This window comes from Dendrobium catenatum, unplaced genomic scaffold (genome assembly GCF_001605985.2).
Source record: "Dendrobium catenatum unplaced genomic scaffold, ASM160598v2 fragScaff_scaffold_133, whole genome shotgun sequence".
NCBI classification, from domain to species: domain Eukaryota; kingdom Viridiplantae; phylum Streptophyta; class Magnoliopsida; order Asparagales; family Orchidaceae; genus Dendrobium; species Dendrobium catenatum.
The window spans coordinates 1,297,605-1,367,877 of record NW_021318595.1 but is presented as its reverse complement, the minus strand read 5'-3'; the positions used below and the strand labels follow the sequence as shown (position 1 = coordinate 1,367,877).

General features: G+C 36.4%; 2 protein-coding genes across 2 annotated transcripts; one reads left to right on the top strand and one right to left on the bottom strand.

Moving 5' to 3' along the window:
- Positions 1–9,696: 9,696 nt before the first annotated feature.
- LOC110096987 (vesicle transport protein SFT2B) lies at positions 9,697–54,532 on the top strand. The gene is made up of 6 exons (XM_020823166.2): positions 9,697–9,885; positions 21,252–21,305; positions 24,293–24,366; positions 25,386–25,503; positions 25,610–25,668; positions 54,261–54,532. Exons 1-6 carry the CDS (start codon positions 9,754–9,756, stop codon positions 54,337–54,339), a joined length of 516 nt encoding a protein of 171 aa, XP_020678825.1. The 5' UTR covers positions 9,697–9,753; the 3' UTR covers positions 54,340–54,532.
- Positions 54,533–63,964: 9,432 nt separating this feature from the next.
- LOC110096983 (zinc-finger homeodomain protein 3-like) lies at positions 63,965–66,145 on the bottom strand. Its single transcript, XM_020823161.2, has one exon. The coding sequence runs from the start codon at positions 65,275–65,277 to the stop codon at positions 64,486–64,488; it is 792 nt and encodes a 263-aa protein (XP_020678820.1). The 5' UTR covers positions 65,278–66,145; the 3' UTR covers positions 63,965–64,485.
- Positions 66,146–70,273: the final 4,128 nt, after the last annotated feature.

The window sequence follows — 70,273 nt, the reverse complement described above, 5'->3', positions numbered from 1 at the left end:
GTCGCCAGCTGACTACGGTCCTCCTGACTTACGTCGCCCACCGACTACAAGCCTTCCGACCTCTGTCGCTCGTCGACTACGGTCCTCCCGACCAAACGAACATGTCAATAATGATTCTTTGTATTCATATCATGTAATGTACTCTATAAAATGTACATCAAGCCAAGACATTTTCCCAAGGAAGGGCCTCATTTGTAATCGACTGCAATACTAGTGGATTCATTCAAACTGGGCTAGGCCCTGTGATTTTTCGCCCTTTTTCAGGGGTTTTCCACGTAAAAAACTTGGTGTCTCATAAATGCTAGACCCTCTCTCTTTATCTGATTGCGTGCCAGTTGCTAAGACGATAAACTTTATATTTCTCTACCGCCGTGAATACTTTTGGACGCAACACAAGTATTACTCAAGTCTAAGGTCATTAAGGTGCTTAAATGTCTATATAATAATTTATGATAAAAAAAACGAGCAATAGTCATTCAATGAAGTGTTTTGGGAATTACAAAGTATCAAGGTTTTCAGAACCGGACCGGACAACGAACCGGAGGAAGGAGAGGCTCACGGTTCGACCGGTTGAACTGGGGTCGAACCGGATGACGTAATAAATCATAATATTATTTAAAAAATAAAATAAAAAAATTAAATTTTCCTATAATTCATTCATTCAACATTTTATTTTCATAGCTCCTAATTAAAATAACATAAACATGGCATCAATTAAGTTTATGAAACATAAACAAATATCATATACTATAAGTGTCTCTTCAAATAAGTCAATAAAACATAAACAAATGCATAACTTTTGTCATCACACAAAATGTTCATAATTTCATATGAAGTCAAGCTTCAAAATTCAAACATAAATATCAAAATAAATCTAGAAGTCGTCTCCTAGATTTGAAGCATCAAAAGTTATATCCATAAATCATTGTTCATCAAAACATTCCCCTCCAAAAGCATCAATATCTTCATTGCCAATTATTTCATTGTTATTTCGAACATCCTCTAGGACATCACCATCTGCATTTTAGGAATATAAAATATTATATATATATTAAACATCTTTTTCAAATGATATAACTTAAACTAATTATGAACTTACTTTGAGGTTCTTTAGTAGAACTAGTATTAAGTTCTTCAGCAACAGGAATAACATCTTCTGCATATATTTCATTCTCTAAATTCTCCAGAATAAGTTCTGAAACCGGTTCTTCATCAAGCACCCAAAAATCCACCATCTCTATGCTTGTATAATCCAAAGGATCATAGTTTCTTTTTTTTGTTTGAAATCTAAATATAATTAAAAGATTATTAAGATATACAATCATACAAAAATGACATCTAAATATAATTACAAGTCATGTATTCATACCTATTCCTCAAATTGAGGTTGTATCGAACAAAAGTCTATACAGCGGCAGGCAAATCAATCATTTCAATTCAATCAATCAATATCCGTCAATCAAATCAATACGGTCAAATCAATGAAATCAGTCGAGAAAAGCAATACGGAACAATGAATCTATACGACAGTCAATACGGTACAGAAACAGTAGGCAGTAGTACGATGTCCATGTTCATGCTATCAATACAGTATCTATATCTATCAATGTCCATATCAATGCTCAGTAGTATCAATGTTCAGTAGTCAATCGATGAAATCAGTGAAATCGTACGATACAGTAAACCCGATCAAATCCGTAAAATCCGTAAATCAATACATTAAACATGCAATCAATACGATAATACTGAACAATGTATAATCAATGGTCATGTTGCTGTTGTAGAATTCATATTGCTGTTGTAGATATCAATACATTGGTTCTATGAAAAGAGTCGTCACTCTATTGCCCGTCGGCCGCCCGTCGGCATATAATCTCCTTATGACTCCCATCGTTATATCCATGATCCATGATCTATGATTTAAAGGAAAGCCCGTCGGCCCACCATCCTGTACAGGTATCATCTCCAACCAATGTTCAACCAGGTTATACGTGTTTCAGTATCAATAAGCAATCAATAATCAATATTAGAGCAATCATATCAATAATCATAGGCATATCGATTCAATCTATCAATTTCAGTCAAATCAGGAATCATACAAAAATCGGGCAGAGTAACAGTAGTCTATCGAATTTACACAAAAATCCTGCAAAAAGACAAATTCTGAATTTCTCCAAATTACAACAGAATAACCACGGCATCAATACAAGACTATCAATCTATAGAATCCAAATCAAATCAAGTCCTGATAATTTTCTATTCAATTAAAATCGCGTAGAATCAATTCCGACCGATAAAATCATCGTAGAAAATAGTCAAATCGTGTACAATATTCATATCTATAACATACTAAAAGTTGTGCGGTGAAAGTCGTGTCAATATAAAATCAGGTCAAAAGTTCGACTACAAAAACACAAAATAGTGCACAACTCGATCAAAATACAAAATCTTCGAAAACAGAAATAGGATTCGGAGTCCTTACAGCGAGACAAACAAATCTTCTAACAGCGTCGTCGGACGAAAAGCGTTCCGTGGCCTCCAAAACCAAGCTTCCTTCTTCTCTTCCTTCTCTTTCTCTCTCTTGCCTTTTCTCTCTCTCCAAAATGAATCCAAAATATCTCAAATCCGATATTTATTAACACTGATCGTCCCGGACGATCCAAAATTTCGTCCTGGTACGATGGGTTCTCTGGACAAATTTCGTACAGACGAAATCCAAATTCGTCCCGGGCGACTTGCTCTCTGGACAGATTTCGTACAGACGGATCGTCCCGACTGCTCCAGGTTCGTACAGACGAAAATGGCAGATTTCTTCACAAATTTCTTCAGTTCGTCCAGTACTAAATCCAGTTCGTACAGACGAACTGCACTAAAAAAAATCAGCTTTTTGAAGGGTTTTACAACTTGATCTTTGTATCAAGTTAAAATAGTGAACTCTCTATTGTAGTTAATATTTTTTTCATGCAACATTAAAACTATGGCCTCTTACAATCATATTTAATATGTATGTATTAGATCTTTGTATAAAATTAAGATTTTAAACTCTTTTTCTCTACTATCACAAATATGCTAGCATGCAATTGTTTGTTATTATCTAAGGAAAACATTTCTAGCATTTGACAAGCACTTATTCAATTGCTGGCAAAAATAATGCCCATTACAATAGTCCCCCACTCCAACACTCATCAATACTAGATATAGTCTCTCATTCTAGATGTTATAATTTATTTGGTGAAGGCCCCTTGGCTTATCTTTAGAATATTATATTCTTATAACGAAATGGCATCAAGCTCAAATTATTCAACTTACATCATGATAGAGTTTGCATGTCATAAAATTAATTAAACGTTAGGGCTACTCAATTTCTTGGCACCCATGTAGGGCCCTTTTAGTATCATGCTGAATGTTCTCAACCATAATCTCATTAGGATTTTCTATAAATTATCAGTTCAACCTATATTTCACATGTTTCTTAGCTAACTCATAATCTTTTAGCACTTTTAGCGAACTTGAACCAACCTTATTGATGCCCCTTGTGATATTATATGAAATAAATTTCGACACTTTGTTTAAGAGGAATTATTTTTTATGGGCTAATAATCAGTTTGCTCATTATATCTTTCAGTAGTTTATTAGAGTAACAGAATTAAACAAAATTATGTTTCCATGTATGTAGCTTAATGTATAGCAAATATTCTATTTAAAGACCTGTATACGGTGTATAAGTTAATGAAAATGTTTTCTAAGTTTTGTATTTCAAACCAATTCTCTATTCACGACTGTACTTCTCTTCTTCCTCTTTCCTAACTCAAGAAACACAAATCTTGAGTTTTTACATGGTATCAGACACGGCTCATTGATCCATGGCAACAATGGCTTCTTCTTCTTCTACATCTCAGGCGGAAGGAACCACGACGACACCGTCGTCATCAACGCCGACAATTTCCTCCTCCTTAAAATTCGTTCTATCAAATCTCAAGAACGTAGTTCAAAGTCCTCTCTCGCCGAACAATTATCACCTATGGCGTTCACAGATCTTGAAGATCTGTCGAGCAAATGGATTCTCATCCTTTCTCGAAAGCTCCTCACCGATTCCTGAAGCAGTTACTACTTCTCCAGACGGCAACTCAACCTCTAATCCTGCATATGATCAATGGCTTCTCATCGACCAAAATTTTTAGGCGGCCATATGTTCCACGATATCTGCCTCAATTCTACCTTACGTTTTGCATCTCGACTCCACTGCCGAAATATGGCAGATTCTTGAAACTCGGTTTCAAGCTACAAATCGTTCTAAAGTGATACAGCTCAAGAAATGAGCTCTATCGTATCTCTCTCAAGAACTATACTATGGTGCAATACTTGAACGAGGTAAAAATTCTGGTAGATAATATTGCGGCAGCTAGATCTCAAATCGATCCTGAAGAAATAATTCTTCATATCCTTAATGGATTGCCACCGGCGTACCAATCGTTTAAAACATCAATACGCATGATGGTCACTCCGCTAAGCCTTGATCAAATTTACACGCTTCTAATAAGCGAGGAAATCCACATTGCGGCAGACAACGCAAGGTTAGTCTCCTCGGCTGACCAAACTCAAGTTCTGTTCATCAACAGAGGACGCGGTCGTCGTTCAAGATCTCGCCCATCAGTCAATTCCAATCCCCAGTCCGAAAAATCCTCCACGGCTATGATACAATGCCAGATCTGTCTCAAGAAAGGTCACACGGTGATGGATTGTTGGCACCGATCCAACCTCCAGTACATACCAAGATCGGACAAACAACAAAGTAGAGCCATGCTTGCGAATACAAATCAATCTCATACTGATTGGTACCTAGATTCAGGTGCATCTTCGCATATGACCAGATCACTTGACAAATCTCTCCATCTCAACACCCTACTAGGGAATGGACGGCGTTGTGATCGGTGATGGGAGTTCGGTTAGCATTGAAAACTCCGGCCGTGGTTTGCTACCGACTCCCTCTCGTAAGCTCAATCTATCTCATATCTTTCACACACCTGCTATCAAATATAATTTATTGTCCATTTCTCAACTAACTAAAGACAACAACATTCTATTACTTTTGATCCAAGTGGTTTTGTGTTTAAGGATATGCAGACACATAAATAACTTCTTCGGGGACCATGCTGTGACGGTCTCTATCCGTTACGAACTCCGGCGTCTTCTTCTCAACCTAAGGCATTACAGACACACATCAAGAACTTCATCCCGTGGCATCAAAGATTGGGTCATCCCAATCAACGCACACTGGCATCTATTGCTTCCTGTAATAAACAATTACAAATAGATAACATTTTTCATACTTGTCATCCCTGTAATAAATCCAAGACTCATAAGCTTAGTTTTGATCATTCTTCTATTAGACAAACTTCTCTTCTTGCTTTAATTCACACTGATGTATGGGGCCCGGCTCCCGTTGCATCTAATACTGGTTATTTGTATTACGTTATTTTTGTGGAGGACTACTCCTGATTTATGTGGTTTTATCCTATGCGACGTAAATTGGAAGTCATGCCTATTTTTACAGATTTCAAAATGCACATTGAGACCGCTACTTCTCAACGAATTAAATGCATTCGTACCGATGGCGGAGGAGAATATTCGAGCTCGGCTTTCCTGAACTTTCTTAAACAACATGGCATATCTCATCATGTGTCTTGTCCCTATACACCCGAACAAAACGGCGTTGCTGAAAGAAAGCATAGACACATAGTTGAAACTACTCGGGCAATGATGGACACAGCTCACATTCCATTCTCCTGCTGGACTGATACAATGATCACTGCTACTTTTCTTATAAATTTTATGCCCTCTCCAAATACTAACAATTACTCTCTTATTGAATTATGTTATAACAGGACACCGAACTATAAAGCACTACGGGTGTTTGGCTGTGCGTGCTTCCCACATATACCGGCTCAATTTTGGAATAAACTTCAACCCAAAGCCACTCTTTGCGTGTTTGACATCAAAAGGATATAAGAGCTTAGATCTAACCAACAATAAAATTATAATCTCCATGAACGTTAGTTTTGACGAGCATTATTTCCCTTTTGGAATGATCGAACAGCCTAAAAATCATTCTCAGCAAGATCTCTCCCCTCTATTTCTTACTCCCACTACCTCTATACAGCCCACTAAATGTCTTCCGAATAAAACTGTCAGCAACAAGACGTCTAACACCCAACAACTACCACCTTCTAACTATCCTGCATCCATCTCTATTCAACCTCATATACCTTTACCCACTGAGCGGACAACTCAAATTCAACAACCAGAAGGACATCCCATGCAGACAAGAAGGAAAACTGTCTCGGTCAAACCTAGAATCCGCCTCAATTTGCTGCATCAAACTGTGGTCTCATCACAGGATCACTCTTCGTCCTCGTTTCATGAGGCTAACAAACACAAAGAATGGAGGGATGCCATGTCATCCGAATTCTTTGCATTACAAAGCCAAGGTACATGGAGTCTGGTTCCAAGACCGACGGACAAAATGATTCTAGGATGCAGGTGGACATATCAGACTAAGCTTCACGCTGATGGATCAATTGCTAGATACAAAGCTCGATTGGTTGCTTAAGGCAACAACCAAGAATTTGGACTTGATTATACCGAGACGTTTAGTCCTGTGGCAAAGCTCCCAACAATAAGAATTCTTCTCACTGTAGCTCTTAATAACAACTGGAAGGTACACCAACTCGACGTTGCCAACGCGTTCTTGCACGGACGGCTAACTAAAACAGTTTATATGAAGCAACCGATCGGGTTCGTTGACAACACACTTCCAGATTACGTTTGCCTGCTTCACAAAGCCATCTACGGTCTAAAACAAGCACCTCGTCAATGGTATAACACGTTCACTTTGCATCTTGAATCTATTGGCTTCACTCAAAGTACATCTGGTCCGTCTTTCTTTATCTTATGCAAAAATCATATCCAATTATTTTTGTTAATGTATGTTGACGATATACTTCTAACGGGTAACGACTCTCAAACTTTGAATAATGTAATTCAACTTCTAAATCGTCAATTCACAATGAAGCATCTCGGTGAGGTACACTCTTTTCTCGGTATTCAAATCTCTCATATCAATAATGCATATTTTCTTTCACAGCCCAGCCATACAAAGTCTATCATCAAATTAGCAAAACTCAGTAAATGCAATCCGCTTGCCAACCCGACATGCACGAAATTCCCTCAAGACGTCGCTCTCAATCAACTCCTCTCGGATCCTCACATGTATCGACGTATCATGGGGTTTCTACGATATTTGATTCTTACTCGTCCGGATATAGCGTTCAGTGTGAATATTCTGTCTCAACACATGCCGACCCATTGCCACAACATGTCTACATGCTTAAGAGACTGCTCCGCTACCTTCAAGGTACAATCGAGTTCGTCATCCCTATTACAAAATCTAATATGAGTCTTACTTCTTTTTCAGACGCGAATTGGGCGGGTGATCCAGTTTCAAGGAAATCTACTTCTGGATACTGCTCGTTCATAGGGAATACGCTCATTTCTTGGACAGTCAAGAAGCAATCAACCGTTGCACGATCCTCCACGGAATCTGAATATCGAGCGCTAGCTGCACTCGTGGCAGATATTATATTGCTTAGGAGGATCCTTACCGACTTCGGCATCCAACAACATTCTCCTACCAACATCTATTGCCACAATACATCGGCTATAGCTATAGCTAACAACCCGATTTTTCACGCCCGTACAAAACATATTGAGATCGACCACAGATTCACATATTCATCAAAACACCATCCGCCAACTACCTATAAGTACCATTGATAAAACGGCGGACATCTTGACAAAATCACTGTCTACTCCTCGCTTTCATACAGTTAGGAACAAACAGACAGTCGTCGACAAATCATCAGTTTGCGGGGGGATATTAGAGTAATAGAATTAAACAAAATTATGTTGCCATGTATGTAGCTTAAGGTATAGCAAATATTCTATTTAAAGACCTGTATACCGGCGTATGAGTTAATGAGAATGTTTTCTAAGTTTTGTATTTCAAACCAATTATCTATTCACGACTGTACTTCTCTTCTTCCTCTTTCCTAACTGAAGAAACACAAATCTTGAGTTTCTACAGTTTCCACCTTTAACATATGCTTGCTTTTGGCATGCAATTTCAATGAGGTTCAAGTTAATGCTATCAATGCTTATGATGGACTTCAAATCCTTACAAGCACATCAAAAGTTATAGACTATTATGCATATGCAAAAAACTTTCTTGCCACTCTGAAGAGTCAGGACTACATTTGATTTTTTTTCCCACTTTTTAGTAATAATATCCACACCTTCTCCAACCTCACTTAGCTTTTTCATGTAATAATTTATTACAAATTAAATGACAAAGACTCGTCACATCTTTCTATGATTTGCTAAAAGAAGGGAGAGATTTTTAATACGTACTTCAAAAATTTATCCTAGGAGGCTTGTCAAATTCTATGAGTAGACCATGAGCTACTATAAGATGTTTATCTTGGAGGTCTTCAAATTGGATAGTTTTATTCTTCATTAATGCGAAAAGACGGTATGCTCTCATGCTAATATTGTTTATCAAGCAGAAGTATAATGCATAGCTAATAAAATTATGAATACCCATCAAAATTAATTTAAATAATATTAAAATAAATATAAGAGGTCATAATAAAAAATTGAGAATAAAGTATGAGTAATCAATCAAGTGACCAAAACTAGCCTCCCCACTAAATTCAAAATTATCAACAACATAGTGACTAATGAGTCATCTCATTACACCCCATTAAACATATTTAGATATAACATTTTATTGGAGATCCAAAATATGGAACTTCTCAAGTAGCCAAAGCCACTAAAAACTTGAATTAGAAGATTAGTTCCAATATTATCATTTATATTGTTCGAGAAGATGTTTGATAGAAATGTTTATTTATCTAAAAGAAAAGAGTTAACCATTGATCCACTAAAGAGACTTGGGTTTTTATTTATAAGAGTAGCATGTAGTTTGTCCGCTTTATGACAAAGTAGTTCAAAATATTTATAGAAAAAAAAAATCATCAAAGTTGTTGATATAATTGTAGAAATGCCACTATAACCTTCTTATTCTTATTTAGTTTTATGAGCGGGCATTAGTTTCTTGCTTAAAGAATAAATTTCCACTAAGATTGTTAAATTACAAGGGAAAATCAATTGTTAGATATTGCTCATATTTTCTCCAATAGATTTAATAGAAAGATTTCATTATTGAACCAGTTTGAAACTAGCTCTTGCTTTTTGGGATATACATTTTGATAATTTGAATCAGAATTCAAAATACTAAATCATACGGTCCATAAGAACCCCTTCATTATGAAGTATTTTTTCAACATTTAAGTGTCATAATGATATTTAAATTGAGCGATATTAGTCTCATTGTATTCGTTTTGTCGAGCTTAATAATTTGATCATGAGCATGTCAAATTGGAGTTTAGATGATTATTATTTAATTAAAAAAATAATTTAAAGATTATCCAATATTCGTACAAATTATATAATTTTTCTAGACTCCTATTAATATTATTTATGTTGTATATAAAAAATTCGATCATAGATATGTATAAATTTATTAAAGTGCCATCTATTGCAGTTAAAAAGTGTTTTTTGATCGTCTTTTCGGCCTTCTTCAGTAGCGCTCCATCGCGGTGTCCCAGTCCTGCCACTCACGACAGGGGGATCGACATGGAGAAGATGAGCAGAGCATTGGAGAGGGCTAAGATGCTAGTTGGAATGGAGGTGGACGAGGAAGTTCCCACCGAATCGCCCTCCTTTTTCGATGACTTCAACCGACAGTGCACGCTCACCACCAAGCAGGTCCAATTAACATATATAATCTTTAACCATTTCACAGATGACCTTCAAACACGTCGGTCATTTCAAAGCTAGGGTTAGTGTTGGTTTCCTTATTCCTCGACGTTGGAATATTGACTGTAGCTGTAGATCTAGGGTTTGGATGATGTTGATTGAGGTTCTTTAGGTGATGTATTTTCTTTGTAGCGCCAGATCTGCTTAGCCGAGAAAATGGATTGTTACATTCGAGCTTGCTAAATGTGTTTTTTCAACTTGATTTTATAAATGTGTTTTGCGCAGTAGTTTTTACATGCTCACTAATTGCTATCTGTTTTCTTGCCCTGTGCATTTTTTGTCGGTGGACGAGTTTGTGTTTAGGGTTTTCATTTTGGTAGAGAGATGGACGGAGTGTGGCAAAATGGATCACATTTTTACATATGAAAAACAATAGTCAATAAACATATCGCTATTTCACGAGAAATAGATGCATGCAGAGTATTTAAGTTCTCAAAAAAACAGTAAACAAGATTGATTGTCATTAAAGAAGAAGATAACCCAAAATGTAATCAGTATCCATTCAAATTAGAGATTCAATTTGACTATTTCCATCCTCTTTGTCAAGCAAATAATAGTCGTCTTACCACAAAATTGCCTTAAAGCTATTATTATTGCATTTAGTTACATTTACTACATTTGAAAGGTTATGATGCGGGATAAACGATGATCGCCAAGCACATCAGTGATGGCGTTAGACAAGGAGGAGGCTGAGAAAGTAAAATTCGGGAAGACGATTCCAGCTTTTTCATTGCCCTTTCCATACCTCAACACATCCCACATTCTTTTACTTCTAATCATTACTATCATTATATGATGACAAGTGTCTCTAGCATCATACCTTAATTAACTGAAGTGGTAAAAATGGGACATTTGTCCTCATAATAACAAAGCAAACAACCAGGTAACTACACTTTCATATTATTTTTCCCTGTGTTAATCTATCAGTAGCCTTCCTCAATATGCTGATCTTTCAACCATGCTGGAGATCGAGCTCATGGTGCGGCCTTGACGGTGCTTTGTGGCTTGTATCGTTTATGTTGGTGGGTTTTTGTATTAATTCCTGTTGCCCTCAAAAGAACAACTTTGTCCTTAAGGTTGAGGTTTGGGTAGGCCTACTGCACTTCCTCTTCATTCACCCACGTGGCATTTTTAGGTGGCAAGTCTTGCCACTTAATTTGGAGTTGTTGGATTTTATTGTTGTTGGTGGAGAGTTGATGGAAATCTTGGATATATTTCGGTTGCAGAACTAGGTGATTCAACAACTTTTTAGGGGTAGTGGGATTGAATGTAGGTGTTGATTTAGTTTGTATGGTTTAGTTAAAAATCTTAGAACACGAGTCTATGTGTGCGTGAGGCAAATCTGATTTGTATGCTACTTATTCAATTCTTTCCAGAATTATAAATAGCCTAAAGTATAGACTGTTGAGCTTAGAGTAGTACTTGAAAAGGAGTGATATCTAGCATCATGGTTGCAGTTTGATGAGGACGATGTAATTTACTTCAATATGAAGATCTTGGCTATGTTTATTAGTTTGTTGCTTCATACGCAGTTGAGCGTGCTCCAGATTATGCCAAAGACAGCATAGAATTTCATCACGTGTTGAAGCCATTGCTGAATGTCAGTGCCAAAAGATATTTTAGCTAATGTATGGTTCAATCGATGGTGGAAGGTGGTTGTACAAGGCTTGAAATAGGGACATTCCCATGGTGGAGTGAAAAGAAGTTCTGTACAAGAACTTAATACACTATGAATTTAATCCAAGATTTTGGATTGTTCATAGCATAATGTGGAGGTATTGTTCAAAATTGCGACTAGTGACTTATGCTTGGCCATCAGATTTGGGATGATGGGTTGATCTAAGTGAATATTTGTTTTCATTTATTTGCAGTGAGCTCACCAGAAAGTGCTCATGATTGGAAACTATTGTTTTTGGAATGCCATGAAGTCATATCTCAATGAAGTTGGCGGGCATAGCTAGGAAATATGCGTATCTAGTTTAGCGATCAATGACCACTATTATTGGTTTATTTGCTCAAGCTAGAGGTAAGCATATGATATAGTTCATTGTCAAATCTTCTCATATTGTTGCTAGTATTGGAAGGGGTTGTAATAAGCAGGAAGGAGCTAGGGACTTGTACTAAGTGCTTGACAGATTGGGCAACTTTGGATGAAGTTGCATATATTTGTTTTCATGTGTGGCCAAGAATTATTGCTGGAGCCAACAAGAGCTTTGCGGATTCACCTTTGGTCTCCAATCACATTATTGTGGTATTGTTGCAGGAGTTCTTGTTTGAGATTGGAGGAAGAGGTGATTCGCGTGCTCTTGTTTTTGAGTATTAGGCCATCCATTAGTTAGTTTTGGAGATGTGTTTTGGAACTGTTTTCAATTTGCGATCGCAATTGGATAAGCTCAGGGTTTGTGGCAGTTTCTTGTCTTATCTGTTGTAGAGTATTTGAGATTGTGCTAGAAAACAATGTGAAATTTTTTGGACCTATTGTTGTAGAGCTGCTAGTTTCATAAATTATAGAAAGTGCGTTAGCCACTTCATTTGTGCTCCCTGGCTCATGTTCATTTGTATCTTCATAACCCAGTAAATTAATTAAGAAATGTTGTTGTTATTGGGCTTGGACTGCTTGTGACATGAGCTATCAGATATTTTTTGATCGGTCCTAATGATATGTTTGGAACCTAGCAAGTATTGACACCATTTTGTATTTGCTTTAGTATGGCAAACATTTCTCAGACATATGTCAACCCTTGTTGCATTTTGAATTGTGCTTTTTGTTGTAAAATGCAATCAGCTTACCATGTTGGCTTAAATCAGTGCCGATGCCAATGCCAATGCCGGACATGTTGTTGTCTAGATTGAAGGGTTGTGTAAATTTTGGTAGTGTCAGTAAGAGAGTATTTTTCAGGCATGCTATAAGCTTTCAAAAATTTGATGTGCTTGATTGGTCCAATAGAAGTCATCACATTATAAGAGGTTGACCGGTGATCTCATGATATTGTCAAAGTTGTGGATGAATAGTTTATTGTATCCCACCAAGTTGGGGAAGATGCAAAGGGCCTTGACAGTTATGAGAGTAGGTCATTACAATATGGCTTGGATATGGTTAGGGTGGGCTTCTTCTGTTGAGAGTGTACCAAGATAGTCTATTTGTGACTGGCCAAAAGAGCATTTGGGGTGCAAGTGCTGAAAGGAATTTGAGTGCAACTGTGCAAGTGATCTCATGATATTGTCAAAGTTGTGGATGAATAGTTTATTGTATCCCACCAAGTTGGGGAAGATGCAAAGGGCCTTGACAGTTATGAGAGTAGGTCATTACAATATGGCTTGGATATGGTTAGGGTGGGCTTCTTCTGTTGAGAGTGTGCCAAGATAGTCTATTTGTGACTGGCCAAAAGAGCATTTGGGGTGCAAGTGCTGAAAGGAATTTGAGTGGAGGCAGTTAAAGTAGATATGTTGATGCATAATATGATCCTATATAATACCATTGTAGAAAAGAATATTATAAAAAACTGATATATTATCACAAAAAATGGTTTAAAGATGAACTTCTTGGTGTTCTTTTTATTATTATTATTATTTTATGAACTTCTTGGTGTTCTAAAAGTTAAAGGGGCATTAGTTAGGTCTAACAACATCATCTTCATGCGTATGAACAACATTCTTGTGGATGTCGGCTGAGGTCATGCATACTTGATGGTAACTAGTGTGGAGGAATAATTTTGAGAATGTGGATGTGCCTTGTAATTCATCTAGCATCTCATCCGCGCTTGAATAGGAAATTTGTTAGGAGTTGTGGATTGATTAAGAAATTGATCGTCTATTCTAGCACCATGTGCCATTCTTTTTTTATGAGCAATACGGGGGAGAGCATTGTTACTTGGTTGAGTGATATTGTTTTGTAGCATTTCCTGAACTTTTTTATTGCTTTTTTTGTTGTTAGTTACCGATAGGGTTGGAAATTATTGGAGTTGTTCTTGGTTTTAATTGGATGTGGTAGTCTTCAGGTCAATGTGGTGGAAGGGTAGTAGGTTTAACAGAGAGATCAGTGTAGGTATTTAACAAAGAATGTGGAATTGGATGTGATGTGGGTTATGATAGGGAATGCAGAGTTGTAGTAGGCGAGGGTGGCGCAATATACGATGGATACTCTCGTGGACAATTTAATTAATTGGCTATGCTGTATTGGTTAGAATTCTGGGGCTTGTTTGCTATGCAAAATGATTGGTTATCCTTGTTTTGTAAAAGACATCGTTAACGAAGCCATCAAACTCCCAATATGATGTTAACTCCTAAAATTTGCAAAACAAATAAATTGAGTATGAATTTGTTGTTCAGTAAGAGTAATGTGAGTTTCACACACTTGGTGTTGTAGTCTAGTTTGTCCCAATTGACGACTAAGATGTGAATTGAAGTAGTTACCTTTATTGATAGTACGAGAAATTCAACCAAACATTGTTGAATGAAGTTATGAGTGGAGCCGCTATCAAGCAAGAGTTGGATGTGTTAATGAGATAGCTAGTAATTTGAAAGGTATGCTCAGTGAATTGGACATCAAGGGTATGTAAACTAATATATGTGTGATCTTGTTCGGAGTTGGTGAAAATGTGATTGGATTCATTAGCTTGAGATGTTATGTTCGCATTGCAATCCGAAGAATTGCGATCTGGTTCAAATGTTTAATTTATACAACAAATATTGTTCCCTTGCACATGTGACTTGGATGGAACCATTCATCATAATTGTAGCAAAGTCCTTTCATGGGCATACCTAGGTACCTCACGGAGTAGATCAACAACTTCGGCCAGCCACTCCTTGATAGTGGCCATTCATTCGTTTAATTTGGTCTCATGGGTACTATGGGCCTTAAACTAGATAGAGGTGTGAGGAGAACAATGAGAGCACCAAATGATGTGGGATGAATGGTGATCACTATGTTTGCAGGAGACTCCAGCAATTACGGAAGACAAGGTGGTGGCAGAGAAGACTCTGGTTGGAGAGAGTAACAAAGAAGAAGGGGAAACTCAAAATAAGATGATTCTAGCTTTTTCATTATCGTTTTCTTGCCTTATGATGTCCCATATATGTTACGTTCAATCAGCAGCATCATTATATGATGACAAATGTCCCTAGCATTATATAATCTTAACCATCTAAGCCAGTAAAAAAAAAAAAAAACATCTGTCCTACGCAATTTCACCCCCAGGTACATTATTGCTTAAGCAATTCTAGGACCAAGAGAGGCGTGCGCCTCATAAAACCTGAGGCACAATAACAGGGGAGGCGTACGCCTCAAGCAAATGGGTCCCACTTAAGTGCCTAATCAAATATCCCATTCATTCCTCCCTAGTTTCCCTCGTCCGACCTGAACCTCACAAAGCCGCAAAGCTCCGCACTAGCGTCCCTCGTCCGACCTTCCTGCTGCCTCTCTCGCCGGAGATGAAGATGCCTCTATTGAAGACCCATTTAGTGATGAGACGTGATTGGATTTTAGATGTTCTTTCTTATTTATACTTTGAGAGTTCTGATAGACTTCAATTTGTAGTTTGACACTTTGAATTATGCTATGAGATGCATATATTGCATCTATTTTATTGTTTTCCGCTAAGTTCACTTCTAATTTAGATGTTTTTATTGTATCATAGATTCTTACTATTATTTACCTGCTAGAATACTTAAATTCTCATTTAAGCAATTCTTCGTCTGTGAGTTTTACGCCTCACACCGCCTCGAGGCTTACACCTTGCTTTATAGACGAAAAATGCCTCGAGGCTTATTTACGTAATTTTAAACCTTGGTCATTGCAATAACATTCTAAACAACTAGTTAAAAAACACTTGCAAATTATTTCATTCATTGTTCATCCATCACTAGCTTTCCTCCGTATGATAGGCCTTCAGCCATGTTGGAGATTGAGGTTGATGGTGTGACCTTTGCAATGCTCTGAGCTTGAATCCTTGATGCTGGTGGGATTCGTATCGGGGCATTGTTAGCATGTAGTCTTTGTTTTGGTTGATCCTAATATAGTTATTATCGTAGACATGATGAAGGTAAGACATTTTGATTTATTGATTTACAAATGAGAGAACATTCAAAGAGCCTTAATTTGTTTTTCCCAAAAGAAAGATCTTGGGAATGGAAGGAAGTAAGAAGCACATCTATATTTGCTGAGTTTAATCCATAACATTTTGTGGCCGGAGATTCTCCATACTGAAAGAAGATATGATTCAGTAAGCGAGTCTTTTTTATTGAGTATTATAAAAGATAATTAAAAAAGCTAAACTCTTAAACATCGAGGTACCTTTTGGTGTAATAGTTAAAATTTTCGTAAGAAACTTCACAGTTAAGCTTGCTCATCCCAGGGCAATTCTGGAATGGGTAACATTCTGAGAAGTTATACCAACATGACAAAACCGTGAGACTCTGAGGCCAAAACGGACAATATATTGATAATTAAGAGTTTGAGCTGTTACAAATGGTATCAAAGTAATACACTAGCCGGAAGATGGGAATTAAGTGTTATACAAGACAAAGTGCTACATTATGAGAGCCACCTCTTAAACCATGTATACGACAAAGTGTTACATGACAGGAGCCACCACTTAAACTTATAGGGGCCGCCTCTAGAATCCTATTGGCCTAGTGGATGATTCTGGGATAAAGGTGCTGACGAGCACGTTAGTTACTTAACTGGGGGAGTTTGTGAATTCCCTTAAATAAAAGAAGCTAAACTCTTAAACATCGAGGCACCTTTTAGTGTAATGGTTGGAATTTTCATAAGAAACTTCGCATTTAATTGTGCTCATCAATCAGATCAATACAGACATTCAGAACTAATTAATTTCATCAAAGAAAATCAATAAAATGCGAAAAATATAATCACATTACTACTGTTGATAATTACAATCTAAACAAGTGTCTAAAATAATACATACAAAAGTCACACTGGCCACAAAAAATATATAAACCAAAATCTGTTATAAAAATTATACTAGGCTCAATCTACAAGTTTCTTACTTGAAATCATTTAAAATCACATAATGAGAATAAAAGTTTAACAAGTAATAAAAAACTCTATCATTGTTTTCAATACAAGATAAAAAAATCAATATGTATGTTAAATTCTAGTCAATATCAATCATCATTTAATATGAGCAATAAAATAAAATAAAATAATATGATCAGTAAAGTCACCCAATAAGTCATGCTAGTATGTTATATTATGTTGTATTAATATTAATGTGAGTATAATTTTAGTTTTTTCTATCAGTCAATTAATGTAAAGCAAGACATGACAATACATCTTTAATGTGTGTTTTCTTTTATATATCTGTTATCTGTCATAGATATTAATCTGTCAATTTTATATTATGTTAATCATTTATTTTTATGAGCGATTTTCAATAATAATTTAAGAGTCGTCACCCTCTGCCCGTCGGCGTAATTCAGCTAGTCGGTTATAGGCTACAAACTAGAATTATACCAATAACCTTTTATTTAAAAAAAGCCCATCTACCAACCCTCCCACGTAGGGTATTATATTTTAATAGCTAACTCGTATTCATTATAGTATTAAAATAGTCTTCTTTGCTTATGTGTAAATACTATCATTTTTCTCGTGCAATATACAGCAATATAATGTATGAAATGCATAAATGTATACATACAAAGAAATCTATTAAATTTATCTACTAAGCATTTATTTTAAAAAATTATTATTTTCAATTTAGCAGGTGAAAATTCAATATATTCATATCAAAATGTTCATATTAATAACATTTATCACATACAAAAAGTTATGTGATGAAAGTTTTACGAATACAAAATTATCTTCATTTTTTAATAATGGAAATATCAATTTGATCAGAAAAATATCAAAAAATACAAAATATTTGAAATCAGAAATAGGGTAACGATTTCTTACAGCTAGACGAGCAACTATTCCAACAGGACGGAGTGGCGAAAATCGCTTTACGATCTTCAAATCCTCATTTGTATTTTCTCTCTCATCACAATTCTCTCAAAATTCCTAATTTATTTCTCTGTTGCTGCTTAGCCGAATAAAGAATATGGAGAAGGCTTTAATAAAGGTATGTTAATGGATTATGATATTTATAATATAATAATAATATAATATTATTTAATTATGTAATTCAATCAAATTTTTAGTTTAAAATTCATATATATTCTTTGGGCTTTAAAAATTATAGAAAAATATCAATGAAATAAATCATTTTATTTAGAAAATACTAGTGAAATTGATTTGCAAAACGGATAGTCCATGTTATAAAAATCCCCACTTATACTGACATCTATGATCACCAACACTTCTCCTCAAAGAGGCGTGCAGTGTTCGACAACTTATCCGACACGACACTCATTCGACAAGTGTTGGACACGCCGAAAATTTGTCTGATTAAAAATATTAAATATAAATTGGACACGCACGCGTATTTTAAATATTTTATGAATTTTTTTAAATATAATTTCTTGTATTTGACATGATTTAAACTAAATTTCTTATTTACTATCCACAACACCAAATCAACGTCCGCACTTATTACCCAATCATCGGATATTCTCATTTTCATTTCTTTTTGGCAATGAAGTTATTTTCATCTCCTCTCTTAGTGACTGATAAACGGCATCGACGCCTGACTCTCGATATCTTAATACTAATCATTTTAAGCACAAATTCTAGTTAAATGACTTATTATTTTCAAATTATTTTTAAAATCATACTTATTTAATTTTTATACATTATTTTTTAAATATAAAAACTATAATACCATGTCCAACTCGTGCCCGTGTCCTATATTTTCAATAACTGACGTGTCCTGTGTCCGTGTTTTGTTGTATCCGTGTCGCCGTGCCCATGTCTGTGCATCATAGACTGACATGTATCAATTTCTTAAGAATTTGCACCAGTGTTCGAAAATTATGAAAAAATTATTATAATTAAAACACAATCATATCTATCTTATGGCCAAGTCAGTTTTTAAATTTGGCTTAAAATTTATGAAATCCATTAAGTAAAAGAAGCTAAACTCTTAAACATCGAGACGCCTTTTGGTGTAATGCTTGTAAAGCCTATAGTTGCTCATCTCGTTGTAAGGAACCGCTACCCTATTTCTGATTTCAATAATTTTTGTGTTTTGGGTATTTTTCTGATCAAATTTATATTTTCGTTACCGAAAAATGAGGATAATTTTATATTGATAAAATTTTCATCTCATAACTTTTTGTATGTGATTGATATCATTAATATGAACATTTTGACAGGAATATATTAAAATTTCACCTATTAAATTGAAAGTTATGATTGTTTGAAGTAAATGTGTATCAGACAAAATTGATAGATTTTCTTATATTTATACATTTCTGCATTTCTTACATGAGACTGGCTTATATTGCGTTGAAAAAATGATATCATTTGCATATAAGCAAGGAAAACTATTGTTAACATTATAATGAATATGTGTTATCTCTTAGAATATAATACCCTGTGTTGGAGGGTAGGCCGACCGACTTTCCTTTAAATAAATTGTTAGTGGTATAATTCTAGTTGTAGCCTGTAGTTGACTGACCGAATTACGCTGATGGGTAGAGGGTGACGACTATTAAATGATTATTGAAAGTCATTTGTGAAAATAAATTATTAATATAAGATAAGATTGACAGATTGATAGTTATGATAGATAATAGATGTACAATAGAAAACACATATTAAAGTTGGATTGTCATGTCTTGCTTTAGATTAACTGATTGATAGATAAAACTAAAATTTTACTGACATTAATATTGATACATCATAATATGACATACTAGTATAACTTATTGAGTGATTTTACTGATTATATTGATTTTATTATTAATTTTTGAGATTTTTATTGCTCATTTTAATTGATGATTGATATTGATTAGAATTGAACATACATATTTATTTTTTTGTCTTGTATTGAATGTAGTGACAAAATTTTAATTACTTGCTGGGCTTTTATGCTCATTATATGATTTTAAATGATTTCAGGTAAGCACCATGTAGTTTGAGTTTGTGCACTTATGCTAGTATAGTTTTTATGTCAGATTTTGGTATATGTATTTTTTTTTGTAGCCAGTGTGACTATTGTATATATTATTTTGGACTCTTATTGTGCATTGTAATTATTAACAGTAGTAATGTAAATTATGTTTTTCACGTTTTATTGGTTTTGTTTAATGAAATTAACCAGTTCAGGATGTCTGTATTGATCTGGTTAATAAATGAATGAATATTTATTATATATAAAAGAGAGAGAATAAAATAGATGTTTTTCCACTTAGATCTTGAGATGTAGCAAAGTGGTATAAGAGCAATGGTTAGTCGAAGAATTTGCTTATAACCAGAGCTGCATTGAAGATTGCATTATTTATTGATTAAATACATAGGAAAGATGAATGCATAGATCACCTGGATGGAGTTTGTTGTTGTGTTCAAAGATTGGCTTGTACCTCTGTCAGCCGACAACAAATGCTGGAGGCTTTCATGTGAATGGAATAGGGGAACATGACAGTGATGTACTATGAGTCAGAGTTTGCTGTATTGGCCAGGTATGCTCCTCAATTGATCAATAGTGCTGACGAAAAATTCTATAGGTTTCTGAGAGGATTGAATGATGAATTAAGACATCCACTTGTACCGCTAAGAATTCAGGAGTTTTCGGAGCTTGTGATAGATTATTGATTGTGCCGATCTCTTGATTATTGTATATTGATTTGGGAAATGAATATAGTGTAATATTTTGAGATATGTAATTGTTAGTTATTTTTATTGAATATATACAGATATGTTGTTTATAAGCTCTAGTTGATTAATTAATAAGAAAAACTAGATAATTCTTTCAAAGTTTATTGTGCGGAATCACAATTTATACCCTTCCTTTGTGCTTGATCAATGATATAGAGAATGCTACTGCTTTGTATGAAAAAACTAACAAAGCATTTCCTTTGGGGATAGCACTCACTACTTTTGTATTTTTAAGGATATGGACACAGCTATGTCAGTTTTCAAAAGTTTCCTTACTTTTAATTCTCTAACAATTAAAACCTTCTCATGGATCATGCTATTATTTTACAGGACATTTGATGCATTTGTTTTTATGGGATCCGTGCTAAATTAATGGTTGCTCAGATGAACTCATATGAATTGCGTTCAACCTCTATTCTTTTACATATTTTTAGCATGTTATTCCCTTCACCTCACCTGAAATGTCAAGAATTTAAATATCAAAATATATTCATTTATTGACGGGTCACTGATAGATGATATTTTTTTCCCTGTCCAGAGGCTGTACGGTTTTGCTATTTGCTTGGCTGCTGGTCTAGCTTGTACTTTTCTGGTTTGTTCAGGAACTCTATATTATGTGTCCAACTTGTTTTTTTTTTGTCATGATGCTAGTAATTACTATTTTACATACTTCTTATGAACACATTGCTTTACTTAAGAACATTGCAATTGATAACTATTTGTAACCGGTATGAAGTTTTCTATACTGTTTTGTACAGCACTCCAGGAAGGGGGTGTTTGGTTATGATTTGAAAACATTTTGAGCTTTTATCTTTTGACCTTGCATTTAATAATATTCTAAGACATTAATTTTCAAAAATTCTAACGAGTGTAAAACTAAATAGAATCGGTATTTGTTGAGCGATCTTATGATTTTGTTTTGTTATGATAACTTGTTTTATTTTTTTACATGGCCTAATGATATTTCACTTTTAAAATTGTTTGGCGACATGCTTCTTGACTTTCTCTTAAACTTAAAGTTTGTTTGGGAATAATTCTCCTCAAAATTTTTTTTATTATGGAAATATCTTTATTAGAATTTTAGTTTATCTATGATATGTCATTTATATTGTTTTTGTCATTACACATGGAATTGAAAATTTGCAATTGAGTAGCTTTTCATATTTTGCATCATTTTGTTTTCTTTCCTAACATTGTCCCTTCGTAAGGCAGTTCAATGGGTTTGGTCACAATTTATCATTTGGTGGCAGTTCAATGGGTTTTGGTCACAATTTATCAGTTGTTGTGACGCAATGAACACAATTTGTCACTTATTAAGACATACAATTCAATGGGTGGTGCGACGGTGAGGGCAGGGAGGATCATGTTGTATCTAGTCATTTACTTTGTCAGGGTTATATATCAGAGTTGTTCTCTTCGAATTATATCTTTTCTATTGTATAATATTTCCATAATGACATCCTTTTTTGCTAATTATGTTTAACATGTTCAAGTAAGATACACCTAGTGCGACCATTCATTCACCAAAAGTCAAACACACACTCCAAGTAGGTCACTGATGAATCAGCTATATCTATTCTTTTTCCCTTTGCCCTACCCCATTTAGTGCACCACTTGTTCATTGCTGCAAACATTTGTGCATCAGTTTTAATTGAAGAATGAACAATTATGTTTAATCTCTTAAAGTATTATTTCATTTTAGCGACTCTAAGAGGCTATTTGGCTATGGGATTGTGCAGGATTTAGCATGAATCTTGCCAAACGAGATTTCAGAATCCCGCAAATCTCACGACGAGGTAAATCCGTTGTTACCCTATTTTTTGGTGTAAATCCCGAGATTTGGTGGATTTATGGGAGTTAGACGAAGAAGCACGTGAAAAGGGAGAGATGGTTACTTGCGCAGCGAACGAGCCCTGGTTGTTACTTCCGATCCAATAGGAAGAACGACGTCAAAAGAGTTGTGACTTCCAATCCGACAGAACAAGAACATCGTAGGAGGAGTGATGCAGACATCCAACCGTCCATGCTTATCCGAGGAGGAGCTGAAGATCGATGACCGAGATCACTTTGTTTTATTTTAGTTTATTAAGTGTATTTTGATTTAATTTTGCAATTTTCCTTTTTACCCTTTTGTCTTATGTAAGCCCAAGGGGCTAATCTGTCTTTTAATTTCTTTTGAGGCCTATATATAGAGGCCCTTTCTCTTATATTTGGTATGATGGATTATTAATAAAATTTTGTTTGCACTTGTGTTCTTTGGGAAGAACTTTAGTGAAATCCCTATGGGAGGGAGTCGGAGTTTCCACCAGCTGCAGGATGGGTCCGGGCTCGTGGCGTGAAGTCTCTTGGAGAAGGGCAATCGGATCACCCGTCAGTCTTCGGAAGAGTCCGAGGCTCGCGGTTTTTAATTTCTCTCTATCGTTTGTTTCGATCTTTGTTTTTGTTTTATCTCTTCTTTAATTGTTTTTCCATTAAAACTAATTAAATAACACTTAAATAATTAATTAAATCATTTGTTAGAGTATTAGTTAAATGATTAGTTAGTTCAAATAATAAGTAAATAATTAATTAGATAATTATCAATATAGTTAGAAGTCAAATACTTATTAAATTAACATCTAAATAAGCAATTTGTGGATTAGTAGTAAAACTAGTTAAATTATTTGATAATTAAGCTAGCTTCTAATTATATTATTTTTTATTATAGCTTATTGAAGGTAATTAACATTGAAATTAATAAGTAACTCGCACTTTAACACATAAATTAAATTCAAAAGACATTAAATTTAAGTTTTAATGACTTAAACGCTTTGAATCCTGAATTACGTTGCCAAATAGTTTCACTGGATTTAACAGCTAAACAATTTTCAAGATTTAGCATGCCCGAGATTTATTAAATCTGGATTTACAGGATTTACTAAATCCTACTATAGTATTAGGTTAAATACTACTTGTTGCCAGACAGCCCCTGAATATTTAAACCAGCTTTCGCCAACAATCTTTCCATTGAAACCGCAATGGGGGTTATAGATATCACTGTTGATCACTCTTTTTGATTGCCAGTGCAACACTGGTTCTTCTGGTACAGGCTAAGTTTATTTTCTATGGTTCCTCTGTAACTTAGATGAGAAGCTGCAACATATTCCGAACTGGCTTATGTACCTTCTTTCATGTATCTTGATGTTATACCATTTTTCTTGAATTTTTTTTTTCACATTATAATTCATTAGGTGAATGTTTATTGCGCAATGTGCATTGACAGATTGCTCTTTCCTTTTGATCTGGAGCATGTTCAACTCAATTATGGCATATAATACAAAAATATTTTGAGATATCTAAGTCGATGCATTATAGTCTACCAGCCTTTTGATCTGGAGCATGTTCAACTCAATTGGTCCCTCATGTTCTCAGAAGTGCGAAGAGATGAAGCTTAAAATTTTATTCAAAATATTTTTCATCATCATCAATAGCCTTAACCCCACCATTTGGGATTTAACTAATTTTGAACTATTTAAGTTAATTTTTATTTTAATTTCCGTGAAATTGATGTTTTTGTTATTTCAATTCTTTGTTTGGCAGTCAATACTTGTTTTCTTCAACCCTATCAAATTTGGTATAACATTTACCTTTGGCAATTTGCTTGCTCTCGGGAGGTTTGTTTCTTTTTCTCATGCATTTTCATTTGTTTTTTTATAGCGTGCATTGTCTTAAGTTAATTCCTTTATTTCGGTGCATATATTCTTTTGTTTTTTGTAATTCTCAGATTAACTACGATTATGTAATTAAAATAATCCGTCATGTCAAAATTTCCATAGATTTAACAGAAAACTGCTAGTCTGGCTGCCCTGCTAAGTATGATATTTTATTAGCTTTTTCTAGGCATGTTCGTTGGCTGGACTGCTCATGTGATTCATGCATATGCTGAGAAACATTTTATTCTTATGCTGAGAAATCTTTTATTCTTATTGAATTAGGGGCTGTTTGGTTGCATACATTTTAAGAATGCATCGAAAAAAAATAATAATTTTTTTGATTCCATCTCTGTCGACTTACTGTTCGCGAGGGTAGTGCAGGCAAGGGTTTTGGGCAGGATGGGTGGAGCCGGATCAGGATGGATGGGGCTAGAGCCCTAGTGCAAGTGGGAGATGGAGCTTAAGTACTGAGCTTGAGACAGAGCTCGATTGGGCAACACTGAGGATTGCTAGTGGTCGTTGGAGCTTGAGTGCAAATTGGAGATGTAGCCGGACTGAGGGGGAGGGATGAGATGCTATTGATTTCATCCAACAAAGACGTAGAGATGTGGTGATGATGATGAAGAGGGCGCGCAGGGGTCCAGTGATGATGGGGGTGAGCAGATTGGGTGAAGGCACAGAAACAAAGAAAAAGGAATTCATCCGATCATGGAGATTTTATTTTGAAGGCAAAATAGACCTTTTGAAGTATTGTAAAGTCTCTAGAATTTTGCTTTTGCATTTATTTTTCCCCTCGCCTTACAGCAAAAAAGATAAATCATATGGAAGCTGTCTACTTTAAATTCCAAATACTTCCAAGTAACAGCCCCTTGTTTTATCTTTTATCATTGGAATGTATGCAATAATGTTACTGATTGGGATTTATTGTTGTCATTGAGTTGCATTTATATTTTATACCGAAGTGTTCATTTCTTTGGCAGCACAGCATTCCTTATTGGGCCCAAACGGCAATTTGATATGATGCTCGACCCTGTTCGTATATATGCAACAGCCATATATATCTCAAGCCTCATAATTGCGTTATTCTGTGCTTTTTATGTAAGTATGACAGTGCTCTAATAGTATTCCCTTCCATTAAGCAAGTTCGTGGTGGAAGCTATCTTTCTGTACGAGTCATAATTTTGCTATTTTTGAAAATCCACAGGTTCACAGTAAGCTTTTAACACTTATAGCCGTCATGTTAGAGTTTGGTGCACTTGTCTGGTAAGTTCTGAACCATAAAGGAAAATTTTGGTAGATACTATATTGTTCCCAGTAGGCAGTAAGTCTACTTTATATAAAAATGTTTCCTTTTCATATTTTAAAAGATGGATTTAGTCTTTAATATTAGTCATTGTTTTCATAGTTTTCTTTTTTACCTTTTCAAGGCTTATCATGTTGATTTTTCTATTATTTTCCCCTAAATGACATGGATATAACTAGAAGTTGGGAATTAATTAATGCATAACTACTTGGTTTATTCACGCTTGCATTGTATGAGCAAAGTACTAATTTGCAGAGATAATGGTGTAGGGTGTAAAAAGCCCTTCTTGATCAATCATCATTTTTGAAGTGAAGATGAATCTCGAGTGATGCACGCCCAGTTTATGCATTGAGATGAGCAGATTGACAAATTGAGGGCATGTTTTGCTGTGTCCTTATTTTTATTTTTTTTCAAAAACAACTACATGTCAGGATACATGCCTATGATGTTCAAACATTTTCACTTGTTTCCGAATATATCAATTATAGAACCAAGAAAAAATTAACATTCAAACATTTTTATATTTTAACTGAAAACAAAAACAAAATGAAAACAAAACAAAATCATAATAGATAGGAAAAAAAAAAAAAACAAACAAACATGCCATGAGTGATTATTTTACTTTGGTACTATTTTATCTGTTTTTAGGAATTTCAGTTTTAGTTTGGATACATGCCTATGATTTTCCCTACACGAATGCATGTATTCCTTGTTTAGTACTCCTTGCTGTGTTTCTTTGTTTGGTGCTGGATTTTCTCTTCTCTGTTTGATGCTTATAACATTCTGCATGACCTGAAAGCACACTTTCATTCCTATTGTATATTTTATGGCCTTTTTGCATACTTTTATTAGCTCTCTTAATGCCCATCACGAGGCCTCCGTTGTCAGCACGCTACCACTTCGCACTCATTGCTGCTCCATTTCCTCCTAAAATTGTTGGTATTGATGATGACTTCTCATTGAGAACAAATTGTTTGTGAATGATCTTTTTCGACCAAGGGGAAGCAGAGTTGTTTGGCATTTGCTAGGTGTAGAAGCTTCAATACCTGCAGTATACGCAAGCTAAAGCCGAAATAATACAGAAAACTACAATAGAATAATAAACCGAGGTATAGATGAAGATCATTATATCATATTCCTTCTGTTGATGTACACTTGTACAGTATTTTATTTAGACTTAGAGTTACAGCCACTTTACATATGTAGGTGTAAAATGAGATGATTTGTTATGCACTAAGGGCTGTGATTTATTCAGGCATGTGGCTTTTTGTTACTTTGTTAGATGTCATGTGCTCTGTTACGCCCCTGCAAACTGATCAGTTTGGAATGACTGTCAGGTTGAGTCTTAGTAAATAAAATCTAGGAGTAGATAGGGAGATGTGGTGGCTGTTGAAGTGGAGGTAGGCAGAGAGATGTTGGCAAAGGGAAATGAATGTTTGTGGAATGTTACATGTCTTGAGATATGAATGCGATTGGTGGAGATGTCTAGGCACTTGTAACCCTTGTATGAGTTGGAATAGCCTATGAATACACATGGTGTAGATTTAGATGCAAGTTTGTGGCGGAGAGGAGATGGTGTGAGAGGAAAGCATTCACACCAAAATGCGTAAGTGAGAGTAATAAGGTTCAATGTTGTAGCAAAGTTGGAGAGGGGATAGATTTTTGGTGGTAGGAGATGGCATACGATTGATAAGATATGCTGCTGTGAGAAAGAGGCAATATATAGTAGAGTACGGGTTGTGTCAAGGATATGACGATGTTTACGTTCAACCAAACCGTTCTGTTCAGGGGTATATGTACATGAGATTTGGTGATGAATGTTGTGCGCTGTAGAATTTGGGTGAGTTGATGGTTAAGGTATTCAGTGCCGCCATTATTTTGAAGGCATTTAATTTTGTAAGGTATTTGATTCTCAATTTGGGTCTTGAAGTTTAGACAAATTTGAGTGACTTCAGATTTATATTGTAAGGAAAATAACCAAGTAAATAGAGAGAAGTTGTCAATAAATGTAACATAATACTTGTAGCATTGATGAGAAGTAATAGGGGAGGGGTCCCCATACCTCAGAATGGATAACGGTGAGCGATGTAACTTGCTGATTAGCAAAATTATCAAAGATAGCTTGTGACCTTTTGAGGTCTTACATGAGATACAAGAAAATGAAAGACTAGGTATTTTTAATTCAGGATTTTGCTATGAGATGGTAATAAGGGCACGTCGATGCGGGTGACCGAGTCAATTATGCCAGAGGTTGGAGGAGGAGCTGGTGGCGGTGAGGGCAGATTTACGTGAGTCGACTGATGAAAGGGGATACAATCCATCACAGCAGGGCCCCGTGAGGATGGTCATGTTGGTATGTATATCCTTGAATGTAAAATCATTTGAGTCAAATGTAATGGAAATATTGTTATCTTTTGTGAGATTGGAAATTGAAAGTAGATTGTGTAACGGCTAGTATGTGGAGTAGGGGAGACAATGTGAGCTTACGAGATGGGGTTTGGGATCGAAAATGAGCGTCCATCATCGATCGTTATGCTGTTGGAGCCTTGGTAGGGGAAGGAGTTGTTCAGATTATCAAGAGAGTGAGTGAGGTGGGTAGAAGCACCGGAGTTGAGGTACCAGTCGGGGGATGAAGGATCCGTGGAAGTGAGCATGGCGTGGTTGGACACTATAGGTGGATTGGGAATTTAGTTCACATTTAGTCGGTGCCAGTAGTCTGAGGCGGTGTGGCCCCTCTTATTACATATTTGACAAATGGTGGAGGTTTGCGGTGTGGATCTGGTATTTGGGTTGATGTTTTGGGGAAATCATCCTTGGCTGCATCTGATACACCCTCTCTGTGATTACAGGGCAGTGTGAGGATCAGATGCCGGTTTGAGTCGAGCTGCTTCAGCTGCAATGTTAATTTCCTCACTGATGAGGAGAGAGTAGAGATTTTCAAGGCTGATTGGAGTGAACATGGTTCAAATAGAAATTTTGAAAGCTTGATATGGAGGTGGAAGACCGTTTAATGTATAGAGGATGATGTCCTTTGTATCAACGGTAGAACCAGCTGCAGCGATATGTTAGGCTCCTTACTCCAGGTGGGCCTCATAAATTCAAGTGTTGGAGGGAAAATTTGAATGAAAGGGGGGGGGAATTTGAATAGAAGGGATGTTTAGGGATTTTGTATGGGGATTGGTGTTAAAGAGGGGGAAAGGTGGGGATTTAGGTTTTCATCTTGAATTTGGGCTGATTTTTGGGATCTTCTTGGAGGCTTGGGCTCTAGTCTTCTTGACTAGAGATTTTGGAGAGTTCTCTTCCTCTTGAATTGAAGAATCTTGTATGTTTATTATTTTCTTTCATCTACTAGTGGAATACAAGTGGTTGGCTTGATTTTCTTCAGATTCCTACTCAATTTCTTAATGTTTTCACTTTTTGGGCTGTTAAACTGTTGTAAACAACAATTTTATTGCTGTTTTCTCTCCAATTTGGAATAGGGTTGCTTGCGAACTCAAGTATTACCTTAGGGTTACTTTCGAACTCAAGTATTTCCTATCAAATTGGTATTATAGCGTTGTCTTGGGACCATCGGAGGCTGAAAATCTGTGATTTCAGCAATTTTTTTTTTTGCACACAAAGGAATCTCTTTGGTGCTGCATTAGAGGAATTATGGCCGGATAGAAAGTTGAAGTCTTGGAGGGAGAAATAGGTCAATTGAAGATAGATTTTGAGGAGAAAATTTTCAAAGTCAATTTGTGTCCATTCATGAAAAGATAAACGGAAGGTTCGCCGTTTTGGAAGATTTGATGAAGAAGATGCTTGAAGACAAACAAAAACCGGCAACATCGAAATCGAAGGAGACCGTTAGCGTCCAGGGAAGGGGAGGTATTCCGAACCCATTCAGGGGGAGGGAATATTCGGAAGTGGAGGTTCTCGAGGGAGAGGATGGCATGCCTCCGCTAGAACCGCTGTCTAGAGAGGAGATGAGCAGGGATATGAAAGGAGGGTCGCCGATTGTGTTGGAAGAAGGGAAGAAGTCTACCGTCGGGGTACTGATTTTGGAGGACGGAGAGGGGGAATATGATGAAGGGTTTGGGCATAATTGTAGGAGAGAGGACCGTGAAAATTGGGGAGCACCACCCTCTTGAGGAATGGGAGGTTATGGAGGATTCCGGGGTGGTGATCCAAAGGGTGAGAAAACTGAAGATGCCCGTCTTTGAGGGCGAGGATGGCCATGGCTCGATCTACAAAATGGAACGATACTTTGCCGTCAATGAGTTGACGGAGGAGGAGAAGCTGACGACGGCTTGATTATGTTTGGAAGGAAAGGCACTTGCATGGTATCAATTGCGTGAAAGGAGGGAGCCCATCTGAAATTGGAGAGAGTTCGAAGAATGTTTTCTATAACGTTTCCGAACTGAGAGGGGAGGAGACTTCTATGTGCAATTCTTTGCCTTGACTCAGGAGGGGACCGTAACCGACTATTGCGACAGATTTGAGTATTTGGCCAGCAATTGGGTCATATCTCAGAGACGGCACTGGAGGGAAACTTTATGAAAGGGCTCAAACCGGAGATACGGGCAGCAGTCAGAGTCTTGGAGCTAAGTAACCTGGGGAAAGCCATGGAGTTGGCACAACTGGTGGAAGAACAGAGGAGGATGGAGAGTGGCTAGGGGTAGCAACTCAGGGGGGTCATATAGGATGGCCACCACCTTTTTACCTCCCAGGGACCAGCGCCAGGGAGCATGAAGGAGGTGCCAAAGGAGAGATCCGGAGGAGGATATTTCAAGAAACTGACTTAGAAGGAGATACAAGAGAAGCGGGCAAAGGGGTTGTGTTTCAGGTGTGATGAGAAGTATTGCCTGGGCATTGATGCAAGGATCGAACTCTTCAGATTCTCACCGTCTCTGATGACGAGGAAGCTGACGAGGGAGGTGGGAGCGGGCTAGAATTCGAGGAGGAAAAGTTCCATCTTGATTTGGCAGAAGTATCCCTAAACTCTGTAGTGAGATTCACTCTTAGTCACACTATGAAAGTGAAATGAGAGATAGCAGATAAAAAGGTAGTGGTATTGATAGATAATGGGGCAATCCACAATTTCATTTCCACCCAGATTGTTGATCGACTTAGGATGGAATTAGTCGATACAGGAGGCTATGGGGTGATGATGGGTACCAGAAAGGTAGAGATGGGTAGAGGAGTTTGCAAGGGAGTGGTGCTGATGATTCAGGGGATCAAGATGAGGGAGGGCTTTCTTCGTTTGGAATTTGGAAGCACTGATGTCATCCTGGGGATGAAATGGTTACAGTCCTTGGGAGATACCAAGGTGAATTGGGGGACATTGAGGATGGAGCTGATGGATAAGGGAAAGAAGGTGGTTATTCAGGGTGATGCGGGGCTAACTAAGACTGGATATCCCTCAAGTCTTTGATCAGAACCATAGAGGAAGTGGGAGGAGGATACTTGGTGGAGTTGCATCGTCTGGAGGGGGTCAGACTGGAAGAAGAGGGAAACATTCTCTCTTCAGTACAACCGTTCATACAACAATTCAACGAGATTTTCTAACCTTAGGGTCTACCTCCACCCAGGGAGTTAGAGCATGCCATTACTTTGAAGGAAGGAGAGACACCGATCAGTGTCAGACCATACCATTACCCTCATATACAAAAAAGATGATATTGAAAAGTTGATCTGGGAGATGCTGGAGGCAGGGATCATCAGAGCAAATGTGAGTCCTTTCTCTAGTCCCATCCTCTTGGTCAAAAAGAAGGATGGGAGTTGACTATTCTGTGTGGACTACAGAGCAGTGGACAGTGCCAGATAAATTCTATATTTCGATGATTAATGAGCTCTTGGATGAGTTACATGGAGCAGTGATGTTTTCCAAGTTAGATTTGAAATTCGGGTACCATCAAATCAGAATGAGGGAGACAGACATTCCGAAGATAGCATTCAGGACACATAAAGGGCATTATGAGTTTCTGGTTATGCCATTTGGCCTCACTAATGCCCCTGCTGCTTTTCAATCTTTGATGAACAAGGTATTCAAGCAGTACCTCAGAAAGTTTGTCCTAGTATTCTTTGATGACATTCCGGTGTACAACAAGACAGTGGAGGAGCATCTTGGATACCTGAAGGTGATTTTGGGAATACTTCAGGAGCATTAGTTGAGAGCCAACCTGAAGAAATGCAGCTTTGCCCAGTTGAGTGTGGAGTACTTAGGACATGTGGTGTCCCAAGGAGTGGCGGCCGACCAAACCAAAATTGAGGTAATGCAGAAATGACATCTACCTAGGAACATAAGGGAGTCGAGTGATTTTTTAGGATTGACTTGTTACTACAAGAGGTTTGTGAAGGGGTACGACACAATTGCATGGCCTTTGACCGAGCAGTTGAAGAAGGACAACTTTTCTTGGGGAGAGACTGCGACTCAGGCTTTTGAGAGATTGAAGAAATCCATGACTACTGTTCCAGTTCTAGTTCTACCGGACTTCAACCATGTCTTTGTAATTGAGACAGATGCATTATGATATGGGTTGGGGGCAGTGTTGATGCAGAACCACAGACTATAGCGTACTTCAGTCAAGTGCTATCCACAAGGGCGAGATTGAAGTCGATTTATGAGAGGGAGTTAATGGCCATTATCTTGGCTATTCAGAAGTATCGACCTTATCTTTTGGGTAGTCCCTTATCTTTTGGGTAGTCATTTCATCGTCCGAACGGATCAGAGGAGCTTGAAGTATCTATTGGAGCAACGAATGGTGACCGAGGAGCATCAGAGATGGTTGTCCAAACTATTATGCTATGATTTTGAGATCCAGTGCAAGCCAGGGTTGGAGAACAAAGCGGTCGATGCTTTATCCCGACGTGTTGGGAAGCTCCAGTAGTTGGCTGTCTATACCTTTGATAGTCGACTGAAGGGCCATCAAGGAAGAAAGCATGTTGAATGAAGAGTTGCAAAAGATCAAAGAGGATCTGATGAAAGATAAGGGTAGCCACCCTGATTACTATTTGGAGGGGGAGAGGTTGTTGTATCAGGAGAGGTTTATGATGCCACGAACCTCCATACACATTCCCCACTTATTCCAGGAGTTCCACGGCAGTGCGGTTGGAGGTCACTCGGGAGTGCAGAAAACCTATAGAAGGCTAGCATCTGAGCTTTACTGGAAGAGGATGCATAAAGATGTTTAGGAGATGGCGGCAAGATGTGAAGTGTGCCAATACATGGTCATGGCTCCAGGAGGATTACTACAACCCTTGGCACTTCCAAACCGAGTCTGGGAGAAAGTGTCAATGAATTTCATTAATGGCCTACCACGATCAGAAGGATTCACTGTCATCATGGTGGTGGTTGACATACTTAGTAAGTATGCACATTTCATCCTCTTACAACATTCCTACATCGTGGTCACTACAAGAAGTTCATGAAATATCGGCCATCTCTACCGGTGGTTATGTGACCTCCGGCACTAACGACGGTTTAACCGGCGGCGGGCTAACCGGTTGTTTTTAATGGATGCAGCTCAAAAATCAAATTTGGGCGGTTGCAAAACTCATTCGAAATTGTCGATTGCAGTGAGGATGCTAAGTATTAAAACTGATTATAATATTCCTCGTGATTGTTTTAATGACTTCATTTGTCTTCTCAAGGAAACTAATCCAATAGATAATTTAATTACCTCAGATTTGTACCGAATGAAAAAATTAGTATCCAAGTTGGGTCTCACTGCTACAAAAATTGATTATTGTATCAATGGATGTTTGTTATACTAAAGGATGATGCAACAGAAGTTTATTGTCGCACCTGTAATACGCTTCGGTTTAAGCCAAGCTCGAGAAAACAATGTCGTCTAAAGAAATATGTTTCATATTCTCATTTATTTTATTTACCGATCATTACAAGACTTCAACAACTCTATGAATCAATGAGTTCAGCAGGCCATATAAGATGGCATAAGAAAAAATTAGCAAACAGTGATGTTCTTTCTCATCCATCAGATGCTGAAGCGTAGAATTACTTTGATCGAGTGCATGCTTCATTTGCTGCTGAACCCCGCAACATAAGATTGAGATTATGTGCCGATGGTTTACCCCATATAGTCAAACAGCTACATCGTACTCTTGTTGATCAGTTATATTAACACCATACAATCTTCCACCAAAGATGTGTATCACTACACCATACATGTTCTTAACACTTATAATACTTGAACCACATAATCTAAAAGCAAAAAATTAATATTTTTTTGCAACCATTAATTGATGATCTCAAGTTATTATGAGAAGAATGTGTTCTCTCATATGACATATCAATAAAATAAAATTTTTTCCTTCGAGCTGCATTGATGTGGACTATTGACGATTTTCCAGTTTATGCTATGTTGTCTGGTTGGAGCACAACAGCAAAATTAGCTTGTCCTTACTGCATGGAGAATACTAAAACTTTCACACTTAAATATGGAGGGAAAAAATACTTGGTTTGATTGTCATCGTATGTTCTTACCTGCCGATCATCAGTTTCAGAGGAATAATGATGCATTCGTTAAAATTAAAATTGAGAGGTCACCTCCTCTACCCAGATTAAGTGGCGATGATATACTACAAAGACTTTCTGACTTTCCAACAATTATTGATTTTTCAATGTTATCAGAGTCTAAATATTCGGGATATGGTGTTCAACATAATTGAATTAAAAAAAGTATTTTCTGGATATTACCATATTGGAGAACTGATTTGATAAGACATAATTTTAATTTATTTACATTGAGAAAAACTTTATGGACAACATTTTTAATACAATTATAGATGTTAAACGTAAGAGTAAAGATAATATCAAAGCAATGATAGACATTAAAGAGTACTGCCGGCAAAAAAATTTGGAGTTAGTAACAACCACCGACGGCAAAATAATGAAGCCCAAAGCACCTTAATCTTTCACATTAGAGCAAAAAAGATCAATATGTCAGTGATTTAAAGGTTTAATAATGTCTGATGACTATGGATCAAACATAAGTCGATATGTTGACTTGAAATCTACAAAGTTATTTAGATTAAAAAGTCATGATTGTCACATAATTATGGAGGTTCTTCTTCCGATCATATTATATATGTTACCATATTACATATCAAATCCGTTGTCCGAGCTTAGCATTTTCTTCAAAGACCTATGTTTATCTAAACTAAGTGAATTTGCTTTATGGAGGAGTAAGGAGAATATATCAATCTTCCTCTGCAAGTTAAAAAAAATTTTTCCCCAGGATTTTTTGATTCTATGGAACATCTTCCGGTCCATCTATTTTACGAAGCTAGAGTCGGTGGACCTGTATAATATCGTTGGATGTATCATTTTGAGAGGTAAAACATATTTTTATTAAGTCTTTAATATTTTTGAATAAGTTGAAAACATATGTTTATTAACTTGATAATTGTAATTATTTAATAGATATTTGAACAAGTTGAAGAAATATGTTATGAATAAAGCATGACCAGAATGATCGATATGTGAAGCATATTTATCTCAAAAAACTATTCATTTTTGCTCATACTACTACGATCCCCATGTAAGGAGTACAAGAATAAATATTGATCATAACATGGACTTCGATGTAGAAAAACAATCACAGGCCGCACTATCAGTATTTAGAAGTCATGGAAAGCCCAGTGGCAAATGTGTTGAAAGATTTCTCAACGATTTAGAAATCAAAATAACGAATTTATATGTGCTACTGAACTGTGAATAAGTTGAACCAATGCTAGAGTAAGTTCTTTCATAATGTACATAATGAGTAATATTTATTTAAAATACTAAAGTATTATTTGGATGATTTATCATCAGGTATTTCATAAGTAATTTGCTTATGCCAGATTCTAGGGATATTGAGCAAGTAGTTGCAAATGAATTCTCAGCTTAGTTCAAATCTTATGCGAGCTCATAAATTTTAAAATTTTTATTTGAATTACATCGTATTTAATATAAAAAATACTAATATTTAAAAATATTTTTAGGTTCATAACCTTGATAACAATTATTTCGATAAAAGTTTGCAAGCACTAGCATGGGGTCCAATGCTAAAAGTAAAGACATGATCAATATATATAGTGAATGGATTCATATTTCATACCAAGTCGTGGAAAGAAGGAAGAAAAATTGAAAATTATGGAGTTTGTGTTAAAGGGAATACTCATGAAGAAGATGAGTGTGATTATTACGGTATTCTGAATGAGGTTCTTGACCTAGAGTATCCAAGCAAAGATAAGAATTTTGTATGCTTGTTTAACTGTCACTAATATGATCTAGTACATAATAGATGCACAAGGGTTCATCCTGCGTATGATTTAGTAGATGTAAAACACTAAAACATAGTAGATGATACGGGAAGTTTGATCCATTTGCGTCAGCAAGTCAAGCTATTCAAGTTTATTTCAGCAAATATCCCAGTGATCGTAGGGATAAACAAAATTGGTTAGCTGTCATAAAAATAAAAGCATAGGAAATAATTGATCAAAAATACGTTGTAGCAATTGCACATCAAGAGGATGTGATGTCAAGTTATAGGCCTGTTGAAATTGAGGAGATGCCAACTATAACCTCTAATATTGACTAGTATCTTATAACTGTATTTCAATATTAAGGGTTGTAGTTGGCATCTCAATTACAACAGGCCTGTAACTTGACATCTCATCCTCTTGATGTGCAGTTGCTACAACGTATTGTTGATAAATTATTTCTCGTACTTTTTATTTTATGACAGCTAGCCAATCTTGTTTATCCCTACGACCACTGAGATATTTGCTAAAATAAACTTGAATAGCTTGACTTGCTAACACAAATAGATCAAACTTACCGTATCTTCTATTATGTTTTACATCTACTAAATCATACGCAAGATGAACCGTTGTGCCTCTATTTTGTATTAGATCATACCATTGATAATTAAACAAGCATACAAAGTTCTCATCTTCGCTTGGGTACTCCAGGTTTAGAACCTCATTCAAAATACCATAATAATTACACTTATCTTCTTTATGAGTGTTTCCTCTAATACATACTCCACAATTTTTAGTTTTTCTTCCTTCACTCTATGACTTGGTATGAAATCTGAATCCATTCACCATATATATTGGACAGATCTTTATGTTTCGCATTGGACCCCATGCTAGTGCTTGCAAACCTTTATAGAAATAATTGTTATCAGGGCTATGTACCTAAAATATTTTTAAATATTAGTATTTTTGATATTAAATAAGATGTAATTCTAATAAAAATTTTAAAATTTTTGAGCTCACATAAAATTTGAACCAAGCTGGGAATTCATTTGCAACAACTTGTTCAATATCCTTAGATTCTGTTAGAGGCAAATTGCTTACGAAAAATCTGGTGATAAATCATCTAAATAATACTTTAGTATTTTAAATTCGCTGTTTATGGAAGAACTTATTCTAAGATTGGTTCAACTTCTTCACAGTTCAGTAACATATATAAATTCGCTGTTTTGATTTCTAAATCGTTAAGAAATCTTTCAACACATTTGCTACTCGGCTTTCCATGACTTCTAAATACTGATAGTGCAGCCTGTGGTTGTTCTTCTACATTGAAGTTCATGTTACGATCAATCTTTGTTCATGTACTCCTTACATGAGACTCGAAGTAGTAGGAGCAAAGCTGGGTGATTTTTTGAGACAAATATGCTTCACATATCGATCCTTTTGGTCGTGTTTTATTCTTAACATATTTCTTCAACTTATTTAAATATATATTAAACAATTATAATTATCAAGTTAATAAACATATGTTCTCAACTTATTCAAAAATATTGGAGACTTAATAAAAATATATTTTACATCTCGAAAGGATACATTCGATGATATTGTATAGGTCCACCAACTTTAGCTTTGTGAGGTAGATGTGTTGGAAGATGTTCTATAGAATCCAAAAATCCCGGGGGAATTTTTTTTTCTAACTTGCAGAGGATGATTGATATGTTCTCCTCGCTCCTCCGTAAAACATCTTTGCTTAGTTTAGATGAACATAGGTCTTTGAAGAAAATGCTAAGCCCAGTCAACGAATTTGATATGTAATATGGTAACATACATACTATGATCGGAAGAATAACCTCCATAATTATTCAAAAATATTGGAGACTTAATAAACATATGTTTTCAACTTATTCAAAAATATTGGAGACTTAATAAAAATATATTTTACATCTCGAAAGAATATATTCAACGATATTGTACAGGTCCATCAACTTTAGCTTTGTGATGTAGATGGGTTGGAAGATGTTCCATAGAATTCAAAAATCCCGGGAGAATTTTTTTTTCTTACTTGCAGAGGATGATTGATATGTTCTTCTCGCTCCTCCGTAAAGCATTTTTGCTTAGTTTAGATGAACATAGGTCTTTGAAGAAAATGCTAAGCCCAGTCAACGAATTTGATATGTAATATGGTAACATACATACTATGATTGGAAGAAGAACCTCCATAATTATGTGATAATGATGACTTTTTAGTCCAAATAACTTCGCAGATTTCAAGTCAACACATCAGCTTATATTTGATCCATAATCATAAGACATTTTTAAACTTTTAAACCACTGACATATTGATCTTTTTTGCTCTAACGTGAAAGAGTAAGGTGCTTTGGGCTTCATTATTTTGCCATCGGTTGTTGTTACTAACTTCAGATTTTTTTGTCGGTACTACTCTTTAATGTCCATCATTTCTTTGACATCATCTTTACTCTTATCTTTAACATCCATAATTGTATTAAAAATATTGTCCAAGAAGTTCTTCTCAACGTGCATAACATCCAGATTATGTCTTATCAAATTAGTTCTCCAATATGGTAATGTCTAAAAAATATTTTTTTTTAATCCGATTATGTTGAACACATATCTCAGATATTTAGATTGATAATATTGGAAAATCAATAATTATTGGAAAGTCAGAAAGTCTCTATAGTACATCATTACCACTTAATCTGGGTGGAGGTGAACCCTCAACTCTATTTTTAAGGAATGTTTTTTTATTCCTCCGAAACTGATGATCAAAAGGTACGAACAAACGATGACAATCAAACCAAGTATTTTTCCCTCCATGTTTTAGTGTGAAAGCTTTAGTATTCTCCATGCAGTAAGGACAAGCTAATTTTTTTGTTGTGCTCCAACCAGACAACATACCATAAGCTGGAAAATCGCCAATGGTCCACAGCAATGCAGCTCGAAGGAGAAAATTTTATTTTATTGATATGTCATATGTGAAAACCTATTCTTCTCATAATAACTTGAGATTATCAATTAATGATTGTAAAAAAATATTAATTTTTGCTTTTGGATTGTGGTCTAGGTATTATAAGTGTTAAGAACATGTACGAAGTAGTCATACACATCTCTAATGGAATGCTGTATGGTGTTAGTATAACTGACCAACAAGAGTACGGTGTAGTTGCTTGACTATATGGGATAAAATCATCGGCATGTCTAAAAAAAAAAAAGGGATAAAATCATCGGCACATAATCCCAATCTTATGTTGCGGGATTCAACAGCAAATGAAACATACACTCGATCAAAATATTTTCACGCTTAAGCATCTGATGGATGAAAAAGAACACCACTTTTTGCTAATTTTTTCTTATGTCATCTTATATGGTCAAATAAACTTATGTTCCGAGTACGGTGTAGAACGCTAAATCATCATTGATGCATATAGTCGCTGAAGTCTTAGAATGATCGGTAAATAAAATAAATGTAAATATGGAATATCTTTCTTTTGATGACGTTGTTTTACCGAGTTTGGCTTAACCAAGGAGCATTGCAGGTGCGACAATAAACTTATGTTGCATTATCCTAGTATAGCATACATCCATTGATACAACAATCAATTTTTGTAGCAGTGAGACCCAACTTGGATACTAATTTCTTCGTTCGGTACAAATCTGAGGGAATTAAATTATCCGTTGGATTAATTTACTTGAGAAGATCAATGAAGTCATTGAAATAATTACGAAGAATATTATACTCAATTTTAATACTTAGCATCCTCCTTGCAATCGACAATTCTAAATGAGTATTGCAACCGTCCCAAATTAGTTTTTGAGCTGCATGTAATAACTCAAAGAATTTTTTGATTTTTGTATTTGGTGGCTTTTCCACACTAGCCCTTAGATTAGGACCTGCTACATCAAAAATAAGTTATTCATACGGTCTACTCATTTGATCTTCATCAAATATTTCATAAGCTATGGATGGCCGGCATGAGTATCTTTGTGTCTCGTACTCGCTATGTGATGTCCAAATCCAGTAGTCTGGAAGAAATCCCTTACAATATAAATCAAGCTTCACATCATCAGGCGTGAGGAATACTTGATTTTTATACTTCTAACACGAATATCTAAACATTTTATCGAACTTAAAGGAAGACAGTTGAGATGCAACTTGAATGAAAGTCTCAACTCCCTGTATAAATTCATCCGTCAATCCTCTTCGACCTGGTAACAATATATTATACATCCAATATCTCTCTTCTTGGATAGTCATTTGGACGTTGAAGCAAACGCCCCCTACATAGTTATGAAAATAATTATTAGAAGATATGCACCGTGAACAAGTGTACGTACTATACTTTCTAACAAAAGTTCCAAGAGAAGTGCTATGGAGAGTTTTTGAAAAGAAAGGAGTTAATAATGCTTATGTTGAGAAGCATAATACTAAGTTAAGTGTTGCAGAGATGATGATCCTTAGGTCTACCTCTACCTTTTTTAATGTAAGTCAAATCTAATACCTCAACTTTCCTTACTGGGTCATCAGAAGGCCTCCGTTTAATGTGACCAAACCATCTAAAGCGACTCTCTCTAATCTTATCTTCTACTGGAGCTACTCCAACTTTATCACGTATATGCTCATTTCGTATCCTATCTCTAAGGGTCAAGCCACTCATCCACCCAAGCAAAAACAACTTCAAAATTTTATGGTGCCGAATGTTGGCCATTAAAAGATAAGCATAATACTAAGTTAAGTGTTGCAGAGATGAGGATGCTTAGGTCTACCTCTACCTTTCTTAACATAAGTCAAATCTAATACCTCTACTTTCTTAACCGGGTCATCTGAAGGTTGTCGTTTTATGTGACCAAATCATCTAAGGCGACACTATCTAATCTCATCATCCACTGGAGGTACTCCAACATTTTCACGTATATGCTCATTTCGTATCCTATCTTTATTACTACTAAAATTACACTTAATATATTTAGTTTTAGATATACTCAAGTGAAAACAATTAGATTCTATGATTGACCTCCATAATTCAAGTTTACCATTAACTCCCTCTCTAGTCTTATCAACAAGAAGAATATCATCGGCAAAAAGCATACAACAAGGTGCATCCTCTCACAAATGTCTAGTGAGAACATCCATGACTAAAGCAAAAACGTGTACTTTTATTAATCACTTAATCGCCCAGAGTCACAAATCCCTCATTAGGTCTATTACTACTAAAATTATACTTCATATATTTAGTTTTAGATATACTCAAGCGAAAACCTTTAGACTCTATGGTTGACCTCCATAATTCAAGTTTACCATCAACTCCCTCTATAGTCTTATCAATAAGAAGATTATCATCAGCAAAAATCATACAACAAGGTACATCCTTTTGCAAATGTCTAGTGAGAACATCCATGACTAAAGCAAAAATATATTGGCTTAAGGCTGATCCTTGATGTAATCTAACTGAAATAGCAAAAAACAACTTGAAAAAAAAAACTAAAAACCCAAACTTCGGAGGCCGGTTTCCCGCACGAGCGGGGAGTGGGGAGTGGGGAGAGACCTTCGATCTTGCAGTGGGGGCGAGATCTTCGTTTGGAGGACCTTTTCGGCGGTCGGAGGGACCTCGTTGGTGGCCGGAGGGCGCGTCTCGATCGCGAGAGGGCGGAGGAGATGGGGGCGAGCGTCGCACAGGAGAGAGAGGAGCAGGCAATAAAATGAAATGGAAGGCTCAGGATGGCTTGTTCTGGGGCATTTTCCGACGGCTTTCCGGTGGTTTCGACCGCAGGAATTAATTTACTTAACACCGGCTTCAAGCCGCCGGTAACGCGGCTGTAAGATTTAATGCCGGCGGGTTAACCGGCGGTTTCCGGACCGCCGCTATTTTCGGCGGCATTACTTTATATAACAGCCGATTAGACCGTTTACCGGTGGTCACACCGCCAGGTAAGCCGCCGTTTTTACCGGCGGCCGGAGAACCGCTGGTAATTGATGAATTTCCTATAGTGTTTCTACACTGACTGAGAATTTGGTAGTTTTTGAACCACTAGCACTTACATGAGTAAGATCAGATAAAGAGGGCAACAAAGAAGTGCTGATTAGATGGAGAGGCCTCCCTGAATTTGATGCTACGTGGGAGCCATTTGAAAGAATGAAAGATCAATTCCCTTTATTTCACCTTGAGGACAAGGTGAGTCTTTGGGAGGGGAGTAATCTTAGGCTCTTTACTCCAAGCGGGCCACACAAATTTAAGTGTTGGAGGGAAAATTTGAATGGAGCGGGGGGGGGGGATTTGAATAGAAGGGCTGTTTAGGGATTTTGTATGGGGTTTGGTGTTAAAGAGGGGGAAAGGTGGGGATTTAGGTTTTCATCTTAAATTTTGGTTGATTTTTGGGATCTTCTTGGAGGCTTGGGCTCTAGTCTTCTTGGCTAGAGATTTTGGAGAGTTCTCTTCCTCTTGAATTGAAGAATCTTGTATGGTTATTGTTTTCTTTCATCTACTAGTGGAATACAAGTGGTTGGCTTGATTCTCTTCAGATTCCTACTCAATTTCTTCCTGTTTTTCACTGTTTTGGGCTGTTAAACTATTGTAAACATCAGTTTTGTGATATGTCAGTTCCCCAGGAACCGACTCAACCTCAGCCGACCTAGGTGGGGCCGACACCTGTATACATGAGGCGTGTCAAACCGCCTCCTTCCTACACCGCCTAAGGGAGGGGCCCACGCCCAATTTGTTTGGATTTAATTAATTAAAAAGATTTGTAAATACTATCTTATATTAGGAAAGTTGATTTAATTAATTAAAAAAATTTGATATCTTTTGAATTAATTAAATACTATATTATATTAGGAAAGTGGATTTAATTAATTAAAAGTTTTGATATCTTTTGAATTAATTAAATACTATCTTATATTAGGAAGTTTTTAAGGAGGTGGAGAGGGCTATTTAAAGGGCATGAAGGGGTTAGGGCTAGGCATGCTTTGGTTATTATCTTCTTGTAGTCTCGTTGGCGTTTTGTGCTCTAGATTCTTGTCTAGAGATTTAGAAGAGACGATCCTCCTCTCAAATAGAGGATCAATTGTATCATTTCTTCTAGCTTATTTTGCTTTGAGTATTTAATCAAATTATATTAATTTCTTGATTGTTTCATCTCCGATCTTAGGTATTTTTGCTGTTTTTACCAATTTCGCATTAGGGTTGCTTGCGAACTCAAGTAGATTCGATAGGATTACTTGTGAACTCAAGTACTTCCTATCAAATTGGTATCAGAGCAAATCGTGTGACCAGTGGAGGGTTGATTTCGACAAATTTCAGCGGTGAATATTTTCCCAGAAGAAAGGGGGATTGCTGTTTTTGGAGTTTCAAGTCCAAAATTTGTGATTTTACATACTCTGGATTGCGATGAAGGCAAAAAAGGTGAATTCTATGGAAGAAAGGCTTGAAGGGGAGATGAATCAAATCAAAATGACGGTGGAGAAAAGGATTTCCTTCATGGAAGGACAAGTCGCTGATCTCCATGATGAAGAAGATGTTAGAGATTTAAAACCAAACGGCGACGTTCGTGGCAAGAGGGGAAGGAAAAAATACGAATTCAGAAATTTGTAGGGAGGAAGATGAGGTGGAAATCATGGAAGGAGAAAGAAAACCCCATATGGAGCCTATCCAGAGGGATGAAAGAGGGGGTGAATATGGGGAACGCCAGGAGGGATACTATGGTCGCCGAGGTGCTGATTTTGAAGACAGAAGGGGGGATTTCGAAGGGGGTTTGGGCTATGGCAGAGCAAGGGGAGACCGGGAAACATGGGTTGCACCTAACATGGGAGAGGGGAAACTATGGAAGATTCCGGGGCAATGGGGGCGACCAGAAGGTGAGGAAGTTGAAGATGCCCATATTCAAAGGAGAAGATGTGTATGGGTGGATTTACAAGGTGGAGCGATACTTCGCCGTCAATGGGCTAACGGAGGAGGAGAAGCTGACCGCAGTCGGATTGTGCTTGGAAGGAAAAGCCCTGTCGTGGTATCAGTGGAGAGATTAGAGGAGGCTTATCAGAAATTGGAGGGAATTCAAAGACTGCATAATAGAATGCTTCCAAATCGATCGGGGAGGAGATTTCTATGAGCAGTTCTTTGCTTTGACGCAGGAGGGATCAGTAGCAGACTACCGAAGCAGTTTGAGCACCTAGCTAGCAGGGTGGAGCGACTCTTAGATACAGTATTGGAGCGAATTTCATGAAAGGGTTGAAGGCGGAGATCCGAGCAGCAGTGAAGGTTTTGATGCCCAGTGCAGAACCATGAAGTTAGCCCAACTGGTAGAAAATCAAAGGAATTTGGATAGGGGAGCCAAGAGTAGCAACACCGAGGGCACTTATAGGATGACGACCACTCATCTAGCATCTAAAGGTCCTGCAACAGGAGGGAGTCGAGAGGCCACCAAGGAGAATACAGGAGGAAGCGGGGGAAATCTCAAGCGGCTGACAGAGAAAGAGATGCAGGAGAAGAGGGCAAAGGGGTCGTGCTTCAGGTGCGATGAAAAGTACATGCCAGGGCATTGGTGCAAGGATCGAACTCTTCAGGTTCTCACTGTATGTGATGACGAGGAAACTGTATCTATGTGGGAGGGTAATTGGTGGAGTTGCATAGTTTGGAGGGAGCGAATATGGAGGGAGGAGACATACCCCTCTCCATTTAGCCATTGATTCAACAGTTCCAAGAGGTATTTTAGCCACCTCAAGGATTGCCACCGCAGAGGGAGCATGAGCATGCCATAATGTTCAAGGATGGAGTGGCACCCATCAGTGTCCAACTTTATCGTTATCCTCAGTTCCAGAAAGATGAAATAGAAAGGTTGATTAGAGAGATGCTGGAGGCAGAGATCATCAGACCCAGCATCAATCCTTTATCTAGCCCCGTTCTATTGGTAAAAAAGAAGGATGATAGCTGACATTTTTGTGTGGACTACAAAGTACTTAACAAGGAAACTGTATCTGACAAGTTTCATATACCAATAATTGACGAGCTACTAGATGAATTGAGTGGGACCGTGATATTCAGTAAGATAGACTTGAAATCGGGTTACCATCAGATCCGAATGAAGGAGGATGTACCCAAGACGACCTTTAGAACTCATGAAGGATATTATGAGTTCCTGGTGATGCCCTTTGGCCTCACCAATGCTCCCGCTACTTTCCAGACCCTTATAAATAAGATTTTCAAATCTTATCTCAGACGATTTATACTCATATTCTTTGACGACATCCTGGTTTACATCAGGACAGAAGAGGAGCACTGGGAGCATTTGAAGAAGATGTTAGAAGTATTGCAGGTGCACCAGCTGAGGGATAATTTAAAGAAATGCTGCTTTGCACATGCCAGTGTAGAGTACTTAGGCTATGTGGCATCAAAATGATTGGCATCAGATCAGTCCAAAATTGAAGCAATGCTAAAGTGGCCCGTTCCAAAAAATCTGAAGGAGTTGAGAGGATTCATAGGACTTACGGGTTACTATAGGAGGTTCGTTAAGGGGTACAGCTCCATAGCATGGCTACTCACTGAACAGTTGAAGAAGGACGGATTCCTATGGGGTGAAGCGGCCACATTAGCATTTGATAGCTTGAAGAATGCGATAACTACGGTGCCGGTACTAGCCTTGCTAGATTTCACTCAAATTTTCATTGTGGAGACAGATGCTTTCGGGTACGAGCTAAGCGCAGTACGGATGCAGAGTCGTAGACCCATTGCTTATTTCAGCCAGGTATTGACTACTAGAGCTCGACTGAAATCAGTTTGCGAGGAGAGTTAATGACCATCGTTTTGGCCATCCAGAAGTGGCGGCCCTACCTGCTTGGGAAGCATTTCATTGTCAGGACTGATCAACGAAGCTTGAAATATTTGCTAGAACAGCGGATGGTGACGAAAGAGCATCAAAGGTGGTTGTCCAAGTTGCTAGGATACGATTTTGAGATTCAGTATAGACTAGGAGTGGAGAACAAGGCGGTAGATGCTTTTTCCAGATGTATTTGGGAGCTACAGACGGTGACACTATCCGTTCCGTTGATGCTTGACTGGGAGGCCACCAGGGAAGAAAGTGCTAGAAATGAAGAATTAGAAAAGATCAGGTCAGAATTGTTGAAAGAGGAGGGTAGCCATCCAGGCCTTCAGGGTACTCATTAGAGGGAGACAGACTGCTGTACCAGGGAAGATTTGTGATGCCCCGTACCTCGATCCACATCCCAAATTTACTACAGGAATTTCATGGAAGAGTAGTTAGGGGCCATTCAGGGGTGCAGAGAACCTACAAGAGACTAGCGGCCGAGCTTTACTGGAAGGGAATGCATAGAGATGTAGAGGAGATGGTGGCAAGGCGTGAAATCTGTCAGAGAAACAAGTATTTGGCTATGTCGCCAGGGGGACTACTACAGCCGTTGGCGTTACCAGGATGAGTATGGGAGGAGATATCCATGGATTTTATAGAGGAGATATCCATGGCGGTATTGATATGTCGGTTCCCCAGGAACCGACTCAACCTCAGCCGACCCAGGTGGGGCCGACACTTGTATACATGAGGCGGGTCAAACTGCCTCCTTCCTACACCGCCGAAGGGAGGGGCCCACGCCCAATTTGTTTAGATTTAATAAATTAAAAAGATTTGATATCTTTTGAATTAATTAAATACTATCTTATATTAGGAAAGTGGATTTAATTAATTAAAAATTTTTGATATATTTTGAATTAATTAAATACTATCTTATATTAGGAAGTTTTTAAGGAGGCGGAGAGGGCTATTTAAAGGGCATGAAGGGGTTAGAGCTAGGCATGCTTTGGTTATTGTCTTCTTGTAGTCTCGTAGGCGTTTTGGGCTCTAGACTATTGTCTAGAGATTTGGGAGAGACGATCCTCCTCTCGAATAGAGGATCAATTATATGTTTTATTCTAGCTTATTTTGCTTTGAGTATTTAATCAAGTTCTTTTATGTTCTTGTTTGTTTCATCTCCGATCTTGGGTATTCTCGTTGTTTTTACCAAATTCGCATTAGGGTTGCTTGCGAACTCAAGTAGATCCGATAGGATTACTTGCGAACTCAAGTACTTCCTATCATTTTGTTGCTCTTTTCTCTCCAATTTGGGATAGGGTTGCTTGCGAACTCAAGTATTACCTTAGGGTTACTTGCGAACTCAAGTATTTCCTATCACGATATTGTTGACTAGAGCTTTGATTTCAGTTAGGTATTGAGTCATTGTTAGATTCTTCATGGAGATATGGTGAAGCTCATTTTTGAGCTGAATGACCTTGGACCAATTGGGCGATTGAAAGCAAAGCTTGAGAGTAGACCAAAGGGCGGGGGTGGATTCAAGGTGAAGAATTTAGGGGAGAATAGATGTGCTAATGGTGGAGCACAGGGAAGCGGCTAGGTTTTGATCAGTAAGCATCCATTGGGTGTATGAGGGATTTGAGATGGTGGTGCTATTGGGTTGTTGGGACAGCCGAGGAGCTGGGGTGGAGGTGGTTTCCAGAAAACTTGCAAATCCATTTGCCCGAAGCAATTTTCTAATTTGTGATCGCCAGATGGAATAGTTGTCCGGGGATAGAAGGGAGGGTATGATGTTCTTGATGTTGGATAGAATGAATTTGAGAGAGGAGGGACTAGTGAGATATTCTAGTTGAGCAGAGAGGGAAGGTTCACCAATTTGCGAAGTTGCAGATTGTGTCATATTGATGCAGCTTGATCAAACCTGCCCTGATACCATGTAGAAGCTTCAATACCTGTAATATACAGAAGCTAAAGCAGAAATAATACAGAAGATTGCAGCATAATAATAAATTGAGGTATAGATGAAGATCATTCTATCATATTCCTTCTGTTGATGTACAATAGTTTATATAGACTTAGAGCTACAGCCACTTTACAGATGTAGGTGTAAGTTGAGATGATTTGTTGTGCGCTAAGGCTGTGATTTATTTAGGCCTGTGGCTGTTTGTTACTTTGTCAGATGTGGTCACGTGCTCTGTTACTAGGTGATTTGCTTGCTTGACATGCTGTTTTCTCTTCCTTTGCAGTGCAATCACTGTCCTCTTTAACATCCTTATATTGTACTTTGTTGTCTTCCTTTTTATGTATATGTATGGTGCTTGTTTGTTGACTCTTATTAATTGAAACTTTGGGTGCCTAGGCTACATTGTTACATTTCCTCAAATCATAGCGGTGGTGGCACAACCATACACGAGAATATTTCTGCCATTGTAGTAGCCAAGTTCATCCCTTCCAAAAATATGGTTTTGGTCGCATAGGAGTAGATGTATTACAACAGTAATGACGTGTACATGAAATGGATCAAAACAAGGCATCACGATCAACTAGCCGTTTACTTTGATAAATTTGGGGGATTCGCACAACGCTGGCTTCAACAACACCCTCCAGTCCTATACTCAGTGCTAGCAGCAGGAGTAGAGGGGATGTTGGTGGGAGTTTTAGGTATGTTATTGATGTCAACAATGATGGTTGGGATGGTGATAGGAAGTGGATACAATTTCCTTGAAATCAATGAATAACAATAAGAAATTAAGAAAGTTTTTTTTTTATTGCAAGATATATGAAAGAAAACAATAAGACACATTTGGATCTTCAATTGGAGAGGAAGATACGACTCTCCAATATCCCTAATCGGCAGCTAGAGCTCTCATAACTTAAGAAATTCTAATTTCAACAAACTCTAAACATAATTTGAAATTATCCTATTGCTAGCCTTAAACAGGCTCCCATAATTCCCTCTCTAATCAGTCCCATTTTCCTACATAATTTTCTTTGATATTTGAATTCAAATTAGATCTCTTGCCCTAAATAATTTTCTCACAATTGTAATTTAAACTTTCATAAATAATTCCCCCTTGCTTCCTTCTCCCTTTCACTAAATAATTTTTTCTTAAAATTTGAATTCAAATTAGATCTCTTGTCCTAAGTAATTTTCTCCCAATTGTAATTAAAAAATTTTCTAAACAATTCTCCTTTGATTAAGATTTAAGAACCTTCATAAATAGTTCCCTCTTGATTAGGAAACTTAATAATTCCCTCCCAATCAAATCGGTCGGTCCATCAGATGGAAAGGCTTGTTGGAAAAGAGAGATAAATTTGGATAGAGAAAAAAGAGAAGGTGCTAAGGTCATACTGACATCTTATCTATTGGGAATAAAATATAACAAAATTATTTTGGTTTGAAGTTATTGGAGGTGAATTTATATTTTTAAACCGCATTGGGTGTTTTTTGCTTATATCCATAAACCCATACTGGTACAATCTAATTATCCAAAAATATAAATGACCACTTTATACTTAGTGTTGCTTTCTGTGGGCTTCGAAAATTCAGCCTCAGCCTCCCCGTTGCTTTCAGGGAGTTTTAACGGATTAAGTTCCGAGGTAAATTTTGGGAAGACGGATTAGATTTGCAGATAAGACACTACCTAGATATTTCACACTCATTTTGCAAGAACTTTATGATATGAGTTCTGATTTCCTATAGGCGCAAGCCCCTATAGTTAATTACCCCTCCCAATAATGAGAGAGAACTTTCGATTAAGTCTAGTTGTTAATCAGATATGTAGAGAATACGTGTTATCTGACATATGTAGCAGTATGGGCATTTGATATTTGGAGATTTGATATTTAAAACAGAAATTTCACCATCTTGCACTTAAAGTGAATGATGGGGGAATGGATGATAGACCAGACCAAGATCCCATGGTTCCGTCATCCCGGGCCATCGTGGTCCCTGGTCTACTTAGCAGAGGACGTAGTCGACCACTTGACCCATTACGACAGAAGGATCCTTGTCGGCAGCCATGGGTTGTGTCGTCCAAGGGTACCTTGCAGACCTGAGGTGGATGTTTCTCTAAAGGGACAAATTTGAATCTACCTTAGCCAATAGAGGGTTTTGTGCCCTAATGATTATATCCTATTGATTCATATCTCGAGGATTTCGTGTCATTAGGGGCCATACAGGCTCTGGCCATAATTATAATTTAGTTGTGCAATTTGGCGGGCAAACCACCCGATTCAGAGGGCCCCGGGAATAACCGTTTTTCTGTGGTGCCATTTGGTTTCAAAACTGCCAGTTATAAGACGCATACCATGCCCTTGCTAGCAAGAGACTGTTTCAGAATGCATTTTAGTGATATTCTTGACCAAACATTAACTCTTTGTGAGCTGAAGTGTATTTTCATATTTGTCCACCTCGGCAAACTATTGCGGAGGGTGGGTGGATAAATTTTTTTTGCTTTAAATGTTTTAATGATGTTATTTCAATTTTAAATATTTTAATTTTGAGATTTCTGGAATTTTGAATGGGTATTTGGGTGTAAATTTGGAATTAACTCCTCTGGTTGAAATTTGCATTAAATACGGCCATCACTGGGGTGTATGAGGGTCTTTTTGTTTCGTTGATTCAACCTTGTCGACTCTGTCTATTTTGCCGACAGAGGATCGGGTTCTTCATTGGGTGTATATTTTTGTTGATGAATTTATTTTATTATAGAACTTGAAGGCCTAATATGAACATATAAAATAAATATCCCAGTCAATATGACAATGGTATATTTGGCGACTGTATATTTGTTTTATGGTTAAGCTGTGTCAACTCCTATCTACGCGCATAGGAGGCTCGGGCTCAAATTTGAGTTTATTTTCTGACCCGTGTAACATCCTCAGACGTTACTGTATATTTGTTTTCTATCCTAAAATGATTGTTGCTGCTCTTGATGTAATTGGAATAGCGGGTTTATTGAACTGTTGTTGGATACTTGTTGACTGTGGAGGTGTCATAATGTCTTTGCTACAACAACTAGTTGGTACTTTGAATAAGTTGTAGATATTTTGCCTTTATCCGTATAGGGATCAGTGTGTTTACTTCGGGCTGGGTGATAGTTGATTACAGGGATGCTGGAATATCCTTGTTTGTTACAACGCTCTTTCTATAACTACTTGCAAATGGCGGCATAGGTCTATGTTTGCATTTACTGTTATCACTTGCAAAGATTCAATACATTCATATGTAGCTGAGTATCACCAAATTGATGCATTAATCTACCCGTCGATTGCCGTTGGTGACAATCGAGTTCCCTTGCCCTTCATGGTGGCTTCTTTCATTTCCTTGTAGGCGTGATATGCTTTTCATACACATATTGGTTGCATATTCCTTATTGTCACCTCCAAATAATTTTCTGCCTGCAATATAACTTTGTGATCAAGCTACATCTTCCACTATCTTCTTGTTATTTGCAAACAAATTCTACTTGTAAACTTTTTGTTCTCAAAGATGGTTTGCAAGATACATGATGAGTTTGATATCACATTTGTCAATGCCTTCATCCCAATTGGGATAATCAATACAAGTTGGATGCCATTGTCCAAAAAGGAATTCTATATTAAATTTATTGTTCATTTGCACACAGACCTTTAGTCAAGCAACTTCCTTTGGTTTCATCATTTTTACAACTCATGAATTTCATGTTTAAATGTTAGGCTTTTGGTTCAAGCTCTTGCCAAATCCAATTCAGGTCCAAATTTCCTATTATTTTATTCAATCTTGAGTTCAATTTAATGTCGCTTGGGTTAGGCTCAAAATCCAAATTCCTTGAGTTCAATTCCAGTCCACAGTGCAAGTTTAAGTTCTTGCTCAAAGTCTATTGCATTTTGTTCAAATTTAAGTTCAGTCCACTACGATTTAGCTTGAGTTCAAATCGATCAAATCATGGTTCACTTGAGTCAAATGAAGTTCAAGTTCAAGCTCATTTCAATTTCATTTTACTTAGGTTCAAGTCTTTATTAATCATTTGAGTTCTGAAACATGTTCCCTGTCATCCAAAATCAAGACCCCCTGTGTTTGTTCATTTAAGCTCAAATCATGTACTCAGTTCAGTCCAAATTTCGGCAGCCTCCTGACGTCTTTTTTGTTTAGGGAAAATTTTAGGAGACATAGCCTTCCCTTCCACGCTACGTGAGCGCTTCAGGTAGGTGTTAGATGACACATCGACTGCAATTTCTTCAACCCCCGCTACGCTACATGTGCGCTTAAGGGTCTTCGAGCACCTGTTTTAAATACCACAATTTTCTTTCCCCCGCTATACTACACGAGCACTTAAGGGTGCTTGATTTTTATCCTCTTTACGCTACGTGAGCGCTCCGTGGGTTACTCGCCTCGTTGCAAGCGTCGCACCGGTTTCCCTCCCATCTTACTACGTGAGCGCGTAGGGAGGTTTGCTGGCTCGATGCAAGCATTGAGTGCAAGATTTTTGCGTTTGAAATTATACCTTTGAGATGAGATGATGGAAGGAGTCGGGTGAGGCTTCGACTAGGTCGTGAGAATGGCGAGGAAGAGGGAAGAAGGGAGGTCGGGCAAGGTAGCAGTTGAGAGGGATTTTGACTAGGGGTGTCGGATGGCTATGGGGGATCGGAAGAAGCGACGGGAGTTTGGATGTCGTATGCAGTAGAGGTGAATGGAGAAGCTTTGGTAGAGAGCACGAGATCTTGCGAGCTGTGGGAAAAGCGAACAAACGAGAGCATCGCCCTCGTTTAAAGATGCGAAGGGTAGCAATCGAGGCAAGCGTGGGACGATTGCAACGGCGCCGATTCGCAGGGTATGGATATTGTAGAAACAACGTGATTTGAATGTAACAAGATTTCAGCATGGGGCACGGTAGCACGGTAGATGCGGCTTCGACAGAGATACGGTATGGCTCCAGCACATGTAATCATTTTAAAAATTTTTTTATTTCGATTTTGCTCTCTCTCTCTCTCTTTTTAATTGTTGAGGTCAACACTATCCATTCACCCTTTGCTTTAAAGTTGCTAAGGCATTAAATTCACTACCTACACTTACAAATGGGCCTGTGACATATGTCATACAAATATCTTATGTTAGCAAGGACTTGATAAAGCACTTCAACTTTAGTGATCATTTCTAAAATGTGATATTGAACAACTATAACAATTTGAAATGCAAATTCTAAATATTCTCCAAGGGCCATGTTTATAGGGAGTCCTACATGCATTTAATAGGCCACAAAATATTTTCTTAGCCAAGATCGGCTGCGAATTTGGCTTATTTAGTAAGTTTTTAAGCTTTATTCTAAGAGATCATATTGGACGTGATAATCTATAATTGCTAACAATAATCCTCAGACTGAGGGAAGAAATAATGTTCGTCTGGGAAAACTGCATGACGCTCTATTGAAATTTTGTCAAAAATTCAGCTTGGCCTGCACTCTTTGCACTTGGTAAATTTCTCCTACGTGAACTCAGCCTAGTTTGGTGGACCTGGACTGATGCGTCCTTAGAGGTGTTTCTTGGCACTAAGAGTAATTTTTTCTGTAGCTTTGTCGGATTGACCCCCTCTCTGTCTTGAGGCGAGGCGGGCCTCAACCAAGTTGAGGCGCAAGCCTCATCAAAAAAACTCATGGTGTAAGCATCTAGACGTTTTTTACTGGAATTGCGCAAAGGCGAGCCTCAGATTGTACAATTTTAAACCATGCAAATAGTTAGATACTGTCTCAGCATTGTCTTGCTTTTCTTTGCCGAAATAAGTTGGTTTTCTTTGCGGATAGATCTACCCCATTCAGCTGTTGGCTGTTGTCTGTTTCTGTAACTCTAAAGCACTATTGTCACTACTTTCGGATCATTCTTTTTTTTTTTGATGATTTTGTGCAGACATCTTCCAATTGCCTGGGAGATAAATTGGCATTTAGGTTTATTCCTATTATTATTATTTTTTGTTTTGCTTCTAAATCTTTCATTTAAAAAAATGTACATCTCTTACTTGTATGTTTAAACATTCCTGGACCAAGGCTTCATTTTGGATGGCTTTTTTATTATTTTGTAAAGCTGCTGCAGAGAAAGTAATTGTTTAATTTTTCATTTGGGACGGCTTTTTTCATGCTTCATGAAGCAGTTTTTTAATAAAAAAAATTAATTATTTTTTAAATTAAAAAATTGCTTTAAGAAACAGGAAGAAAGTCATTCCAAACGAAATAGAAAATTATTGTAGAAAGCAACTTTTTAATACAGATTTTTTTTAACAGCAACAAAAAGAGAAATTTTAAATAAAAATTATGATTACGATCTGAAAAATAAAGCAGAAAGAAAGCTATCCAAGTGCTATGCCCCCTTTTCTGGTTTTCCATTGAAAAAGAATGCATTATCAGTAGGTTTTATCATGCCCAAAATTTGGCTGATATGGTAATTTTGTTTTTGCTATTTTTTTATTGTATTCTTTATTTTCATCTTCTTTGATCTATATTATATTAGTATCTGATTTCCTAAATAGGTACGGCCTGAGCTACATTCCTTTTGCCCGTTCAATGGTTTCAAAGATCTTTTATGCTTGCATGGACACTGAGTTTTGAGCTTCACTCGTCTCTTATGGTGTACAAATTGGTTCAATTTATGGAGCTTTTAAGCAGGCTATTTTGTTCTGTTATAGAAACTGTGCTTGAAAGAAAAAAAAAATGATGCCATTATTTCATGTTTGCTTCCTTTTCTGTAAGTAGAGAGATGATTCCTTATTAATTAAATGAGATTTGATTTGAGCGTACAAAATTTAAGAATTTATTTCTTTTTTAATAGCATAATTTATTTCCCATGCGCACATGAGTATTTTTATTATATCAAACTATTAGTTTAAGTAAATTACTCTTCAAATGCATTGATAGCAGGTGTGGAATCAGACTCTTTTTTGAAGACGAGTAAAATATATTAAAATTTTAAGATTTTAAATATGAAGCTGTTGAAAATGTTAAAAAAAAACTCATTTTTTATAATAAGTAAATTTTTATTATTTTTTATAATTTCACACTTTTTATCATTTTATTTTTATTTATAATAAATAGTCCATTCAAATTTGTAAAATAAAGCTCCGGCTCAAATTTGAATTTGATTAATTAATCATACTCAAGTTAGGAGTTACTTTAGCTCGATTATATTGGTTTATGCTCTTAACTTTGAATGATATTAATGCATAAATAAGTTATTTGTTTTTAATGTTTTCAATAATATAAATTATCCTTATCGGGTTTAGTTGGATTGGTGGGCGAGCATGATTAGGAACCTCTTTAACTCATGTTCGAATTTCCTCTTATATGGCGAGGTCCTTTAAATGGGGAGAAAATAACTACGGGTTTTGTACCTGTGGGGATGGTTGCTGATAGGCTCGTCAAGAAAAAAGTTATGCCGCCAAGCATCGGGTTGCAGCTGATAGATACTCCCATTATATATATATATATTAGATGATAATAGGAGTAAAGAGATGAAAGATATTAAGAGGATAAATTATCATCAGATATGCTTAGCAAATGTTTTTTTCTTATCAATATGACAACATATCTTGATATGGTTTGCTTCCTCATAAGTTCAAATATTTTTTTTTAATTGTTGTTTAGGGGGATTGTTTGGTTGAATTTATGAGAATATAGATTATGATAGATTTTAAATGCGATTAAAGGGTCGTTGACAGTGAGTGAAAATTGACAATAGGTTGTGGAGGTTGACATGTATTCTAAGGTTTTATTTAGGATTTTTTACTATTTTTAAAGAAGTTTTTTAGTACAAAATTATTTTGAATGAATAATTTTTTTAGTAGAAAATTGCTTTAGATAGCAATAAGAAAGCTTCCCCAAACTAAGTATAAGATTTCGATTGGGATAGCTTTCTTTCTGCTTCTTAAAGCAACTTTTTAGTTCAAATTTTTTAGTATTTGTATTAAAAAGTTGCTTTAAAAATCAATAAAAAAGTTATTCCAAATAAAATTTAAATGGACGTATAATCAAATTTGTGAAGTAAAACACAAGAAAAATATAAGTTTTATAATATTTTAAATTTCTCATAATTATATTTTATAATTCAATTATTTCATTTCAAATATAAAAAAAATCGAAAAACAACAGAGATTAGACCCTATTAATATGACCAAAACACTATTATTATACTAGATGGTTTGATTTCTTCAGTCTTTTCTTCTCAAAGTCAACTGCAAACTATGTAAATGCATGTAAAGCACGCAATTGAAAGTCCCAAGTCTTAAACAACTTGTGTACTTTCTTTGCTGTTCGAAAGGAAAAATTATTAGGTGCGGAGTGCGTATCGTCCGCACAAGTACTTGATACCTAGCGGTACCCACTCGGTACCGCTGGATACCCAATGTTTGTGCGGACGGTTCTCCCTGTCCTCACTCCACACCTAATAATCTCTCGTTTGAAAGCAGGGAGATGTAGTTGGTGGCAACAGTTCGTTTTTGTACATATTAGTGATAATATTTTCTCTTAAATGATAAAACAACTGTTATAAGAATTAAGAAGCATACTCTAATGGTGTCTAAGTAGCCTATCAAAACTTATCTTACAAACACTTTGCCAAGTGGAATAACCCCTCCTTGAAGCAGCAAATCTTGGCCATCTCCATAACCCCATTTTGCATCCAAAAATAATAAAAAAATAAATTCAAATACTCGGACTTCATTTGCGACGGCTTTCTAAATGCTTATTAAAGCAAATTTTTAATGAAAAAACTAATTTTTGTTCTAAAAAGTTGCTTTAAGAGACACTAAGAAAGCCATCTCAAACAAACCTTAGTGAATTAATTTTGATAAATTTATAATCAAGATAATATTATATGATAATACTAAACAACGACGGGTGATGGTGCACATGGGTTGAAACACGAGAGCGCGAGATGGAGCCATGGATCTGAACGCACAGTTTGTTGGCGGGATTGAGCTCGGTCCGATGGGTTTGCTCGTTGAGTTAGTGCAGGGTGCCGGTCGAATTGCAACAAGCGTGAGTTCTTATAAACTGGTGGTTCTTTGATCATAAAATCGGACCAAGGTGGAGATTTGTGTATTGGTCCGATTTTAAATTAGTTGTTCCTAGCATCCATTTATCCTCCTATTGTTATAAATAGAGAGGTGTAGAGTGTTGTAAGAAGTGTGCCTCTCTTGCAATAGCCCATTAATAAAAGAATTTATAATGCCTACAGTTCCTCTCTCCCTCTCCTCCCTTTCCTCTTTCTCTTGCAAGAAAGGTAGAAGAAGCTTCTTCTTCATCCAATTTCATAACAATAGCCTACCGAATAGCCTACCGATTGGGCAACGAGATTGATCCTAGGTTGCCCTACCTATGCAACATGCACATTCTTTTGACCATTTTATATTTCTCACGTGATTCACATGTCTGTGTATTGTGCATCACCTGCTCCCGCGCGAAACATCTGCGATCCAGCACTGAGCATCCTCCGGTTCCGCGATCCAGCACTGAACATCCTTCGGTTCACCAGTTTTCTATGGACACCCGTGCGTGCTTCAACCCGCGACTTCGCACGAGCCACCCATCTTATCCCGAGGCTGGTGCTCGCTTCTTGCGCACACATGCATGATCTGCTTCGAGTTTCTTGAACCTGCTACCACGACTCCAATCCTCGTGAACACACACAACTGACGAACCACCCATCCAGGTCTAATTTCAAGGCTCCACCTCAAAAGATCTAAACCATTTTAACCATGAACAATTAAATCTCATATTCCTACCGGTCTCGTGCAAGATCTTGAAGCTCGATTCGTGCCTGCACGACACCAATTCTTCTGAGCCAAATCTTGCTAAAAATCATGCATATGCAGCCATTGCTCCCGCGTGCAATCACACATCAAACTAGAGCATGTTGTGCCCTACTCCCACGTTGAATTGCGCTTGATCGCCATCGTAGCATGCCTGATGTACAATCCTTCATGCTTGGACATTTGCTCTCACGTGTGCCTAAGCCATAGCCTCCGCTACGGACCTTCGTGCCCACACGACTCCGCCTGCGTGAGTGTCTCCACCGCTCACAATCTCATTGTGCTTGCCATGTGAACTCATTGCCTTCCCATGCATAGCAGACCTTCCTCCTTGTGCACAATATCAACCCACCTCGCCGTGGAAGTTTGCTTGATCCCCTGCGACCCAACAACGTTCAGCCGACCCGTCCGCGCCATCTCCCGCACGCACTTGAGTCGTGCGTAGTACTCCCTTTCTTGCTTTCTTTGAGAAGAACCTTCCTCCTCGTCGATTGCCTCAACGAGACTCTGATACCACTTGTTATGATATTCTTGGGAAGAAGAAGTTTTTGAACTTCTTGGAAGAAAGAGAGAGGGACAAGGAAGGGAGAGGAAGAGCAACTCACAAGAATTATATTCCTTTATTAATGGGCTATTACATAAAAGGCACACTTCTTACAGCACTCCACACCACTACTTATAACACTAGAAAGATGCAATGGATGCTAGGAATAACTAATCTAACACTGGACCAACAATACACAACAGCTACAATCATCTCTTAATTCTTATCCTCGAGAGCAGTCAATGTCTGTCTTCAACTTGCAAGAAGGTGATCCCAATAATATACAAACTCAATGATCAAAACTACTTGAAGTTTTTACGAACTCCATAGGCCATGAAATTGCATGCCATTTGTGGCATTGGGTCATCCTTACGAAGACCATTTGATCTCGAGATAATAAAGTTTTGTAGCCGTTGTCCAATCCCCCCTACTTTATATAAAAAGCTTCCTACAATTATTGCCACTCTGATAGGCCTTCGATTTTTGAATAGCACAGGACGTCCAACCGCTCATTATTGACTTGAAAAAATTATGCCAACAACATCATTTGTAGGTCTTTCACTTTTCCAAAATTATTAGAGATAAATAAATAAATAAATAATTGAGCTTACTGTTTGATAATGATTATGTGATTATAGTTATTACATCTGATACATCATCATCAAACGAGCATGAATCTCGAGGTAAAATCAAGTTGGAAACTTTCAAGACTAAAATTGGAACCATCCGAACTCCAATTTCATCAAACTTATAGTCAAACTAAACGTCTCGGAAATACAAACTCAACAGCACCAAATTTGACTCAATCCGAGCCCAAATGGGTCCAGATCAAGGACCTGAAGCGTTGTTGGAAGGTTCAAACCAAAATTTGGATTACCAGATGGTTCTCAAACATGAAATGCTTATAATCGAATCGAGGGGCTCGACGGGCCGAATCCAACGAGCCCAAGATCACGGAATTCCGACATTATTAAGACCTTCAAATGTCTAATGAACGGTGCACGATCAAGGGATTTAACATCAACCGTTCATCCAAACCACTCCCTATTTACCTTTGTTCTTCCTTCTATTTACGATTCATGTCACTCTAAGAAATCTATAAATAGACCCCTCCTTCCACTTGAAAAGGGACCCTAAGCCTAAGGAGAAAAGAGAGATATCAGAGATCACTCTTTCCTCCTTGCCTCCTTGACCACTGCCTGGACTTCTGCCGAACCACCACGTGAGGCCCGGAGTTCTGCAGAACCACCACGTGAGGCTCGGAGTTTTGCCGGACCACCAAGCGAGGCCCGAACTTCTGCCGGACCACATACTGAGGCCTAAACTTCTGCCAGACCACCACGTGAGGCCCGGAGTTTTATCGGAAAACCACCTGAGGCCTGAACTTCTTCCAAACTACCACCTGACACTTGGAGTTTTGCCGGACCACCACCTGAGACCCGGAGTTTTGCCGGACCACCACTTGAGGCCTTGACTTTTTCCAGACCACCACATGTGCTCAGAGTTTTGTTGGACCATCACCTGAGGCTCGTAGTTCTGCTAGACCACCATTTAAGGCCCGAAGTTTTACCGGACCACCACGTGAGGCTCGGGCTTTTATCGGACCACTACTTGAGGCCCGAACTTCTGCCAGACCCCCACCTGATATTCGGAGTTCTGCTGGACCACCACCTGAGGTCCAGAGTTCTACCGGACCATCACCTGAGGCCCAAACTTTTGCTAGACCACCACCTGAGGTCTGAAGTTTTGCTGGACCACCACTTGAGGCCCGGAGTTCTACTGGACCACCACTTGAGGCCCAAAGTTTTGCTAGATCACCACCTGACGCCCAGAGTTATGCTAAACCACCGCCATGCTACCAACTGAAGCCCAAATTTTCAAGGAACGTCGGACTTCTGTCAGTCCACCAAGTGACGCTGGACTTTTATCCCCGTTTGTCACTAGATTTCAACCATAAGGTTAGCATTTGTAACCTGATCTCCCTTAGGGACGAGTCGGCCCACTGTAGTAGAATCATTCAATTGGGCAAGGGCCTGTGGGTTTTCCTCTTTTCAGGGTTTTCCAGGTAAAAAATCTTGTGTTTTCTGTGTGTGAGCTGGATATTCGTGCAAACGCTAAGACGTAGGATTTTAACTCCATCGCCACAAATATTTTAGCCCGCAACAATATAAAATAAAACAAGAACTCTTAACAATCTAAATTACTTAGGTTTTATTTGAGATAACTTTTCTATTGCTTTATAAAATAGCTTTTTAATAAAAAAAAATTAAGTTTTAAAAATTTTTGTTCAAAAAAATTGCTTTAAGTAGTAAAAAAGCCATCCCAAACGAAACCTTGATTTATAATTTATTTATTTTATCTTGAAATAACTAATTATCAAAATAAAATAAGTGAAGTATATGTAAATGCATTTTAATTTAATTTAATTTATATTTATGTATAATTAAGATGTGCCAAAGGCCATATGAGTAGTCAAATCTCTACTTTATTAGGAATGGAAATCTAAAGAAGTCCAAGCCAACTAATAATAACTTTAACTCCAATGGTAATTCATTAATAACTATTTCAAAGTTGAATTATTATTTGAGTTAATTCGATTATACTCAAAATAATTTGATTAAAAAAAAATCATAAATAACCTCACATTATTTAAATATTTGTTCAAATTTTTATTCTGATTTATCTCTATATATAACTCCAAATAGAATAAATCCAACTCATAACAAGAATTGTTTGATTGCTACTTTTATAAAATCATTTATAATTAAAATATGAAATAATAAAAAAAGAATAAAAAAATCTAAAACAATATTCTATAGACTATATATGTATATATAATAAATTAATTGGGGCTTGATAAAGTTTGAGCAAGCTACATTAGGCTCAAAAGCTTATCATTTTTTTTTCGATTAAGAAAATCTAATCATGATTTATTTAAAATAATCCAAATCAATTAAATTTTTGAATATATTTGGACTAAGAGTTTGTTTGAGATAACTTTCTCATTACTTCATCTTTTAAATACTAATAGTTTAATTAGTGCTTTCTTGTTATTTTTAGCTATTTCTTTTAATTTTTTTTTGGCGGAGAGCGGTTTTCTTACAACTTCGTTTGGGACAGCTTTAGACCATTATTTTTTGTTCTTTCATGAAAGTTTTCTTCTAGAAAGCCGTTGTAAAAAGCAATTAGAAAGCTATTATAAAAAAAACTGTAAGAAAACTATCCCAAATAAAATTTAAATTTGTCAATACATAGTAGCAGTTGAAAAGCAGCTTTTTGATATTATTAAAAGAGCATAAATTTATAATATTTACCTCACGTAAATTTTTTTTCTCATAACAACTTCACAGCCATTCCAAACAGAAAATTAATCTAAAATTGCACATAAAACCACAATTTTCATGATTGTGATGACAACCAAAGATTAATTGCATCAACAAGAAGCCAAAGTATATACTCATGAAGATGAACAAAGCAATAAAAAAGACGTCCCAAACGAAGCCTAAATTTTTCAATACATAGTCGTAGTAAAAAAGCAACTTTTTCGTATTATTAAAAGAGCATATATTTATAATATTTACCTCAGATAATTTTTTTTTTCACAACAACTTCACAGTCATTCCAAACAGAAAATTAATCTAAAATTGCACATAAAACCACAATTTTCATGATTGTGATGACAACCAAAGATTAATTACATCAACAAGAAGCCAAAGTATATATTCATGAAGATGAACAAAGTAATTATTATTATTATTTTTGGGATATTTGGGCCAATTAAAGCATTCAGTCATATCAGCGGTAGTATTGTGCCACGGTACCGGGCAGTACCGAGTGTAGGGGTGATGTGGCGCATTCTGGTTGATCTCTGGACGGCGTTAACTGTCCGCACATAATAGTTAATCGAATCCAATACCTCTTAATTGGTAGCTAAATCTATCAACCAACAGACCATATTGAACCAGCTTCATATAATTTTATGTTAATAAGCAAATAAATCAGCATATAAAAATTTATACACATCACATCATCATTTATTTAGAAAACCAATCTTATTTGCTTCATTGGTGGTTGGCAGCAGCTTGGCTGTGATAAAAGCTAACTATATATAGTCCTCCAGTGGCAGAAAGTGCAGTACTGAATGCTTGCCTTACAGGCAAGTTCATCCACATGCCTGTTTATAAGAAGAACAAAAGACTTATATCTCTATAAGGACAGAAATCAAATACATCTAGCTATAAACTCCTTAATTAATTTAGTAGACAGTGGATAGTGAAGTAGTTAAAGAGCTCTCCCTTCAAAATTTTCTTTTATTATTGTATAAATGTTTATGTTATAAATATTTTGTTCTTCTCTCACATTGATAGTTATCTTCTATCATTGATAATTTTGTCAAAAAATTTTTTTCTTGGATAGATTTTGCTTTGATTTGTCTCTCTTCTCCTATATATGTTTTTTCCCCCTTATATGAAAAGAAATTTATATTGAAAATTATTGAATTTTTTTTAGATTAGTGCAATATAAATTTTTCTTGTAGAAAACTAATCTCAAAGCAAATCTAATGATTTTCGAGCGTATCTTGATGAAAAGTGTATCAAGATTGATTTGTCTAGCATAATATTAGAAAGATTGAGCATTTTTCGTAGAATCAATAATTTAATCTTTTTATAATCTTTTATTTTGCCTACTTAATAAAACAATTTAGCTCATTAATTTTATTTTTTGTTTAAGTGCTTATCATTTCTTAAAAATAATGATAATTATTGGTGGAAAATTATGGCTCAGTTATTATTTTGCTCTACAATATTGTAAACAAAATTTCTCCAACTATAGGTATTTAACATAGTCATCTTTTTATTTCTTAATTTTTTCCCCTAATTTTAATGTTTTATTTAAACAATTAAATTATGGCTCAACTTTTAATGTTTTTTATCTAAGGGTATGTTTAAAAACCTCCTTTTATTATCAGTGTTGTTAATATATGATAGCTTTACGAAAATAATTGTTCTATTTTTTTTTGAAATTAAGAAATAATTATAATAATTAAATTTTTTTTCTCATAATAACTTCACCATCAACTTTAAAAAATGATTCTTCTAGCATAAATAAACTCTCAGTAACATAAATTAAAAGTTTAATTACTAAGGTTTTGTTAAAAAAAAAAAAATTACTAAGGCTTTGTTTGAGATAACTTTTAACAATGATTTTTTCACCGCTTTCAATACATTTTTATATTAAAAAACTGTTTTAAAAAATTGTAAAAAAATTATCCCAAACAAAATCTTAGTTAAAAATTATGAAAAATATCATCAGAAATTTCACCTCTTCAAATATCATCAAAACCACCCTCAGATTCAGGCATGCAGTTGAGTAATTAAGAGTTAGTTTATGATTGATCTGATCAAACAACTTGTAATCAAGCAGCTTTGATTATGGATAATTAACGACAATAACCCAACCCAGTAATAAATTATGACTTTTCTTATAAATGATAGATAATAATTGAAGTGAAGCTTGCAGGTACAAAGCTCTTTTCTTTCAAAGCTACCAATCAAAAGGTCTGGGTTCAAATTTTAGGTATGTGATGTGTGTGATTGTTTTACTTGGAATTCATTTGAGACGACATTCTTACTGCTTCTTACAATAAATTTTTCGTATAAAAATTAAATTTTTATACTAAAAAATTGCTTTGAGAAGCAGTAAGAAGCTGTCCCAAAAGAAATCTTAATTGGCCTAAATGTAAAAAAAAAATCTATAAATTTATCACTGCAAGGCATTAATTAAAACATGGTTGAATATATTAAAATAGAATAATGAGATACTAAGAGAGAGAATCAATAATTCTTGATTATGCAAAGGTAATTAAGCAGAAACCAGTCACACAAAAGAAGACAATCTTACTGTCATTTCCTTAACTGTTCCCTTACAGAGAATAATAAATTACTAGATAAAACTAGAACCAGAAAGCACTGGAAATTATACTTCTAAACACTAGAGTATATCAAGCAATAAGCTTTAATGACCATTAATAAGCACCATCACTTGAGCATAAATAAGTAGTAAGTAGCAAAGTAAATCAGTTCAAGGGCTCTACAGCTAGCTAAAGCCTATCTCTGAACCACCTGACACTGGACATATTTAAAAATAAAAAGAAAAAAAGTGAGGAGGGGAGAGAGAGATAAGATCATAAGCGCATGCCTGAGCTCCTACCAAAGCAAAGACCCTAAATCTAGACAACTATGTCAATTTATAACAATGGAGATGCAAAATTTCGCAAGAGAAAGATTTTGGAACTGAAAGAGAAGATAAAAGTTTTGTCATCTAAGCATCTAAGCCACCTGATATTGAACCATCAATTAGGAAAAATTAAAATCTTAGATCTTCAGTAGTAAATGTAGTAGTACTTCACTCCAGCTGAAGGTTGCTGGTCTTCTTAGCCAAGTTATGCTTGTTGTTATGCATCCAAACTTTGAGAACTCTTCTCTTGACTCCAATCTCATTGCACAACTCCTGCACCACACTCTCCTCTTGCTTCTGTAGCTTCCACCCAACTTTCTCAGCGAAACACAGCATCTTGTCCTTCTGTTCTGTAGTAAATTTTGTTCTGAACCTTTTCTTGATCACCATGGGAGGAGGAAACCTTCCTTCCATTTCATCAGATTCTGAGGTCTGCATTGAACTAAAAGGTATGATCATTTGGTTATGAGGAGAATGCTTTGATAGGATGAGGTTATTTCCTGTTGGGTTGTACCCAAATGCGTTCCTATGGCTAATGAACTTCCTGCCTTCTTTGAAGTTGAAACACTGTGCACAAGAGGGTGACTGATCTCCATCAATCTCTTTCCTGTGGAAGTTCCTGTGACAATTGCAAGCTGAGCACTTGAGAGCTTCGAGTGTGCCTTCTTCTCCACTTGGCATGAACTCTCCACAGCCATCGGTGGCGTTTCCACCAATGGAGGCTGCATGATTCTTGAGGCATTCTCTGTACTTGACAGACATGGTCTTTTTGCTGTTAAATGGAGATGAGGAGGAGAGTGGAGTAGGAGTTTGAAGAGGGAGAGATGGGACATTGGAAGGATGATGGTGGTGGAATGGAAGGGAGTTGTGGCTTTGGCTCTGTATATGGCTTCCACTCCCACCAACATAGTTGCTGCTTATTGGGATTGGGATCTCTCCTTCATGCACAGAAAGATCCATTCTCTTCTTCCCTCCCCCTCAATCCTTGTGCTCCTTTTGTGTTTTCTTTCGGATTTTTTTTAATATAATATGAAAACTGTTCTTTAATGAGCTGGAGAGACCAAAAGCAAGGGGAGAGGACTAATAAAATGATAAGAAAGTAGAAAGGAGGGGAGATATCTTGGGATTCCAAATAAAAAAAATAAAATAAATCAAACTTGTTTATTTGTCTTCCATTTTTTGTTTTAGCTGAAGAAGGAAAAGCTGTTGCTCTGAGAAGTAAGAAGCTTTCGAGTAGCTTGAGAAATCAGAGAAGGATTTTTCGCATCGTATGGAGGAAATTTTGGAAGCTTAACGAAGACCCTGAGTCTGGAAGCAGAGACATTTCATACTATCACTCCTCGCTTTGGAGAGGAGCTAGAAGAGGAACTTAAAAGACAAACTATGCTGCAGAAATGGAATGAAGGATCTTACAAAGAGATGATAGAAGAAAACACCAAATGGGTGTTTCTTCTAAGGCTTACAGATGATGACCCACACGAGCTTCTATGCGAAAGCTGCCATAAATTCCTCAATCTTGCATTGTTTAGCTTGTAGCGAAACTTACTGTGAGGAGCAGGGAAGAAGACAGCCAAACAAGAAGGGAGAGAATGAGTTTACAGTAGAAACGAAGAAGCTTTGGCTCAAGCACTGTGGGGTTGAAGAGCTTAAGCTGATGCTTATAGCAGTGAGAGGGTATAAAGGTGCGATTTTGGGGTAGCGTTGGAACTGATTTTTTTTAATAATAATAATAATAATAATAAAAGAGAAGGGAGCGTTTTAGGAAGAAGGCTGTGAATCTGTAGTACAAATAAAGCGTGTGGAGTTAACTTTGCTTGCAGTTTCGCCAAAAAAAATTTTTAAAAAAAAAATTTAAAAATAAAACTTTGCTTGCAGTAGCAGGCATCAATCTTACGCCAGATGAAGAAAGTGAGAACTGAGGGTGTCAGAGAAGAGGTTCGCACACAGCACACTGAGAAAGAGAGAGAGAGATTGAGGGAGCAATGGAGATCGACCCCACAATAGAGTTTTATTTTAAATTGAACAGTGAAGAAATAATGAAAAATAACCAATAAAAATGGGATAAATTATTCTGTGCGGACGTCGAACATAGTTTATCGTCTGCAGATTAACCAGAATGTGTCACATCAACAGCACTGAACCGGGTATTGAGCAGAGGTGACATGACTCATTCTGACTGGTCTATGGACGCCTTTCAACGTCCACACAGAATAATTTCTTTAAGAATGGACTCCTAAGAAAGAAAATTCACAACATATTTTTGGTTCAAAGTATTTGTTTGGGACAGCTTTTAGTGAGTATAGTTTTGTTATTATTAATAAATTTCTATTTTAAAAAATTACTATAGAAAATAAAAAAAAGTTGTCACAAATAAAGCTCATATCTAAATTTAAATTTTCTATTTTTATTCCAGCTAAATTTGAATCTGGTAAAAATAATTATTTTTGAATACAATATTCTGCCCTTAAAATAAATTTTCTTAATTTTATAAAATATTATTTGTACTTACTAAGTTTTTATCCATCTGAATTACCGATCTCTAACACAGAGAAATTTGTTCAAATAAAAAATTATTTGGACTTTTACTTTCAAATGGACCAATCAATTATGGGAGGATGACATTCATTTTTGCTTGGAAAAGAAATTTTAATGTCTGCCTAATCAAGTACTTATTTGACGTTTATTTTTTATGTAGATTTTTTGCAAAGTATGTAGTTTCTCTATGTTACTATATATTGAGTTGATTTTAGTTGAATCATGCTAATTTCAAGTTGGTCATCTTGAAGTTGGAGTTCATCAATTTCGATTTCAATTTCAAGTCTACTAAAATTTTAGATATTATTGAGTGCTTTCTTTTTTACTTCTATATAAGATTATGAGTTTTAGGCTTCGTTTGGGACGGCTTTCTTACTGCTTCGTAAAACAACTTAATTTCTAAAAAGTTGCTTTGCAAAGCCTAAGAAAGTAGTCCCAAGCAAAAGCTTAATCTTAGCGTGATTGATTGAAACTCGTTCTCTCAAGAGTCAAGAAAGAAAAATATACCCAAGAGATTACATAATACATATGAATCACTCTGACAAAACAATGCAAAGTCACATATATAAAATAAGAGATTATAGATTTATAGTAATTTGATCGAAAGACAATGCAATCGCTTTTGGGCTAGTTGAGGACAAATAAGCATTATTTGAGGGGGGTGAATACATTTATTAAGCTACTAGATAGTACATAGCTTTCTAAGACGAAAATAGAGAAAAAAGAGGAGAAAAAGAAATACAACATGAAGAGATTATACTGAAAAAGAAATTTAAGTGGAGAGAATTACAATAAATGATCAAAGGAGATGAAGAGAGCCTATAGCCTTTAAAGGACTTCTACCATTATCTCCAAACTCATGTGTTTGTCATAAATTCTTACATATATTAATTTGCATAAACCACAAAATTAGCTTATGATGGGGGCATTCATAGAGGATTGATTGTTTTGAAGTTACCACTTATCAAGATGGCTAATTTATGTTACCAAAAAAGCTAAGGTTGATATTTCCTAGGATATATTTTAATGATGACATGGTGGGTAAACATACAATAGAGTGTGGTACCACATTTAAAAATAAAATAATGGTAGCGTTGATATTCTATAACTTGTCTTTGAAATTTGAAACTTCATGATATATACTTTTAGGATTCGTTTGGGATGACTTTTTTTACTGTTTCTTAAATCAACTTTTTAGTACAAAGCTGTTTTAAGAAGCAGTAAGAAAGCCGTCTCAAACGAAGCCTTAATGTAGCACAATGTTGATAAAGAGTTATGATTTTCTTAAATTATTTTATATTCTAGTTGTATGATATGTGTTGATTGTCAACAATACTATTTAAAGGATCATGTGTGAGGTGCTTGAGGTTTGCCAAAGAAAATGCATAACCATGGAGGGATGGATAGCCAAGAGACACTTTTGAGAGGATTTCCAAGAAGCATATTTAAGATAGTGGCAATCAAATCTGCCATAATATCGATAGCCACTCATAAGATGTAGGCAGCATCAAAGGTTCAAAAAAATTTTGAGGATTACATTTTGAATTTTCTTATCAAATCAAAATGAGGCCTTACGAGCAGATTATAAATAGTCTGATGTAGTCATGAAAGAGCAATCTAAGGCTTCGTTTGGGACGGCTTTCTTACTGTTTCTTAAAGTAGTTTTTCAGTAAAAAATTTTTTTTTTTTGATCTAAAAAATTGCTTTTATAAGAAGCAGGAAGAAAGTCGTCCCAAACGAAGCCTAAATGACCATTTCATTTTGATGATGGAAGATATCTTTTAGTAATTTGGTTTATTTGCAAATAATTCATGATTTGATTGCATAAATTCTGAAAAGCACACAAGGCTCTGAAATGACCAATTATACTGTCCATTGTATGGTTGCTCTTCTTTCTTTGTGGACAATGGGAAGAATATATCCTTAAGCATTGCATTTGCATCTTTGTTTGAATATCCCTCATTGCATTTGCATATTTCTCTCTCTCTCTCTCTCTCTCTCTCTCTCTCTCTCTGTATATATATATATATATATATATGTGTGTGTTATCAAAATATAATAATAAACAAAATCTTAAATAAATTTTAAATTTATATATGATAATTTTAAATTTATTATATTATATTATTGTAATCTTAAATAAATTTTAAAAATTTAAAACCCATCAGAATATTTTATGATTTTATGATTTGATGATGATATTAATCTTAATATTCATTATTAAAATAAGATTATTATAATTTGCTCGCACTTCTTTTAATGTGACTTTTCCAAGCTGGATTAGAGGGTATCTTTGATCATTAGATCCAAGAATATGTCCCCAATAAAAGAGAAGAACTACAGCACTTTCGAGGAGAATGTTGTGATTGATCAGTCTTCTATATTTACATGGCCCTAACATTTTCTTTTGATAAATATGATTCTTTTACCTTTTGTTTTTTTTTTTTGATCTTTTAAATGCCCAGCACTTTATTCTTCCTCATTATCTTCTTCTTTATTCCACTAAGACAAATTCGAAGAGCCTTTTCTTCCCTGCTTGGAGTTTTTTGCCCGCCTTTGTTTTGTTTCAATCACTTTATCCTGTAATTATCTTTATCTCACACTGATCTTGAAGCTTGAATGATTCCATTTGTCTTGAAGAAATTGAAGGATTAACGTATCAAAAGTGATGAAGCTGAGAAGATAATTGTGGCTCTTCTCTTAGTATATATTGATCAACATGTTTAGCATGGTGAAGAGAGCTACTTACTTCATGATGTTACCTTGAGGATATGAAGGTGGGGGGAAGGATAGAAAGCCTTCTTGAAATGAGTTTCCTTAGCACATGAGCTTGATTTGGATATGTTCACTAGCGAGATTATTTAGAAGTGTGGTCAACATCGGGTTAACTCGACTCAAAATTGATAGTTCGCCACTTTTTATGAAATTTATTGGGGTTGAGGTGAATGTTTGGGTGATTTTACGCTTGTCTTAGGTATTATACGTGCAGGTCAGATAGATAACCTTCTTGTCATTTGCATAAAATTAATAATTAGAGTTAAAATCATTAAATCAAATAAATAACATATTTTACTCGTAAGAATTTTTAGGTTGAATTAGCTCAAAATATTTGCTAAGGTGCAAGGAGTCTTTGGCGAATTTCTAGTGCCCAAGTATAATGAATTAAAGACATGAAGACAATCAAATTATGAAATATGGGGACAAATTTGTTATTTATTTGAGTATTTAAGAGAGAAAAAGATTGTTCACGATGAAAAGAGAAAAATAATCAGGAATAAGAAAAAAAGTTCATTCACAAGGAGGAAGGGAAAAATAAAAATCGGAACAAGAAAGTTACTGCATCATAAATCACACAATCTCTTACAAAAAGTATTTAAGTGGTCCCTATAGATAGATGAACCATATGCCCTTTCATTTTCGC

Bases quoted from the DNA above. Each gene is read 5' to 3' on its own strand.
- LOC110096987 (XM_020823166.2), top strand. From the start codon at position 9,754: ATGGAGAAGATGAGCAGAGCATTGGAGAGGGCTAAGATGCTAGTTGGA. The intron at 9,886-21,251 runs GTCCAATTAACA...TTCCCTGTCCAG, and splicing joins GCACGCTCACCACCAAGCAG to AGGCTGTACGGTTTTGCTAT. The intron at 25,669-54,260 runs GTAAGTTCTGAA...TTTCCTAAATAG, and splicing joins GAGTTTGGTGCACTTGTCTG to GTACGGCCTGAGCTACATTC.
- LOC110096983 (XM_020823161.2), bottom strand. From the start codon at position 65,277: ATGGATCTTTCTGTGCATGAAGGAGAGATCCCAATCCCAATAAGCAGC.